This window comes from Glycine soja, chromosome 10, assembly GCF_004193775.1.
Source record: "Glycine soja cultivar W05 chromosome 10, ASM419377v2, whole genome shotgun sequence".
Lineage (NCBI taxonomy): Eukaryota > Viridiplantae > Streptophyta > Magnoliopsida > Fabales > Fabaceae > Glycine > Glycine soja.
Genome location: NC_041011.1, coordinates 13,894,599 through 13,966,687, shown reverse-complemented (window position 1 = coordinate 13,966,687; position 72,089 = coordinate 13,894,599). Strand labels below are relative to the sequence as shown.

Here is a 72,089-nt window from a genome sequence, read left to right as displayed (position 1 = left end):
CTAATCATAATTAGTGAAATTTTGGCTCCAAAATTTGGCTCCACAAATTCAATTTCAAATTCAAGTGAAATTCAAATTTCCCTCTAATTTTGTGTGACACTTAGGCTATAAATAGAGGTCATGTGTGTGCATTTTTGTAACTTTGATCATTTGAAAATTAAACTTCAGATTTCAGAGCTGTTTTAGAGCACAAAATTTTGTGCTCTTCTCTTCCTCTCCCTTCATTCATCTCCTTCTTCCTCCAAGCTCTTATCCATGGCCTCCTATGGTGGTGAGCTTCTTCTAGACTCATCTTCTCCTTGAAGTGGCATCTCCTCTCTCTCTTCCTTCTCCATTCTGCTGCCATTCATCTTCCAAGAAGCAAAGGAATCCATTGATGAAGAAGATCCTAGGCCTACAAGCTCCAATGGAGCTTACATCAAATGTGGATTACATGTAAACGTCAGAAAGAGATCTAGAAACCTAACATAACTACAGATAGTCATTCCATCAAAATAAAGTTGGTTCATATATATCTTTGACCATCAATGAAAGAAGAGAGTAAGATAATACGCTTTCCACAATTTGATGGTTGAGTCTGATTCTAATTTTGAGAGTTTTGTAACGAACTGTATTTATTAGAACACAATTGCTTTTGATGAGTTCTTAGATAGAATAAGTGTTCTGATTCCATCATTGTGTAGCCTGTAATCTAAATGAAAGGAACTCTCTAATTGTAACTTTAGTTCTTTTCCTTTGGTTAGAATCCTTTTGTTCTCTATGTTTCACATCATTTCTATAACCATCTTCGCCATATGGAAATAATATAGGATATTGCAAACCAAGATAGCTAGCATGTAGTTCATTGATTCTTTGTAACTTCCCATTTTGCAACTGTAGAATAATATCCATGTTCAATGGTTCATTCCTATCACCAGATATCAATGCAACTACCTCAGAAACCTTAGGTAAATTATAGATTCTACCATCAATTTTCCTATGAGATATCAATTGCAATTTCAAATCATGTGATTTTTTCTTCTCAAGCGTTTCCTTTTTCCATTCTGAAAGATTTAGCAAAGGCATTATGATGTTCAAGCATATCTTTTAACTTGGCAACAATCTATGGATCAATTTGGTTCCCAAATTTGCATTATTAAACTTGTAAGTTAATATAACCCGAGAAAAAAAATTATTACTATGAATTTTGTATTTGTTATAATAATTATAGCTTACCTTAAGACTCCAATTCTGTTTTGGATTTTATTTCTATGTATCATAGATATACAACTGAGCAAATTTAGGAGGTTTTCCGGGCATTGGTAATAAACTCCCTATTTGATGGCAAGATTGACCTTGATTTTTGTAAGTTGGTGGTCCCTTGCCTTTGTTGAATGATCTGTCAACATTTGCTCCAGGGGATGTGAAACAAAAAATCATGTTATAAGCTCGTATGTTTTCTTGGTAATTTTTGCTTTGCCCTGAATCTTTTATCATGTAAGAGTTGCTAGAGTATAAGTGTAGGATTCTGAAGATTTTGTAACTGTATTCTTCCATTTCCACACCACATTTTGGCATGACAATGTTGACATATATGTATTGGATCACCAAGATCAATATATCCTACAATTAGTTACTTGATTAAATTCAATATATGACTTATGAAGAATCAACCATTTTTTAGTGATGATATATTAAAATTAACATGTACTATACCTGTATTAAAATGTGTTGCCTCAACTTGTTCAAATATTGATAATTGATCCTCATCAGAATCATCTTCATGGTTTATTTCTCTAATATAATTGCATCATATTTTTTTATACAAATATCAGCTTTAAAGTTGCTAATATTAATTGTGTCTTATGATAACGTCACCTTCAGATTGTGATGTTTCATTTGTTGAGTTATTGGTTTGGTAGGCTAATACATGGTTGAAGAGGTTGCAACAACAAATTGTTCATTCAGATTAGTACACACTGAGCTAATATTTTTTAGTAGCCTGCTTTTGTTAACTTGGATGTGCCTTGTACTGGGTTGAGAATGGATGCCACTTGTATTATGGATAACATTATCATTTAACACAGTAGAAATTATATTATTTAATAGAGTTCTCCCCCATGAGCACCTACTCGTTGTTCCTGCTCAGTCAAGTAAAATGAACATATTATCGAGTGTATTTAACTTTATTATTTGTAAAAGATCAATGTAAGTAATTAAAGTCAAAATTATTTTAAACTATATTAACTGTGATACCCTCTACCCCTCACATATATACTAACAAAGGAATAAAAATTCAAATATTAATTAAAAGTATTTTTTTTTACATTTTTAAATACAAACCTTTCAAAGGGATAAAAGGCTCACATTCACTTTCTTCTACATCATATAATAAGGTCATCTTGGTTCAAACAAGACTGTCTAAGACTTCATACAATTAATATAAAATTCTATACCCCAATGCCACATCCTATCAGAGCGTTGTGTCTCGACGTCCTTCAGCACAAGGTTCCTTAAAGCAATTCACCTAGTCATCTGCTCCCCCGAACACAAAGTTCAAGATCATCATAGGATCCAAACACAAACAACACACGGGGAGTGAGTTATCACATTCCTAACTAATAGAGAAACAAGACAACTAGATATACATATCATATAAACCAAATAAAACTTACTTTCATGTAATTTCACCACTTTGTCATTCAAAGTTCACTTTTCATCCATCAATCACACTTTTCAATCATCAATCACATTACACAAGAATCACACGCTCTGATCAAGACATAATAACACATCAATTTCATAATAAACAATTAGCAAGCGCATGAGACAATTATGCTAAGACTCAAGCCTATATGCAATGTGGTACCATGTCAGTGAAAAACCACCCTGGGGCGCTTAGGAGTACATAACAAGACACATCACACAATGGGTTTGTCAGGTCACTCTCACTAACTAAGATCATAGGGAGACCAGTCAGGGTCACGATGTTTTGCGAGAATGCTCCAACCATATGGGATCAGCATAGGCTTAAAGGAGCACTCAAACCCGGTGACCCCCAGGGCCTACACTCCGAAGAGTCCGTCAGGGCCTCTCTCTCCTGATTCAGGTCCAACCCCTAAAATCATTTTAGCACACAGACATTGCTCGTGAATTATACAATACCCACGACCTCACACTCGTGTTTTAAACACGTACAACATATTGCGCTACCATTTAACACTAGTTCCTAAATAGGAAACCTACACTTTCTCTTTAACACTGCACATTTACACTTTTCTCAAGATAACACTGGTCGGGTTATTGTACAATTCACAGCTTACAACACAAATAATGTCACATCAAGAGTTAATCACACACTTATTCACAACCAAAACTCATTCACAATTTCACATCTCATAATGTCATAATCCATCATCACATGTTTTCACGTATCTCACAATTCAACACTTGTTCTACTTTACACTTTTACTCAATCTCAATAACAATATTATAATCTCAAGGCAACATATTATTTCATAATTCATCACATATTTCATTTATAAGCACTGCTCATGAATTATACAATACCCACGACCTCACACTCGTGTTTCAAACACGTTTAACACATTGCGCTACAATTTAACACTGGTTCCTGAATAGGAAACCTACATTTTCTCTTAAACACTGCGCATCAACGCTTTTCTCAAGATAACACTGGTCGGGTTATTGTATAATTCATAGCTCACAATATAATTATTGTCACATCAAGTGTCAAACACACACACTTATTCACAATCAAATATCATGCCCAGAATTTAACATCTCATAATATCACATCAATCATCTCATTTTTACATGTATCTCGCAAATTGACACATTCAACTTTGTACTACTCAATCTTCACTATAATATTATAATACCATTATAATAACTTATTACACCTTATAACTCATATACACATCACACAATAATAATATTTGCATGATACAAAACATATATATGCATATGTATATAGTAAATTAAACTACATTGTTTTTAATCAAAGGTTTTCTATAACAATTAATTTAGTATTACATCAAAAGAAATTACCACTAGGCTTTAACCTTACAATTTTCTTTAATTTATTATTCTAGTATTACAATAATTATTTACACATAACATGTTGATCATCGTCGTAGAAAAATTAGAACAAGATAATAATTTGTATAAAATAAGTCATTGAATAATATTATTTAAAATATAATTTACGTTAATAAAAAGAGTTTAATTTTTCTAAGGGGTTCACACTCAACACAAGAACACATCAATTTCACAGCAATTTCTCATTTGGACATCAACTGATTCATCAAACATATATAATTCACTGTAATAATTATAAGGATAAAAAGAAAATTGCAAAAATACCCCAAAACTCATTCCAATTGATATCTCTAAGGATCCCTACACATGTCACTAATCCCCAATTGTGAATAACTCATCCTTTACCTCTAAGCGGGCTCACGTGTCTTCAACCAGCGATAGCAGCATCTCTAGCGGTTCCCTGAGATTCCTCCAGTTTTTTTCCTCTAACTGCTCCGATAGAGTTCCCAAACGTCAGAGAGACAGAGAAGGGATTGAAGCCTACACTTGTACTGTCATGGTGCGATTCCTTTTTCTATCTCCGTGAATATTATCACACAAATCCCAATAGTGAAGGTGTGCGGAACTGAATCGTGAACCACATACCAAAATTTCACGAAAATCCAACGGTTAACGAAACTGGGATCGTAGTTTTACTGAGACCGTTTTGGGTTTCTGCGGGAAAGAAAAAGGCTACGATGTGAAAGGTATTTCTCTCAGCTCAAACATTATATCAAAATTCTCAACGGTGAGAATGCTCGGAATTGGGTTGCAAACGTGGTGCTCAAATTTCACGACGATCCAACGGTGAATGAATCTGAGATCGTCATTTTTCTGAGACAGGTTTGGTGGGCTGCGGGAAAAAGAAAGGGTTTTGAGAGGAGAAGGGGAAAAACGAAAATGAGGGAAAGAAGAGGCAGCGTCAGAAAACTGACCTAACATTATTTATAGTTAAGTTTACTCTATTTATTTATTTATTTATTATTTTATAAAAACAAACTCTATTTTATTCTCTATCAAACAAATAAATAAAATACCCTTTATTTTCTCTCAAATCATTATTTTAATTAATAATTATATCTCCTTATTTATTTATTTATAGAATCTCATCATTTTTCTAAAACTCTATTTATTTATAAATAAAAATTATTTTTTAAAATTAGCTTACGAAAAATAGGGTGTTACAATAACCTTTTTTGGTGTTAGTAGGCATAGGGAGATTTTCCACTGAATGCTTATTCCTTGTTGTAGGCTTGACATTTAAGATTGCCTTATGTTTTCTTCGTGCCACATCATATTTTTCTTTTTGGTTCTGCTCTACCTCTGTAACCTGCAATATTTGAACACAATGAACTTATAACCTAGATTGAATAAAAACAATTAGTAATATACTAAGTATTTCTATACTCACATAGATGGAAGTGGATATAGTATATGTGGTTTTGAAGTCCTTTACTTGTTGAAATCCATGTTGAATGCTCTAGTCTAGTGATGGTTGGTTCTTCTAATTTGCGTATTTGCCTTCCCTTTTAAATGGTCAAAAGGGAGAGTTATCAAAAGTAAAGTTGTGTGAAAAGATATATTATTATAATAATATTATTGTTTCTTGTTTTCTATTATGATTAAGTGGTATGAGTCTAATATCTTGATTTCTCAAACCTAATAAAAAAAATTTATAGTTTCAGTCAAAAACTAGGGTGTGTTTGGTTTGCATTTTCATTTTCTCTTTTCATTTCCTGTTTTCATTTTCAAAAAATTAGAATTCTGAAAATATGTTTGGTTTGACTTCTTGTTTTCTGTTTTCATGAAATAAAAATACTGAAAATTTATGATATATTGACTTCTTGTCTTTTTGTATTTTTAAATTTACTTAAAATTACATTCATTGTTACCACAATTTCATTTTACCCGAAATGAGATTTCTGTTCTCAACTGAAAACACTGAAAACGAAAATTTATTGTTTTCATTTTCTGGTTGTTTCCTGTTTTCATTTTCACTAAAAATGTTTTTAGAAATCCAACCAAACACATTTTCATCACCGTTTTATGTTTTCAGTGAAAATGAAAATAGAAAACAACTAAACCAAGCACCCCTTAAATATTTTCTATTTCTAATTTCTTACTATCAATAAATAACATCTTAATCAAATTTGATCTATTAATTTATATTTCTTTACTATAATTTTAAAAAATTATTTTATAATTATGTATTTTTAAAAATTTAAGGTAAAATTTATGTTTAAAATATCTTTTTAATATCACAAAATTTTACTATACTAAAAAATTGATTTAATATTGATTTGTGTAGTTGATATAATTAATACAAAAAATTATAAAATATATTTATTTTTATATATAATTTCAACTAATATTTATAATTATTTAATTTAATATTCTAATATAATTTTTTTTAAATATTGCTTTAAATTATATTTTTTACATTTATTTATAAACCCGCACAACCTCTGGGTAAATATCTAGTGTAAATTAAATCATACTGACATTATCTAATGTTAATAACATTTTTTGGCTAACTTTAATTTAAGTTGCTTATCAACTTAGCCAATACTTATCAAAACAATAACATAAGATATAATTGATTTGTTAGGAACACTCACAAAAGTTAGAATTTAAAAACATATGGTTAAAGGACTGCATACCAACATATGGTCCAAATAGAGTACATCTAATAGGCAAAATATGCATAATGTTCAATACAAAAGGTAGGATTAAGCTCAGCCATCTAAACATTTTCATTAGGTGGACTTTGTTCACTGTCATTACTACGATGATAGCTTGATTGTGGTAAACTTGTTGTACCACAGTTAGCCTAAAATTTTTGCCTTTGCTTTCTAATCCATTCAACCAATGTAGCTGCAGAGTCTAGTTGCTTTAGAATCATATAAGAATTCTCTAAGAAAGATTTTTCCCCCATTTTTTGAGCTTTCACCTCATGTTGAATTGTTCCATATTCCTGTATATGGAACATTCATAAGACTTGCTTATCATGACAAATTTGATCCACAACATACCCATTGTGATACATAGATGTTACACACTCTTAGCTTCTCCATGACCTTTTTCTACTAAGAACAATAATTCCTTTCCGATAAGTGACTTAAGAATCATTGGAGGTTATTTTGAGCTTGGATCCTATAACATTAAATAAATTTCATTAGCACGTTGAGTTGGTTACTCAATTGTTACAAATTATACATGATTTATAATTAAAAATATACTTCTAGAGATAAGATCAGGTCATGGCATGAAACATTTAACAAAAATGACCAACATCAGAAGGTGGAAGTTTGAACCATGTAGTACCAGTCTCATCATATACTTGGACTTTGATAGAGTACCTTTTTTTATAAAAAAAAAAAAAAAAAGTACTTACTCTTCTATGTAATAAATTGCCATGAAATACATTTAAGGTATGTTAACTTAGAATTATATACCTCAGAATAATTGGGATCCTGTAGTCACCTCTTGCATGGTCAATATCATTATATTGCCTCATCCTCTCTCCATCTGGGAACTCCCACCAACGTTCATTATCTATGAAGGCTATTATTTTTGCCCAAACTACACAAAGGCCCCCCTTTGTAACAATGAGAGAATAAGATTAATAATTTATAAGGTCAGGCTTCACATTTAATTCTAATTTTAAACTATTGAAACTATTAATAAATTATGCTTACCCAACCAATCAAATGAAAATCTCCAATTTTCTTGTGATAATTGTTTAACAGATATTTTTCATACAAATCAGCTCTTATTGTTCCCACAGTTAATTGTTGCACCTTGACCTCCATGTTAAAGTTGTTCTTCATTATACTGATAGATTTAAACTATATTTTATAATTTTAAAGAGGTAATGCAACTAAATTATAATTACCATATGCAATACAAATTATAATTTAGAAAATGTATTGGATCTATGTACCACTTTAAATTTCTATCTGCTCTGGAGATCATAATTATATTTGACTTTTGTGACTTCAACTATAGATTCAATATATGATTCTCCTGTAGATGCATATATCTACCATGCTATAAACAACATTCTTAACATTGTGTCCAGAGGCATATATCTACCATGTAAGAGATATTACCACAAAATAAAGCTCTATGCGGTCTAATTTTTGCATTTTGGATTGTAAAAAAAGGGATTCAACCATCATTATCATTAAGCTAATCATTAAATTTGGTGACATAATCATCACATAAAACAACTTCAATAGTAGTTCTACAACAAATGATAATAAAATATCAGTTACCATTCCTGAAAAAAAGATTGTGAATTAATCTGGTTAGTTCTAAGAATGATGTACATAAAGAGATTATATACATACTTTCCATTCGATACTTGCAAGAAGATACGATGAATTAATTTACCATCTTATAAAAAAATTTCACAGGATGTTCCCGTAATGAAGTCAACAACATCTGTACAATTAAAATAAAATAACTAAATCCATGTGAGTAATCTTACTCATAAAATGCAGCAGAATAGAAAAAAGCTCATAATTTTTTTTGGAAACACTACCTATCAAGTGACACTATTAGAAAATACACTTTCAACATCGGTTATTTAGAACATTCTACATCGATTCTAAAACCGATGTTGAAAGTGCCGATGTTGAATGTATCCATAAAACCGATGTTAACATATATATGACAACATCGGTTCTCTGAATACCCGATGTTAAACACAATGAACAACAGCAAAAAAAGTGTATGCATGATGAACGTTGACATCGATTTTGCAGTACAACCGAGGTTAATATGTTATATTAACATCGGTTTTCTAGAAAAACCGATGTTAATGTAATATATTAACATCGGTTTCCTACGATAACCGATGTTAATATATTCCATTAACATCGGTTTTTCTAGAAAACCGATGTCAACGTTGATGATGCATACACTTATTTGGTGTAGTTCTTTGTTATAACATCGGTTATGTGTAGACAACCGATGTTAATATTCAAATGTTCACATCGGCTATTTATAAATAACCGATGTTAATATACAAGAGTTGACATCGGTTATCTACAGATGACCGATGTTAAAATACAAACACTGACATCGGTTATATACAAATAACCGATGTCAATATACAAACGTTAACACCGGTTTTTGTTAATAACCGATGTTGTTTTCAAGTATTTTTTTATATATACTTTCTGTTTTTACAGTAAACCCAAAATTGTACCTGTCAAATGCAATTTCAAGGCCAATTCACAGCAAATAAACATTTTATTCTGCTTTCAAGCAGTTTTAATGATAATAAACATCAAATAATTGATTTATCATAAAGAACAATCATCAAATGAATTCAATGTTCATATTACATAGAAAATGTCAAAAATGTTAAACCAAAGTAAACTAAGGAAAAAACCAATGTCCCTAAATCCTAGGCCTGATCTCTAACTCGGAGATAAAACTGTGCCCACTGGATCCGCAATGTCTTTAATCTCTCTGGCTCCAATGGTCTAGGATCGTTAAAATACTGCATGATGAAATAAATCATAATAAGTTAATAATGTAATACAAATTATAAATAAATCGATTTTTTTTTAAATTAACTTATCGCTTCCCAATTATTCCTAAAAGTTCCTAAAATGATGGTGGACATGGGTAAGTCACAAAATAACTAAATTTAATTAATGTTTACTAATGTACTAATCCATTTTAGGTTCCACTACAGTGGACACTGGCAGATGGTGGTCATCCTGCCCAAGGAACACCTAGTTGTCTGGTTTTGTTCATTACATAACAGGCCAGACAACTACCTTAAGGGGATTATTAATAGGTTAGTGTTCTTTTCAATACATTTGCATTGTAATACCTCATCGTACAACACCAGTTGTTAATTGTTACTCATCTGGAGCAGTGCGTTAAAAGGTCTTGATAATGCTCCACAGCCTAAATCAAAGGCTTCTGCTAGGTGGATTGTCGTCAAGGTACATCATTTACATAAAAATTCCACTTATATATATATATATATATATATTTCTTTATGTGTCTGTACACTACTTGTTTAATTAATATCCAAATTTCATTATGTATTTAGTGTAATAGAAAAAAAGGAAGAACTGAGTGCAGCTAACTTTCAGACTCAAACTGCGATTGCCCAGACCTCTGAATGGACTGTGGCTCGAGGAATCCATAGATATCAGAATTCCCCACTCGCATACATGTTTCAGTGAGATGCCTGTTTATGTTAAGTCAAAGTTAAATATTTATGAATTGAAAGCAATAACTTAGGTAATTAAAAGTAATATAAAATGACTTACAGAATCCACAACTGTAACATTGATATGCTGAGACATTGACTACCGTGTGTGATTTCAGAGAGGTCTTCATGCTTTATGTAGAGGGGGAAATCTGGATTAAAGACCTCGAACACGGTGGCATCCCATCTAACCTGATAAGGACTCAAGAAAAGCTCTGGGATGGTCAATGTCATCAGATAAAGCGGATCATCGACCTTCAGACCGGGCTTTGGAGGTGGTTTTGCTAGAGACACAACTACCTGTTCATGAAACAAAGTTAAATAGCCTAATTTGAGGCACGCTTAATGAATTAATTTAAAAAGAAGAAACATATAGTAAGGACAATAAGTACCTACTGTGATAAAGACTTGACCAGATGTGTCGGCCAAGCAAGGAAGGTGTGAAGTGCCTGCCCCACTAAGGAAACCTCTTCAGTGGGTACAGGAACTGGAGCATCTGCATCTGTAACCTCCTCCACACTCACCTTTACTTGGCCAGACAACAAAGGAGTGTTATGAACAACAATGGATCCCTCATAAACTCTCCCTATGGCAACCAGGCGGGCAGGATCTGCTTCTATGTACAAGCTGCACCTGTCAGAGTCACCCGTCTCAAGATCATTTCCTGAGGGATCAACACAACTCCCCTTTGTGCTCACTGGAAGACCGGAGGGACCAACCAGAGGGTCAGGAGGCACTGCAATTCCCTGAGATTGCATCTGCGACTGAAGCTGGGACTGCATGTGGCTGAAGGATGCCATGACCTGCCACGTCACTTTCTCTGTGATGGACTCCTCTAGCTGGTCCTTGATTTGCTGCAATTCGTCAGGAGGCAGGGAGGAAGCGCTGCGGGACATCCGTGGAGCCGATCAAAAGTATTGCTTGATGGTGACACTGGCTCTAGTAGCACGGACACGTCCAGGGTGCTCTCGACGTCCAATAGCAACGGCGAGAACATCCTGACGTCCATGGTGGACGAAGGATCCCTGTGTGGCCTGCTCCTCAAAGGAATCCTATACAGAAAACACACAGTGGTACATGGCATTCACAAAATATTGAAATATAATTGTAATGGTTAGTTGAAAATGACTTACAATCTTCTTAGCGATTTCCTTTGCGGCCTCAGTCGTCATCTCCCCTGTTTTCTTCGTGCGAGCCACCTTCCACTTCACATGGCGTCTAACCGGGGATGGAGGGTCGATGATGCCATCAACTCTTCCTGACTGTGCAGCTTCCTCCAGCTTCTTCTTCGTCTTCTCAGCCAGGAGCTTCTGCTTCAAATAATCATAACCCCCACGAGACAAAACGTGGGGGGCAATATTCTGCTTCTGGATGGCCTGTGCCTTCTTGCGCACATCCTAAAAAAATTAAACAATAATGTTTGAGATTGGTAGAATGAAGTATAACAACATCATGTTATTTGAAAAACAACTTAAATGGCAAGGAACATACCTCGCAAGAAGGGTCTCTGCGAGTCTGGCAAAACTGGGCCCACTTTTCCTTGCTGATGCCGTATTTCTCACAGACAGTGTCCTCGACACCGTCCTGATCGGCTGCAAGGGCCCATTTCCTCGTGAGGTCTGATTTAAACTGCCTCCATCTCTCCCCCACGGATTGTAGTAACTTCCTTTTCGTCCTACTATTAGAAGCCTCTGGGATATCAAATTCTGCTTGACAACATGAAATAAAGTTTATTTGTTACAATATTTTGGCTATTAATTAAACAAAATCAAATAAGCAAAGAAAAATACCTGAATATCCTCCCAAATCAGGTCCTTCTGAGAAGTAGGGACCTCCTTCCAGTTCTCGTAGGTGGCGTCCACCTTATCACGCGCCACAATCCCCAAATATGTTCTTAATTTCTTCCTGTGGGGACCGTCGGCCTTCCCAGTAGCAGGATCAACATGCACCACTGGTCTATCAGCTCCAGGTGGTCTAGTGGACAACGATCGTAGACGTGAGGCTTTGTGTGTCCGCTTCACGGCAGACGGTGAAGCTGATGCGTCCGAAGAAGGAGGAGGAGGAGTGGAGGCAGGTGGAGAACCCATGATCTTTTATACAATAACATACAGCAACATACAAAATAGGATTAATCAAAAGAGGATCAGTCATAAGTTTTTTTTTAAGGCAAAAGTATAATATTATTAATAAAACATAACAGTACCAGAGGTACTGAGGACATCAGATACAAGACACCCAAGGTGCCACCTTCCAAAAACAAAAAACCCAACAAAAAGGGTGCCCTGAAAGTGATTTAGTTGTGCTTTTTAATTGTGATTTGGGGCAACCATGTTATAAAAAGTGTATTACATGTAATCAACAGTCAATGTATGCTTGATGGAATGTAAATACTATATCTTCAGAAATACACATGTACATGGCATCCTTAGGACTTCATCCAGCTGATGTTTGTTGCCAGTTTCATCATCCACCACCCTTACCTTCTCTGTCTTCTCACGTTTATTGTTGTTAAACTCATATTTATGTCTTCTTCCCTTCATGACTTGTTTTATCACAACTTTAGCCGAATTTCCTCTCTTCAACACAGTTGAATCTCCTGTCTTATTCTCCAATGAAGCACTTTGATGGCCTGTATCTCTTTTCTTCATATGTTCTAGTGCTTCAGCTTCAGAATGCATACAACAATCTGAACTTTCCAGTCATCACCAAAGGCTTCTGCATCAGCATTGACACTCTCTACCCTCTTTGGTTTATGCTTCTGTGTTGCATTTCGTGCTTCCTCCTTATAATTCTCAGATTTATTGGAGGTCTCACTAGAAGAATCAGCACCAATCTGTGCCTGTTCCTCCTCTACCAGCTCAATATCTTTCGTTTCACCTTTGCTTTTGTAAACTACACTGCAATTTACAAAACAAAAGTTGAAAGGAAAGATATTGAGCTGGTAGACGAGGAAGAAGCACAGATTGGTGCTGATCGTTCTAGTGCAACCTCTAATAAATCTGAGATTTATAAGGAGGAAGCACGGAATGCAACACAAAAGCATAAACCAAAGAGGGTGAAGAGTGTCAATGCTGATGCAGAAGCCTTTGGTGATCACTGGAAAATTCAGATTGCTTTATGCATTCTGAAGCTGAAGCACTAGAACATACAAAGAAAAGAGATACAGGACATCAAAGTGTGTCATTGGAGAATAAGACAGGAGATTCAATTGTGCTGAAGATAAGAGATTCAGCTAAAGTTGTGATAAAACAAGACATGAAGGGAAGAAATCATAAATATGGGTTTAACAATAATAAACGTGAGAAGACAGAGAAGAAAAGGGTGGTGGATGATGAAACTGGCGACAAACATGAGTTGTATGAAGTCCTAAGGATACCATCTAAAACAAAATACCGATGCCTCAATTAGAGAAAAATGTAACTGTCACTTACTTGTTTTGGTGACCTCTGTCTCTGCAGAAAATTACATTAGACGATGTTAATCAATTCTCCTTCATCATGATCATTTCGATTAGCATAAACGTCGTCAGCTTCTTCTTTTCCGACAACGTTAGGAGTGATTTGAGCGGTCAAAGGACTAACATAGGTGTCCATGTATGAATCATCATCTTCTACATTAACACCAATTGTTATGCCCTACAGAACCACGCACCACCTTTCATCACAAGGGTCTTCCACGTAAAATACTTGTCTAGCTTGTTCTGCCATGATGAAAGGGTCATTGTGGTAACCAAGTTTCTTTAGGTCTACCAACGTAAATCCTATATCATCGGTGCACACACCGGTGTTACTGTCAGCCCATTTACATTTGAAAACACATACCATAAATTTCACATAGTTAATCTCCCAAATTTCATCAATGAACCCAAAGTAAGGGATGGAAACTACACAGGGACTGGCGTCATTGACACTTGTAAAGTGTTGAGATTCAGCCCTTAGGGTGACCCCGTTGTTCTGCATTGTACTTTTGTCATCTTGTGCTTTTGTGTAAAATGAATACCTGTTTATGTCGTATCCTTGCCAGGTTATAACATTTCTTTTAGGCCCATCTGCTAGCTTTCTTAATGTTTCTGAAGCATTCTCATCTGCAAAGATTGTATCTTTAAACCAATCATAGAAAGTCTTGTTATGCTTTTTCAACACCCAATTCTTTGACATTTTCAGATTATTCTATTTGACTAAAGCTTCATGCTTAACTATGTATGGAAAAACTTCATTACTGTTGTTCAAGACATACAAGTGAGCTTGTAACAAATCTTCTACACTTGGAGTGATCACATGCAGTCCTCTTGAACCCTTACAACCCACTCTGCCATCATGCCGACACTCAGGAAGCCCAACAGGTTTAGCCTTCTGTAAGTATTCTGAAAAAAATTCAATGGCTTCTTCTGCAATGTACCTCTCAACAATAGATGCTTCTGGACGATATAGATTCTTTGTATACCCTTTTAAGATCTTCATGTATCGCTCAACCGGGTACATCCACCGTAGATAAACAGGACCACAGCATTTAATTTCTCTGACCAAATGCACAATCAAGTGAATCATGATGTCAAAGAAAGCGGGGGGAAAATACATCTCCAACTCGCACAGTATAATTGCGGCCTCATTTTCCAACTCATCAAACTTGACTGGATCAATGACTTTGCTACATATAGCATGGAAGAAAAAGCACAGGTGAGTTATCGCTAACCTGACTTTGTTTGGCAAAATGTCTCGTATAGCCACGGCTAACAATTGTTGCATGAGCACGTGAAAATCGTGAGACTTTAACCCTACAAGCTTAAGCTCCTTCAACTGCACAAGGCTCTTAATATTTGAAGAGTATCCTTGTGGAACCTTCACCCGACGAAGACACTGACAAAAAACTTATCTTCTCCTTCTTGGACAAAGCAGGCTGGGGGCAAGTAAATTTTCTTCCCATCAGACCTTGGATGCAACTGTGATCATATACCCATATCAGCTAGATCTTGACGGGTATTCAAGCCATCCTTCATCTTGCCTTGAATGTTAAGGAGCGTCCTAATCACACTGTCACAAACATTTTTCTCCACATGCGTAACATCAATGCAATGTCTAACGTCAAGATCACACCAATACGGAAGATCAAAGAAAATGGACCTCTTCTTCCATATGCAACTCTGACATTTATCCTTCTTTTGGGTCTTCCCAAATACAGTATTCAGGTGTTGAACCCGCTGATATACCTGCTCACCAGTCAACGGTATCGGCGCAATATCATGCTCTTGACTTCCATTAAAAGCTTTTTTCAGTCGTCTGTAAGGATGATTGGGTGTTAGCAAGTGGTGATGCCTACTGTAGACAGTTTTTCTCCCGTGTTTAAGTTGTATGTAACTTGTATTTTCTTCACAGATGGGGCATGCATGATGACCCTTAACATTGTAACCGCTGAGATTCCCATATGCTGGAAAGTCATTGATGGTACAAAAAAGCATTGCACGCATTTCAAAGGTCTCCTTGCGAAACGCATCAAACACTACAACCCCCTCGTCGCACAACTTTCTCAGATCTTCAACCAACAGACTTAGATAAACATCAATGTCATTTCCTGACTGTCTTGGGCCCGATATCATCATAGACAACATCATGTATTTTCGCTTCATGCACAACCAAGGAGGCAAATTGTAAATTACTAGCAGAACTAGCCATGAACTGTGTTGAGTGCTTAAGGTGCCATATGGATTCATTCCATCACTGGCTAGTCCAAGTCTAAGATTTCTTGGCTCTTTCCCGAAATTCGGATACAAACCATCAATCTTCTTCCACTATGAGCAATCAGCTAGATGACGGACCAGTCCATCAGAAATCCTTCCATTTGCATGTCATGTAAGGTCTTTTGCATCATCCTCGTTAGCAAAAAGACGCTTAAACCTTGGAATGATAGGCAGATACCACAAAACCTTAGTTGGCGGGCCCTTCTTTGACTTTTCATCATAACTACTTTCCTCTTCATCCTTCACTTTGTACCGTGAAGTCCCACACATAGGGCATTTGGACATTTCTTGGAATTCATGCCTGTAGAGTATGCAATCATTAGGGCAAGCATGAATCTTCTGATACTCTATACCCATGGGACACAGTATCTTCTTCGCCTTATAGTAACTTTTAGGCAGCATGTTATCCTCTAGAAGCAGATTGTGCACTACCTCAAGCAGTGAGGTGAAACTTTTGTCACTCCACCCATACCTGGCCTTCACATTAACCAAACTTAACACCGCAGACAACAGAGTTAAGGAATTCTTGCACCCCGCATACAAAGGCTTCTTTGAATCACTCTGCAATCCTTCATACACAGGGGCGTGTGCTTCCTGAAAAGACTCTTGTCCAAGGTCACGAATCATGTCCTCCAAGCGATCTCTCATTTCTACATCAAACGATTCAGATTGGGACTCACTCTGCATGTCAGTCACTTCATCATGCCATATCCACGTCGTGTAATTCTTCTTCATCCCATCACACAATAGATGGTCCCGTATGTCGTCAAGTAGTTGTCATCTTCCATTCAAACAGTTGATGCAAGGGCAATAATATTTTCCTTCTTCATTCGGTCGACCTCTTTCTAAAGCGAATTGCAAGAACTGCTCCATGCCATCCTCATATTCTGGGCTCATGCGACTTTGATTGATCCAACTTCGATCCATCTAAGCAAATCCATGCATGCAAATCTCACTTTTTTATTTATAGGTGTGGCCCTATCCCATTTAGAAAGACTGTCTTTTATGTTAGACTCAAACGTCATGATTAGCATTATTTTGAACAATTTGAGTAAATTTCGGCAACATTTCGCATTGGTCTCCAAGTACACGACATGACATCGGTGAAATGAATTTCACGATAATCAAGTATGCACTCAGAGAACAACTTGAAATGCATTCAACCGAAATTTCATCAAATTAATCAAAATAATAATAACCTAACCGAATGAGTCTAACATAAAAATACCAGTCTCCCCAAACTGTACAAACGGACAATTCAAGACTAAATACAATGACTAATGCAAACTATCCGCAAGAATCATTGCATTCAGTCTCAAACGGGAATCTACGGTTCACTCAGCATGAACAACAGTTATTTATATAGCAAATTACATTCAGCACGTATAACAACATTCATGACACACAAGAACATTCATGACATACAAGAACATACAAGGAAATCAACAGTTGTGTGTGTGTGTGTGTGTGTGTGTGTTTGTGTTTGTCTCTTTATCTGTGTGTGTGTGTGTGTATGTGTGTTTGTCTCTTTATGTGTGTGTGTGTGTGTGTCTGTCTATGTGTGTGAGTGTGTTTGTGTATCTGTGTGTCTGTGACTCAGTGTGTGTGTCTTTGTGTGTGTTTGTGGCTCAGTGTGTTTGTGTGTTTGTCTATCTCTTTATGTGTGTGTGACTCTGTGTGTGTGTGTGTGTTTGTGTTTGTCTCTTTATCTGTGTGTGTGTGTGTGTGTGTGTGTGTTTGTCTCTTTATGTGTGTGTGTGTGTGTGTGTCTGTCTGTCTATGTGTGTGAGTGTGTTTGTGTATGTGTGTGTCTGTGGCTCAGTGTGTGTGTGTGTTTGTGGCTCAGTGTGTTTGTGTGTTTGTCTATCTCTTTATGTGTGTGTGTGTGTGTGTGTTTTTCTATGTGTGTGAGTGTGTTTGTGTATGTGTGTGTTTGTGACTCAGTGTGTGTGTCTGTGTGTGTGCATTGTACTCAGTGTGTTTGTGTGTTTGTCTGTCTCTTTATGTGTTTGTGTGTCTGTCTGTTTGTCTATGTGTGTGAGTGTGTTTGTGTATGTGTGTGTCTGTGACTCAGTGTGTGTGTCTTTGTGTGTGTGTCTGTGGCTTAGTGTGTTTATGTGTTTGTTTGTCTCTTTATGTGTGTGTGTGTGTTTGTCGATGTGTGTGAGTGTGTTTGTGTATGTGTGTCTGTGACTCAGTGTGTGTGTCTTTGTGTGTGTGCCTGTGTGTGTGCATTGTACTCAGTGTGTTTGTGTGTTTGTCTGTCTCTTTATGTGTGTATGACTCTGTGTGTGTGTGTGTCTGTATCTTTATGTGTGTGTGTGTGTGTGTGTGTGTGTGTGTGTGTGTGTTTGTGTTTGTGTTTGTGTCTGCGTGTGTTTGTCTCTATGTGTGTGTGTTTGTGTATCTGTGTGTGTCTCATTGCACGGTAGCAAATGATCATTAAATTGTAAACATCATCAGCCACATGATGAGGGAAGCAGTATCAAATCAATGCTTTACAAGCTTTTTGGTGGGGAGCAATAAGGTGCCTGTGGATGTTCTTCAATACGCTAACGATACGATATTCTTTGGAGAAGCATCTATGGCAAATGTCAAAACTGTGAAGGTTATTCTCAAGAGTTTTGAGATGGTTTTTGGATTGAGAATTAATTTTGCTAAGAGCAAATTTGGAGCTATTGGTCAATCTGAGGAGTGGTGTCTTTATGCTGCAAAGTACTTCAATCGTGCTTTGCTCCAATTTCCTTTCTGCTATTTAGGTATTCCGATTGGTGTCAATCCCAAAAGAAAGGTGGTGTGGGATCCTATAATTAGGAAATTTGAGGATAGGCTGAACAGGTGGATGATGGGTAGGGGTGACCAAATCCTGTTCTGGGAAGATGCTTGGGCTGAGGATGGAATTCCCCTCAAAGACCAATTTCCAGATTTATATCGAATTTCCTCTCAAAGAAACCACATAGTGGCTGATATGGGATCCTTCTTTGAAAGTGGGTGGGAATGGAATCTTCTTTGGAGAAGAAACCTGTTTGATTATGAGATGGGAATTGCTTCCAATTTCATTGATCAAATTTCAATAATCAGGCTAAATAGCAACTTAAAGGACACCTGGGTTTGGAGAGCTGACATTAATGGAATCTTTTCTACTAAATCTACCTACCAAGTTTTAAAAGATGAGCAGGCTTCTGAAGTTCAGTACTTGGCATTCCAGCAACTCTGGGATATTAAAATCCCCCCGAGAGCCTTGTCCTTTGCCTGGAGGTTGTTATGGGATAGACTTCCTACTAAGGATAACCTAGCGAAGAGGCAAATTCAAACTGATAGACTTATGCCCTTTCTGCCACAGCAAGCCTAAGTCTGCATCCCATTTGTTCTTCACTTGTGGGGGATGCTAATTGATGGTTTCTGGGTGGAAAATCCTAATTTGGTTAAGGCAGAAATTCTGCAGCATTTGCAGAGCAGATTCAAATTAATTGAAGTTATGTACAAGTACTGCAGCTTATTTAAGGCAAAAATTCTGCAGCATCTGCAGTATGTGGGTGGAAAAATAAGCACTGCAGCTTTAAAAATTAAATTAATTGAACTTATGTACAAGCACGAGTTCAAATTAATAAGGTTTGACAGAAGGTTTTATGTTTTTTAGAAAAACTTCACTGCAACTTTTAGAGAAGTTAAAATGGAAGCATCTTTATTAATTACAATTGAAGTATATAAGTTGGTTTTAACATACAGGAGATAAGGTTTAATTACAACAGGGAGTGGTTATTCAAAATAACATGAGGTGGAAGGTGGGGGATGGAGAGAAAATTAGATTCTGGAAAGACAAATGGATTAATCAACAGGAATCACTAGCAGAAAGGTACCCCAGGCTGTTTATCATATCCTCACAGCAGAATCACACCATTAGGCAGATGGGAATTCACAATGACAAGGGCTGGGAATGGAAATTTTCATGAAGAAGACTATTTTTTGACAATGAAATTGATACAGCCATCAATTTTCTTAGGGAGGTAGAAGGACAAAGCATACAGCAACAGCAAACTAACATTTGGGAGTGGCTAGGAGATCCATCAGGGAATTACTCAACTCGCAGCGCTTACAATCTAATATGGGAGGAAATTGCTGGTGGTCAGAAGGAGGATTGGAGTATGGAACTATGGAAGACAAACATACCTATCAAAATTGCGGTATTCACTTGGAGATTATGCAGGGGCAGATTGCCCACAAAAGAGAATCTGTGTAAAAGGCACATGCAGATCAACAATATGCTTTGCCCTTTCTGTAGTGGAGCTACAGAAGATGAATCTCACCTATTTATTCATTGCATCAAAATCCAACCAATTTGGTGGGAATCGATGTCATGGATGAATATCAAAGGCGCTAAGCGATGGAGGTATTGGTGGTTAGCAATAACATGGTCTATATGGAAGCTTAGAAACAGAATTTTGTTTGCAAATGCAGAATTTGATACTAATCGGCTTTTTGAACATGCTATCTTTATAGTTTGGACTTGGCTTAGACAATTTGAGAAGGACTTCACAATCCACTATAATCAGTGGTCAAGCAATATTAGACAAGGTTTCTTGTTTATGTAGAGGGAGTGCACATAATTCAGCAATACTTGTACACCACACAAGTAGACCTATTTGACTACTTATGTACTACATATAATAGTCCATACCTTTGTAATTAGTACCTCTGGTACTTTATTTCAATATAATATATTTATCTTTGCTGATAAAAAAAAAGGTTTAATAAGCATTTTTGGAAGGAGCTGAAAGCTGAGTTTCTAAGGTTTATTGCAGAATTTCATGTGAATGCTTCATTTCCTAAGGGACTCAATTCCTCATTCATTGAAACCAGTATGCAACATTTTACATGAAACACCAGTATATAACATTTTAAAGCAAACACCAGTATATAATATTTTAAATGAAACAGCAGTATATACATACTAGTTCCTATGTATGTACCTGGAGTTGCTATAACCCGAACGACCTTCAACAACAATGTCAATTAAAAGTAGTATATGATAACCTAAAAAAAAAAAACCATAGTTCATGTCATACATAACACTGAATTAATTTGTTTTGAAAAATAAAATCCGCAGTGAGGAGGAGCAGAAGCTAAATGATATTGAAGACAAGAAATGACATGATAGTCTAGAAAGTTTTATGTATCAGCAGGGAGTTGCATTGACTTGGACCATTTCGCAGCAAAGAAATGACATCATATTCTCCAATGGGAGTTTCAACGCTAACAGAATATTAGATGATGCAATTTTCTTGTTATGGACATGGCTGACACATTTGGAGAAGGATTTTGGTATTCATTTCAACCAATGGTCATCCAATATCAGAGCAGGATTTTCTAATAGTATAGGATAGCAAAATCAAGAAAATAATTGTATTATCTTTACTTTCTCAGCATTGGTTCAAATACTGCATGTGTGAGTAAGTGTGTAACGATCACTTCTATTAGTGGGAGTTGTGTCATTTGCTTGAGAAACCTACAGTTGCACACTGAATTTTCAATTTTTTTGTAATTGTTCTGTTTAGTTTTATGATTAGTTACAATGAAGATAACTTGGTCTTCTCTACAAACTCCACAATTTAAGTACATATCCAATTGGTAATGGTCTTTTATGCAAGTTAATTATTTTTTGAGGCATATAAAGCTCTTTTCCAATCAGTGATTTTTCCTCTAATTCGGGCACTGTATTTGGACTAATTTCATTTTGGAAAGCCAAACTTTACAACCATATCCTTTAATTCGAAAGTCTTTGATTTGCTCCTACTTAATTTGGCTTTTTCTTGCTTAAACGTTGTGTACTGTATTCTTCACATTCAGAAATAAGCAGAGCTAACACTAACTAAAAAATGGATTAAAGAGATTTCCATAAACTAATCAATTATAGCAGGAGGAGAAATGCTTTAAGGGGATTGCTAATTGATGGAACTTAGGTTGAAGACCCTCTCTTGGAGAAATCCAGAGTGAAGTGGTTAAGAGAAGGGGATAGAAACTCAACTTATTTCCACAGATTGATCAATCATAGAATGAGGGTCAATGCTTTTCAAGGTCTGATCATTGAGGGTGTGTGGGTCCACAAGCCTAGCAGTGTTAAGATTGCAGTCTTAAATCATTTCAAAGATACATTCTCAGAGCAGAACCCCAATAGGCCAACCCTAGATGGGGTTCAGTTTCCTTCCCTTAGCCAAGGAGAGAAGGAAAGCCTTGTTGCTAGATTCGCTGAAGTGGAAATTAAATTAGATCCAACCTTCAAGTAGGGATCTTCTCCTCTGGAGGGCTGATCCAAGAGACAAAAATGGAATCTATTGATAGAAGGTTATGTCAGTATTTATGGGCTGACTGTAATGCTTCTTCGGAATGTGCCCCTTCAATTAATGGTGCTGGTGGCCTCCTTTGCATCTGGAATAATGATTCTTTTTTAGTTGACAGAAAGGTAGTGGGGAGAGGATTTATTTTGTTGGAAGGGATGTGGATTAAAGAGAATAAGAGGGTCTCCATAATTAATGTTTATTCTCCCTATGATCTCCAAGGGAAGAGACAGCAATGGGATGAGATTCTGCAGTTGAAGACATCTTCTCAAGAAGGCCTTTTGTGTGTTTTAGGTGACTTCAACTCTATAAGGCACCAAGATGAGAGAGTGAGTTCAGCTCAGTCAGTGGGTCCTGACCCCAGCATCTCTGAATTCAATTCTAGGATTTCAGATATGGCTTTAGAGGAGGTTAGGTCTGTAGGGAGAAAATTCACTTGGTGTAGACCTAATGGCAGTGCTATGAGCAGATTGGACAGGTTCCTTTTATCTAATGAGTGGTTGGTGCAATGGCCAGGTTCCACTCAGTTTGTGCTGGACAGGGACTACTCTGATCACTGCCCTATCCTCTTGAAGTCAAAGACCATTGATTGGGGGCCAAAACCTTTCAAGGTTATGGACTGGTGGTTGAAGGACAAGGGGTTCCAGCATCTAGTGGAGCAGCAATGGGGCAATTATCACCCTCCTGGATGGGGAGGTTTTGTTCTGAATCACAAAATAAAATTCCTTAAACAGTGTATAAAGCATTGGAGTTTATCAAATGGTGAAGCTAATGCTAGAAAAGTCCAGAATATTAAAAAGGAGTTGAATGCTTTGGAGGCTGGCTTAAATGATAGAGCTCTATCTCAAGAGGAAGTGAGCTCTTGAAAGATTGGAGCTTTGATTATGCAGGCAATTATAAATATTAGAGAAGACTATAAATGCTCCAGGTTATGAATTAGGTAAGATTCCATCACATATTCAAGATGGAAACAAAAACAATTTTAGAGTACTTCCTAGAGAATCTAAATACCCTTCAAAATGTAACACCTGAGGAAGTTGATTGGCATATTAATGAGAAGCTTCTGATTAAGTACTGTGAACTTCATCATTGACCATTCAAGTTCCTTTCATGGTTCTTGAATGAAGCATGAGTGAAATACAGTCGATACATCAGTTTCCCTCAACAGTTTGTATATTTACAAGATTAATCATTGGCTGTAATATGGACCACCTCTAAATTGCTAAATAAATTTAAGTTTTTCTAAGTTTTTTTTTCCCTGTGAATTTGTCTGTTGGGTCAGCTTCACTGCTTTTTTCAGCAAACGAATGATTCTTTTTATTTCTCTTGTTCCTTTCCACATCATTTATTCAAGAAGAAAATCAAATAAAGAAAAATAGAAATACAGGGTACAAAACTGATGAAGAGAAGAGCAAGAAGAGAGACACATGAAATTTGTCTTATTTAGACAGAATTGTGAAAGTACGTACATATCATGGAAAAGTTTCAAATTTAATTGAAATACTACTATAAAGGTTTTTGTAATGTTTAACCATGAATGGGGGTGAATGCTTAATCCTGATACAATGGTAAAGTTGTGTCTTGGTGACTAATCGGTCATGAGTTTGATTTGAAAATAATCCTTTTGTATTTGGAAGACTATGACTGTTCATATTTCGTATAACGAGGAGCCTATGAGACTAGGGTATGTTAATTTTATTTAACCATGAATTGTCATGTAATTGAAGATTATTAAATTTTACAAGAATTGTTAATTTGTTAATACTATATATTAACAGTCTTTGCTATTATCAACTCTACCTATTTCCATAGATTCATCAACCATAAAAGGTCTCACAGGATTGATGAGGACAGCCATATCTAAGAACTTGTTCAGCAGCTATCAAGTGGGAAGTTTGAAAGAGGATGTCAATATTCTGCAATATGCATATGACACTTTGTTTTTTGGAACTGCAAATTCGGCCAATGTTAGAGCTTTAAAGTCTATTCTGAGATGCTATGAGCTGGTTTCAGGCCTCAAGAACAATTATGCTAAAAGTCAGTTCGGTTGTTTGGGCAAATCAGAGGGTTGGTGTAGAGATGCAGCTCATTTCCTTAACTGCAGCCAGCTGGGTATTCCTTTCTCTTATCTTGGAATTCCAGTGGGGTCAAACCCTAAAAGCTGGAGCGTTTGGCAGCCTATCATCAACAAGTTTGAGACCAAGTTGGCATCTTGGAAGCATACATGTCTCTCGATGGGGGGTAGAATCACCATCATCAATTCTGTTTTGACAGCTTTGCCCATCTACTTGCTGTCTTTTTACAGAATCCCCAAAAAAGTAGTTCATAAGATAGTATCTATTCAGAGAAACTTTCTTTGGGGAGGTGACAATGAGACAACTAAGATCCCTTGGGTCAAATGGGATACAGTTTGTCTTTCTAAAATCAGAGGGGGGTTAGGAATTAAAGACTTGAACAAGTTTAATCAGGCCTTGCTTGGCAAATGGGGTTGGCAGTTGGCAAATAATCAGCACCAGCTTTGGGCAAGAACCTTATTGTCCAAATATGGAGGTTGGCATGCCTTACTATATGGCAGAAGCAGTGCAGACATTTCTCCTTGGTGGAAGGATTTAAAATCTGTCTTCGAGCAGCAGCACCACAATAGTTTGACCAGTAACTTGAGGTGAAAGGTGGGTAATGGGGCCAAAATCAACTTTTGGAAGGATAAGTGAAGGGGGGATAACTTAAACCTCAATGATAAATATCCTGCTCTGTACCAACTGAGTCAACAGCAGGACTGTACTATCAGTCTAATGGGTCAATATGTTGACAATAGGTGGGATTGGAAGATACAATGGAGGAGAAATTTCTTTGAGCATGAAATTGATATGGTGGCAGCTTTCATGGATGAGATTGATGGGGTTCAGATTCACCTTTCTAGCTTGGGTTACCTCTCTTGGAGGGTTGATCCTACTGGGTCTTATTCCACAAAGTCAGCATACAACCTCTTGATGGATGATGGCAGTTCTGATAATGAAGACAGTGCTTCCAGGATTATGTGGAATCTGAAAATTCCTCCAAGAGCAAGTGCCTTCTCTTGGAGAATTTTCAAAAACAGATTGCCTACTAAGGCTAATCTAAGAAGGAGGCAGGTGGATCTACCTTCTTATAGATGCCCTTTATGTGATGTTGAGGAGGAAAGTGTTGGTCACGTCATGTTCTCTTGCACAACAAATAGGAGTCTTTGGTGGGAGGTTTTGAGATGGGTTAGTAGAGTGGGCCCTTTCCCCATTGACCCTAAAAATCATTTCATACAATTCTCTCATTGGAACAGCAAAAGCTATATAGAAAAGAGATGGGCAGTGCTTTGGATAGCTTTATCCATGACTATTTGGAAGCATAGAAATTCAGTGGTTTTTAATAACCAGATTTTCAACCCCGAAAAAGTCATGGATGAAGCTTTATTCCACACTTGGTCATGGTTAAAATGTATGGACAAAGATTTCCATATTCATTTCAACCAATGGTCTACTAGCTTGAGGGAAGAGCTGTCTTAGGGGGTTGTTTCCTTTTTGGTTTCAGCTAATGTGGTTATGTAACTTTCAGATATGTTAGGCAATTTTGCCTTGTATTTTTTTAATCCTCTCTTCAGTACACCTAGTACTGTATTATATATAATACTACTGATTTTTGCTATGCAAAAAAAAAACCATAGAAGAAGAAAAAATGCTATTCAAGAAATTGAGGCAGCTACCAGATTTTTAGAACATACAACAAAGAACGGAGAGCAGAACCTAATGGACAGTACACAACAAGGAGCGCATACCTTTTGATGCAAGGAGAAGCAACTAAGGAAAATAGTCATGGAGTGTTTACGGAGTTATGGAAATTACAAATCCCACCAAAAGCAGCTATCTTTACATGGAGATTGGTTAAAGACAGACTACCAACCAAGCTTAATTTAAGAAGAAGACAAATACAGTTCAAGGGTTAATGTGACTGCAAAAAAAAACTAGTAGTTATGCTTTAGAAGACTAGTTCAAGAAAAAAAATCTAGAAGGAAATCAACAAAATACAAAATAAAACTATATTTTTTTGGTAAAATACATAATTAAATATAAAAAAAAAACATGCATTGTATAGTTGACCCTCAATCAATCACACCAAATTCTGTTCCTTCAAGCTCTTATCCCACCAAATACTACGAATCAATGGGGATATTAAAAACATCAGGCAGAAGTTAAACATCAGCCAAAAGGCTATGAACAATAAGGCCAAACAACTTGAACAGCCACTATCCCAAAAAGCTATAAGATATGAAGCATGAAAACAAAAACTAGAGCATGAAAGAAACAACTACACAACAACAGTGAAGGAAGAAAGTAGATGCTTCCAAGCAACAACTCAACAAAATAAGGCAATATTTTTACACAGCTTTCCAAGCAACACTACCTGCATTCCAAACCCTAGCTAGTAGTAGTAACTAATTAAGAAACTAACTAACAATCTATAAGAACAAAGAGCACAAACACCACGTACGCGGAAGCATAAACCTACAATGAAGACATGAAGCTTACCTCGAACACAACAACGACAATGCCAGCGAGATTTTACCTCAGGTGTAATGTACCTCAGCTGACCACAAACACCACGTACTACCAGTCAAATGTACCTCAGGTGACCACCACTTCGCCAATCCTTGCACCAGAAACCAAAAAAGGTCCTTAGCTTAACCACGAGTTCCAGAAACAGACCTAGCACGGTCACGCTCTTCAGTTCAATATAACAACACAGGTAGACGAAGCGTACCTGTCACGGTCTTCAGTGCAATGGAGAACAACAACCTTCGATGTTAACAGTGCAATGGAGAAGAGAGTGCCAAAGGGTACACAGAGAAGAAGAAAGTGCGAGAGGGTAAACGGAGAAGAAGGGAGCGCGAGCGAAATAGGTCGCGTCAAATATAATTTAAAATGTAAGTTTAACATCGGTTTTCAATAAAACACCAATGTTAACAAATTGATGTCAACGTTAACATCGGTTTTATTCAAAAAACCGATGTTAACTGATGATATGTTAACATCGGTTTTCTGAAAACCGATGTTAACGAATCGACTATAACATCGGTTTTGAAAAAAACCGATGTTAACGAAGCGACATTAACATTGGTTATTTAAAACTGATGTTAACGTCGCTTCGTTAACATCGGTTTTCTTGAAAACCGATGTTAGAGTCGCTTCGTTAACATCGGTTTTCATAAAACTGATGTTAAGAAATACACATTATTTACAATTATGCCACCGCATTTTCGTTAACATCGGTTTTTGACAAAACCGATGTTAATCCGCCGATGTTAAATCAGCTTTTTCTAGTAGTGTGATTTGGAATATGTGTAACATTCACCAGATCTTCAAGTGGTACTGGATTAAAACAGTTTGCTGTAATTTTTTCATGTTGCATGTAGGTAACCATGGAATATCTGATGATTTCAATCTTATAGTCATGATTTATTACTATTGAAGATGACACTTACATTTGCTAAAAGATGGACTTTCCCTTCTTGGATATCCAAATGGAGAATATTATATATATCTTCTCGTGTTGATGCTTGTATCTTTTGACCCTGGTTAATATTGTTTAAATGACCACAACGTACCAGTTATTATGTTGAACAATAAGTAAATAGTTAATAAGATCCCATCTATTTATAATATATAAAAGTTAAGTTACTTACTCTTAGACTGTCACGTCAGCAAAATTGATAATTTGGAAGAAGGAGAACATTCTCCTTTTGTGTCTATCATTTCTTTTTTTCTTATTCCTTCTTCAATGTTACAACATAACAAAATCCTAGACCAAAGCATTTCAATTCAATCTTACTAGTGACCTTCAAATACTTCTCACGTTCACGATCCTCATTCTTTAATGTTCTATATTACATTCTATAACTATTTTATTTTATATTTTACATATCATTCAATATCTTCATATTAATAATTTCTAAATTTCAATATATGTTTTGCTCTATAAATATTTCACATCAATAATGTTCATGATCTAAAATTAGTTTTCAAACTAATCTATAAAAAAATATTGGTTAAACAAACTTGAAATTTATTTATTTTTCACATTAGTATGTAAAAAATATATTTCACATCAACTTTAACTATTGCAAATATAATTTTATTTACTATCTCCAATTTCACATATCACAAAATGCAAATTTTTTTACATTGAATTACTTTAAACAAATTTTATATCAATTAAATTTATTTAATATTTTTAATTTTAACCTGATTTTTTCTTTTAAATATACTGCAACATGAAACTCCACTACATGTAGCGGGAAAATATGATTTCAAAATTCATTGAAATTTTGAAGACGAGAACTTTTACACCATACATAATTTAAGAATTATCTCAACAAATGATGCATATAAACCTGTCAAATGAACATTTAAAGGATTATTTTTGCTTACCACTGTTGTCAAGAAAATCAATAGAATATTCATTAGCATTCCTCTATACTATTTTGAGTTTGGTTCAATTGAAATTCTAGCTCAAAGGATTGATGATAGAATAGTCTTGACAAGTACAACATTAATCTTTTTGCAAATCATAACTAATTTATGTCACTCTAACCTATCTCATATTTAATTATAAACACTATTGGTACACTTCAACACTACTAGAAAAATGCAATTTAGCAATCGAAATTAGCGACCGAAAAATTTCGGTCTCTGTTAGCGATCGAAGTAGCGACCATGCAGTTAACGTTGCAACTCGCAACTGAATTTGCGACCAAATTTGATCATGATGTCCAACTTGTGCCAGCGACTGAATTATCGACCGAAATGAAAGGTCGCTGAAAACTTCGGTGGCTATTTCGGTTGTTGTATATGTAAAAAAAAAAAACAAAAAGTACTTTAGCGACCGATATGTAGTTGAAGATAGCAACCGAAGAGACTTCGATCGCTATATCAAGGTTGTAGCGACCAAAAATATATCAGTCGCTTTGCTTATTTCTGTTTTGAGATTAGCGACTGCAATCTCCTTTTCTATATAAGTGAAGTAACAAAATTTTTATTTATTATAAATTTTAATAAATATATAATATACTTAAATATATTTTATACTAGAAAAATATTGAAATTAGTATATTAGTAATATTTTTCAATTAAAAAAATAATATTTACATTATTTGATTAGGATAAATAAGTCATGCTTATCATTAGTCTTTTAATTTGTGTTTTTTACAAAATAAATATTTTAAAAAGATAATAAATACCCTTTATATTCTAAAGATATATGATAATCAAAATTTATAAAATTAAGTAATTCAAAATATAATGTATAAGTGTAATACCAATGATTCATTAAGTTTTAATATGACATAAGTGAAATTTATGCATTGATGAAGACCCAATTTGACTTTAGTACAACATGTGCATTGAGCAAGGCCCAATAAGATGCAATGCGTACCATATGCATTCACTAAAATCCCAAATTTACTTTAATTTAAGACTTAATTGCAAAATTTGTCCCCCTATTTTACCTATTTCACCAAATTGGTCCTCCTATTTTTTTAATTTACTATTTGAGTCACTGATTTAAACTAGGGGTGAGTAAACATGCTCGGGTTCGTGGATCAGGGCCTATGGTTTGCACAAGCCACAAACCATTTTTTTTTTATAAAATTCATGGCTATGCAAGATTTTGGGTCTGTCTTGCATAATCCGCAAGCTGTGTGGGTTTGGACCACGGGGTTCATGGGTTGACCCACAAACCCGTAACCACTAACCAAGGTCAACCCAAACCAAATTAATCCCAAAAGCCTAATCCAAAATTTCTTTTCATTTATTTTGAAAATTTATTTGGTTGTATTAAAATTTTTGTAATTGAGTATTTGTTAGAGATTTATTAAGATTTTTAAAAAATATATAATTGAGTGTTATTGACTATTTTTTAAGAAAAAAACTATATTTATTTTCAAATTTAAGTGTTTCTCTAGAAACTAGGCCTCTGAGGCGGGTGCGGACCAATGTATTAAGTTCGTGTAAGAGTGCGGGACAAACTAGTATGTCTGCTACCAATGTGGGCTTACGCACGGCGAGTCGGCCCGCTTACCACTCCTAATTTTAATTGTTGATGGTTAAATTTCAAACATTAATTATAATAAAAAGTTGACTAACATTTTCTTAAAAAAATAAAAACTTTCAAAATGCTTGAGGAAGGACAAGAACCATGATGTTTAGAATGAGAAACACACTCCTTTATCATGACATCTAAGTGCTCATTTGAATATTTGGTGCAAAATATAATATTAATATAAATTTTATGCAAAAATAGTTCAAATTCAATTTTTTATTTATTATATTTTTATAATCTTATATATTATCTTTTAAAATATAACATATAAGATTAAATTTTATTTTCACATAAATTAGAATATGTATATTTATATAAGTTTTTTTTATTTTATATATTACATTTATCTTTTAAAATAATGTTTCTGATTTAGTGATAACATTTTTTTATCTATATTAAGAAATTCATTTTATTTATTGTAATATAGATACAAATATTGTCAATAAATTACATAAATAAATATTTTAAAAATAGAAAATTTTCTCATTTTATTTAACTACATTTATTTACTATATAATTTAACTCTTTAAAAAAATTAACCACTTGATTAAATAAAGTTAAATATAAATAAAAAATACTATTGTAATAAATATTAAAAATATATTTATCTTAATATATGTAAAAAAAACACTATTCACATAAATTAGAATATGTATATTTATATAATTTTTTTATTTTATATATTATATTTATCTTTTAAAATAATGTTTGTGATTTAGTGACAATATTTTTTATCTATATTAAGAAATTCATGTTATTTATTGCAATATAGATAAAAATACTATCAATAAATTACATAAATAAATATTTTAAAAATAGAAAATATTTTCATTTTATTTAAGTACATTTATTTACTATATAATTTAATTCTTTAAAAAAATTAACCACTTGATTAAATAAAGTTAAATATAAATAAAAAATAGTATTCTAATAAATAATAAAAATATCTTAATCTTAATATATGTAAAAAAATACTATCATTAAATTAGTATTATATAAAATAAAATTGAAATAATTTGATAAAAATATATAAGGTTATATATATAAATCTTATATAAGTTTTGGATAGCAATTCTGTACACACCAAGTGAGGAGTTTCGTTTCAGTTTGTCTTGATGAAAGAATACAAGTAAATGAATTAAAAATAATCTTTTAATAAATTAATTTTAAGAGTAAAATAATAAACTAATTATACCAATGTACAAACTAAACTTAGTAAATGAAAATTATCTATATTTTATAAACAAAAATATTTGTAATATTATTTAAAAATAAAACACATTCCAACAAATTTAGAGTTTGTTTTGTTTTAATATGAATAAAATTACTTTTATCTATTCGGTATAATTGAAAATATATATTTAAATTAGTTTTAACCATAAGTTTATTATATTAATTAAAATGTGTGCTTGATTTTCTGAAACCAAATTTAACATGGAAACTTATTTTGACTCATTTGAGTCTTTTGACACAGGCGAAGAAACAGAAATAAAAAGGATCCAATATAAATATAATTATATATAAAAAAACAGGAGGAGATATTTATCCAATGTACCATCAAAACGCCTTCATTTATGCGAATTTGGATCGAAGATTCTAGAAACGTTCCCCTTAACCTCGCTTTCAGTATGGTTCAGATCGATAACAGAGGAAGAGGAAGAGTCTGAGTCACTCGTCGTCGCGTGGAACTCAATCGCCGCAACGGGATGATGATTGTAGCCAAACGCAAAGCCACGTGATACAGGCTAGGTTTTTGAACCAAAGGTTTTGTTGCTCATTATCAACTTCATCTATTTCTATTACTCCTATGAAAGACCAAATACAAGAAATGCGTGAGACAATTACTAAATTGAATGTTGAGCTTTTGGCAAAGACCGATAAGGAGAGGACACTTGAGGAAAAGATGTTGTGGTTGATAGAGAATCATGATCGACAAAGTCAAGAGATGTGGATGAAACCGAGCACCATGCTGACGATGCTCAAGTTGATCATTGACTCTTGGCTATTGTTTTAGTTTGATTATGTTATGTTAGTTATGAATTTAAACTATATTAAACTTTCACATTGCATTTTATTAAACTTTGAATTTGCACTTTATCAATATTTAATTAGAACTTTGTTATTAGATGTATTTACAGATTATGAATGTTCACTTTTATATATAAGCTTGATTATATAGTTTAATTAAAAATTATATTTATAGCTGGTAATTATTAAACAGGTTAAAATCTAGTAAATGAAAAAATAAAAATAATGGCATATTTTCTTTGAACAATCGAGTTGTTTTTTAATTTATTTTAAATTTAAAAATTAATTATTAAACTAGACCAAAAAATTTAAAATACATTTTAGAATGTAAAATTAGCGACCAAAATTATTATTATTTTTTAAAACTTTTATTTAGTAGCCACCGAATTAGCGACGACCTTCATTTTAATTTATTTTACAAATAAAATTTAATTTTTTATTAGCGACCGAATTAGTAATCGCATCTTATTTTAATTTATTTTATATTTAAAATTTAATTACTTGTTAGTGACCGAATTAGCTACCCCAAACTTCGATTGCTAGCTTGGTCTCAAGCAAAATAGCAACCAAATGTCTAGCGACTGAATTTTGTGTGCTTGTGACTCAGTAGTTCGGTGGCGAAATAGCAACCGAATAGAAATTTCGGTGGCTAAGAGTTTTAGCGACCGAATTTAGGGATTTAGCGACCGAATCATGCTTTTTTTTGTAGTGCATGCACTTGGAAATGAATAAGAGGTACTTGGCAGTGGAAAACCAACAAAAATAGGAAGACTGGAATTGTTACTAAAAGAGTAAATAAATTATCCATACTTTATTAATTATAAATTTTGTTTAAATAATAATTTTGTACAATTCATTAATATATATTTCTTTACACAATAAAATGTAATATAGAACATTATATTTTCAAATCTCCCTTTTTTATCGGTTATTTTCAGAAATGAAGTTGTTAAAGTTACTTTGAAGATAAACATAGCCTCATAATTTGAAAAAGCAATCAACATCCAAGAATAAGGCTCAAAAATAGTTGCAATCACTTCTATCATGGTTAAGAAATTCAGAGATTTGATTACTTTCATACATTTAAAATCCTTAACAAAATTTATATTTTACACTTTATATATCTTACTATTGTATCTCTTTTTATTTTCTTTATATATATATATATATATATATATATATATATATAGAGAGAGAGAGAGAGAGAGAGAATTCAACCAAAAACATATGGATAACTAAATAAATAGATGGTTAAATTGTATTTAATGTTTACATTAAACAATTCTCATATGCATTTCACTATGAAAATTGAAATTATATTTCTAAATTTAATTTTTATATTAAGATATATATATATATATATATATATATATATAATCTTTAAATAATATTTAAATAAAAATTGATCCATAATTTCCTATCTCTTTATTTTTATATTAGCATGTTTATGTAATTTGATATTTATTTATTTATTTGAGATGTTTCTTTACTATCTTAAGTATTATTTTCAATTCAACTTATTTAATAAATAAATAATTTTAATTCAATTAAGTCTATATCATACTTTCTACTTAGAATAATTTTTTATATTTTATTTACTATAATAATTTTAATTTACTAATAATTATATTTTAATAATTATTTTTTAGATGAGTATTCAATCAACTCAACTTCAAGTACAAGGATCTATATCAATCTGAACCATCTTGATTTTGTAAAGTTCAAGATAGAGTAAAATGAACTTCCTTCTTTTATTTTATTTTATTATACTCATTTTGTAACATTCAACAAACAAAATCGTTAGTTTATTCTAATTCTTTGATTGATGTAGCTAAAAAATTATAAATTTTATTTTAAATAACTACTTTGTAGAAAAAAATGGAGCATCATCAAATAAAAGAACTATCTTTTTCAAGTTCTGCCAACATTGATATTGATAAGAGAATGTCAAAAAATAGAATATCTTTACAAGATATAATGTCCATGAGATGGGTATTAGAATCACATGTATGCTAACCTAGCATGACCTTCATATTCATAATATTTAACAATACTTTATTTTTTCTTAATTTTAACATATATAAAATAATAGGATAATGTGTTCACAATTCATGCAACCATCAATGAGATCGATGGTTCGGTTGAAATTTTGAATGAATTATGTTGCATGTGGGAGATGCCAAAAGAAAGTTACAAAAGAGGGAAATCAATACACTTGTGGAAGATGCAAACAGCCATCCAAGTACCCAACAACAAGGTTTAATGTTTTGTATATAATGAATTATTTTTTATAACATAATTAAATAAATATTAAAAACTTTAAAATCTTTTTTAGGTTCAAGATAAAATTGAAAGTCTCATATGACACCAGTGTAGCAACATTCACAATATTCAATCGAGATGCGTAACAAAGTTTAGACACAACAACATTTGAACTCCTTCACACCCAAAATACAAATAAAGTTGACATACCCCAATATTAAATACCCTTTGCAAACACACTTTCATCCACTAATTAATATTTTTATTAAAAAAAGGATTCCACTTCACCACAACAAATATCATCAGATGAGTCAAGTGAAGAACTACTTATAAGTGCCCAAAGCTACAAGTATCCAACAAGTCAAAATGTACATCTTCATCATCTAATGAAGAAGTTTATCAAATCTCACAAAGTCCATTAAGAAAAAAGAGAGATAAACAAATTATCACAAGTCAAAGTCCAAAGTTACAACTATCCAAGAAGTCAAAAGATGCATCTTCATCATCAAAAGAAGAAGAAAGTCTATTAAAGAAAAGTGTGAAAAAACAATTTTTCATAAGTAAAAGCTCAAAGTTACAAGCATCTAATAAGTCAATAGATGCATCTTTATCATCAAATGAAGTTTATTCAATCTCCGAGAGTCCATTAAGGAGAAAGGCGAATAAATAAGTTGTTTTGAGATCCTTTGATGAAAAGTCAATCTTACTTCAAAGAGTTTAGAAAGGAGCACACCAAAGAAAACAAAATTCAACAAGTCACCGGCAAAAGGAAATTAATACAAAAAGTTTATTTAAATGAACAATTTTCAATGTTTTATTCGCATTTTTATGTTTTTTACCATTATGGTTGACTATTTTTTCTTTCATTAAATATATTTCTTTGACTGCTTTATTATGTTAATTTCACTTTATTCTTAATTGCTCTTATCAAATTTATACATAGTGCTTATCTTCACTGTTAATCAACTTTAGTTGAGTGATTAGCCTCCAATTTTAGAATATTACCTTATAAATATATTGATAAATAAAAATATCTTAATTTATATGTATTTTTTTTATTTCCTTTAACAAAAAATAATATAAAATATCATTGACAATTATATTTTTAAATTTAATTTATCAAACAAATAATTAATTTAAATATTTCTTTAATTCGCGGGTCTGTGTCTAGTTAGACATAAATTTAGGATTAAGGTTACCTCACTATCAAACAGTATCATGCGAAATTTTCCAATCTGATGGTCTCTAATATTTTCAACAGCATACCAGAATTTACTAACTTTAGCCTTCACGGCCCATGAATTTAAGGAAGGGGTGACCTCTTTGACTTTGATTTGAATCAGTTGTGAAGTCCCCATTAAAAGCTTACCTTCAACGTACATTTAAGTCAACTTATTTTAGTGTAACATCTAAAGTATAATAACTTCAAATGGATATATTAGTTAGGTAAAAAGATTACACACTTGGTTTCGGAAGCACTTCAGAGAAGGATTTGGAGTTTAAGTTGCACAAGGTTCTATAGAGGCACATCCAAAAAGTATCGCATACAAGGTTTATACAGAAAAAACTTTATTTTTCTCCCTTAACCCATATTGGATATTTAATAGACATAACAAATATAAGGTGTAAGTGAATGGACCTTCTTCTAAATATAGGGAATAGTATTTGTTTAGTATAGATTATGATTATACTATTGCACAACTATAGCAGTTGTCCTTTCATCTACTCAACTTGATTTGATTAGACACTGCATTTTTGGGGGGAAGGTGTTTCCATATGAGATATGTATCACATTTCTTACTTAAATTATTAAACTATTTGAAGCCTTTACCTATATAATACATTTAAAGCGTAAAATAAAGATGAGTGCCTCCTATTAGTTTCTAAACTTAATATAGTATTAACGTAAAAACTATTCTAACTATTTACAACTATTAATCGTATCAGTGCTACTTTAGCTAAACATCTATTTCGGTATATGGTACTGCATTATCAGAAAGTCAAATAAAGTAGTTTGACATAGCAACTGTTAATACCTGGATATAAGCCTTAATGATATTGAGTCTAATGATATACAAAGAGAGTTGCCTCCATCATGGATTAAGACTCAGCATATAGTATTTATAGCCATTTATGAAGCATAATAAAATTAGATATTAAAATTCATTTATCATAAAAAATTTATAAACATAAGCTCTAATGCAATATAAAACATTTCATAGTCAATAAAGCATATTTTAGATCTTAATTTAAGCATGCTAGATAGTTGTTTATACAACACCAGAAAGGCTGATTTGGTGAACCTTCATCATAAGTATTAACATATTACAACACCCAAAATAAAACAGTTTTGGTGAACCATCACCATAAGTATTCACACATTACAACACCCAAAATAAACAATTTTTGTGAACCATAACCATAATTAAGTACATACATATTTAACAGCCATAAAAGGTAACATTAAACAACCCAAAAAATAAGCAGGCTTCAAAATCCTTCTAATTTCCCTTCAACCATGTTTTACTCAGACTTGATATGCTTGGATAATCTGGAAGAGGATAATTAAATTGATGATAGGTCTTCAAATGGTGCTGGTTCCAGCTGAGATTCAGGGACCACTAATTTTCTCTTCACAGGAGTCATTGACATAGATGATTCATGATCAAATTCTCCACTGGCTGATAAGGATTGTTGTTGTGGCAGTATATAAATTCAACAGATGTTACCTTATGTGTAAGTTTAGTATTAATAAACATAGGTTAAACCAAAACTTACAGTATAAACTAAATCATCACTCTTCTTCACAAATGAATATGACATTTCAGGCTCAATTCCAGGAAGCTATAATTAAAAAAAAACTCAAGTATTTTCAACATGGTCACATTATAAACCATCAAGATTTTTAATTATACTGACCTCATTTGCAGGAATTCTCTTCAATATTAAGATAATTAGATCTTCATCCTCTAATATCTCTTACACAGAATACCGAGTATTGTTCGGCATAACCTTAAATTTAAAAGCTAAATTTTCCCCAAGTGTCCTATCAATAACCTTTGGAATGCCCTTTGGATCAAATTCACCTTCCTGCCAACTAAAATATTAAATTTAAATATATAAAAACTGCAAGCTGACTATGATGATTATTTAAAGTAGTGATTATTAAAAGAAGCACTATTAGATTTTTTAGTTGGGCCTGATCAATTGGAAACATATACATAACCTATGTAATATAAGAACCAAAAAGTTTAAACAAAGAACCTGGCCACAGTTGTTGCACTTTTACTTCCACGACCTTGACAGGTGTATGGAAATTTCTCGCAATCCACTTTCTTGTTACACAACTTTGGACAACCCTCATGTATCCAACCATTGGCAACTAAGAACTTGGTTATTGTGGCAACAGTTACACAAACACATTCCTAGCAGACAAATATCTATAACTTTTAACATCACAGTGTTTATACATCATTCTTAATAGTGAAATCTAACGAGTATTCAAAATCAATCCTAGCAAATAAATAATTAAATATAGAACAAATACAACATGTATCTTTTTCAACTCATAAAGTTCACTCAATGATTTCACTTGAGCATTATAAAGAAATCTATCCTCTAAAGTAATTTGGGAAGAATAAGAGATTTGACTCAACCTTTGACTGGAAGTCACAAGGCTTGGTTAACTCGGATCCAATCTGCAATAGAGATAAGTTCATTTTAAACTATTCTAAAAAAATGTATTTGTCCCAAAAATTAATATTTTATGGAAGAAAAAAGTATGATTCATAATTAATACCCATTTTTATAATCTTCAATGTCCTTCAAATCTTCATTGATAAACACTCTAGAACCATATATTGAGTTTTGAATGGAAATTGCATAAGCCCCTACACATATATCTGAGAGTTATCAATATTTATCAAATTTGTTCCTATCTAACGAAGTGCTATTGGTTCAAATGACAAAGACATTGTTGAGAAAAAGATGGCTTTTCCCATATGAGATGGTTGTTGCTATATGCTCCAATAACAAACCATTGGTTTAATTGAATAACTAAAAAAAATAGATAGACCTTTCTTTCTCTTCGTCTCAAGTCGATGGATCTTCTCAATTGAAAGGACCTTGAAGAAACAGTCCTTGAAACAATGAAAGACGTTCGAGTCAAACTCTAACAGCTTCTTGGACACGCTGTTCAAGGAGACCCAACCAATCTTGCCTATCAACTTCATCTGAAAGAAGTACAAAAACACCAGCACAATAGGTTGAATATTGAAGAAAGGACATAAGACCTCAAAGGTCCTCACCATGGTCCAACTATTGGGATAAAGTTGGGAAGAAGCCACGTTTAAGTGCTCAAGTAGAGCACACTGGAATGCGGTCAATGGAAGAACGAGACCTAAGACCTCGAACAAGCACCTATACATAAAAAAAGGGCGGACTTCCCGACGCCGCCCTCAAAAAAGGAATGTCATCACTCCCACAAGCCTAAATGACTATCTTGCAAGAGTTCTTTGGGTTTGCTAGCCTCACCTGGCATTAAAGTGCAATGACGCTCGTCACAAAGGTGATGGAGGACTTGTACTTTAGAAAATCGCCCTCACCCATTCAAAGTCGACAATGGTAGGGGGGACGATGGCGACTCAACACTATGGCTGTGACGCCCTAACGTCCCTTGCACTTCGCCTTGCTCCCCCAAAAATAGAATGAGGGAGAATCACAGTGACTGGGATAGGTTCCCCGGTCAGGAAAGCAGCAAAAGGTTGTGCCTTTCCGCAGAGGTGAGAAGTGATTCCACCAGCATGACATGAAACCCTCAACCTCTCCAAGGAAGAGGATTCGCTATTAGAGGCAATGTGGCGAGTGTTCTCCGAGGGGGAACAATCGATCGAAATGACCTCCCGATCCACTAGGGGTTGCTAAGTCGAACCCCCGAAATTGCTACCACCCATGCCAATGGCAGAGTCAGACAAAAATGAAGACATTGTTAGAAAAGGAATACCTTAAAGATTGAAGAAGATGAACAGAGAAGAAAGGGAATCACAAAATAGCAAGTGCAGGAACAAAAAAGATTTAGAAAGGGAAGGTAGAAATTCAAAGTGACGGTGGTCACGAATCAAATGTCCACTCCATTTAAAGAGGAGATAAACTCTTCGGTAATTGGTGGGAGCTGAGGTGGTGCCCTAATTTTTTGCACCACAACGCAGCCCCACTCACCCACGCACCACGTCTCTAGTACGTGCCCACTCTATGAGTGACACGTATGCAAGAGTATTGCATGTGCGTCGCACATGCCTGTAGCAATAGACAAAACGTGATGTTTGTCTTTAATGCACTCTCCAACAGTCAGAAAAGGGCAGAGTTGTCAAATACAAAGGTTTTCCTCACTTGACAAGTCAAACCTCGCCTGCAAAACCAAAAGCATGTCCACTCCGGACAACTTGACAAAAGCAGCTCGGACAACACTTGTCCAGGCTAGGGGACTTGACAGACCTGTAATTCTTACACCGGTCAAAGTTACCACTCTCGACGTCAAACAATACTTGTCCATGCTTGGGGGCTCAACCGACTCGTCACCCTCCTACTTGTCAAGGCTACTACTCCCGACATCAGACAATCTTCTTCGACACCGGACAACCTCTTTCGTCGGCAAGCCAACTCAAAGCCTTGGGGGCTTATATTGTCCAGGGTCCATAAAAAACATGTGTCATGCTACATGGCACTCTGAGACACACGTCAAACCTAACGGACAAGTCATCTCTAACCATCTAATTATTCGAATTTACTATCATCTCTTTATCTCTTGGCAGATATTCAATTATCTACAAGGCAACACATTAAGTAACAATTATTTACTAGCTTTTATCTTTAAGTTATAAATTATTTATAACATTATTTATAAGCTATCGACTATGATCTATAAGCCAATAATCATCTGCAAATAACCCCTATCAATAAGGACTTGCTCCCTCTCCATACTATAAGTACCTGGTTCTCTTGTATTCTTTTTAGGAACACACACCTACTCACATATGCATACATACATACATACATACTAATTCATATTCTCCTAACTCACGTACTTATTTTGAGCGTCGAAATCTTTTATTTTACATGTCTCCCTCATGTCCTCCTAACAGAGGTCACCAGTGTGAAAAAATATTATGAGTAAAATAAAAGAAAAAATTTAGTATTGTGTTTCAATTTTTACCATAAAAAATATTACGAGCAAAATAAATAAAAAAGATTAGTATTTTGTTCAATTTCTATCAACAAAAAAATATTACGAGCAAAATAAAAGAAAAGATTAGCACACTAAGGTAGCCATAGCATAGCAGAGAATAGAGATCGACATAACATAGCCAGCATCAGCATTCAGTAACATCAATATCATCGACAACAGACAACAATTTCGGGAATCCGCTGGCTATGACTGCAGTTGTGGTCGTCCCATTGGGCCTTCTCTTCTTCGCTTCCGGCCTCATCGTTAACCTCATTCAGGTCACCTCATTTTCTATTCTTTCTAAATAAATCGATACACTATTCAATCTTCATTCACCTTCAACCGATCCCTTTCTCTTTCTCACAAACAACATCCCAATTAAACCTCTCATTAATTTTATTATTATTATTATTATTATTATTATTTGGGCTTTTGGTTATTGTTCTAGATTTAGATTTGTTCCTTCTTTCTGGGTTGCAATGAAACTGTAACCGTCTGTACTTTGTTCAACTCCTATATGAGAGACAGTTTTCTTCACATGCTTTTAGTTGTTATTAATTAATTGATTGTTGATTAATTAATGATAGTTGTTTGTTATTATGAGGTGTTGATTTTTTATTTTTTATTTTTATTTTTGTGGTGTTCTCAGGCAATATGCTACGTGGTTGTGCGGCCGGTGTCGAAGAATCTGTACCGGCGGATGAACAGGGTGGTGGCGGAGCTGCTCTGGCTGGAGCTCGTGTGGATTATTGATTGGTGGGCCGGTGTTAAGGTTTAATTTCTCTTGTCTTAGTTAATGTTGTTGATTTGAGTTATTGTTCTCCTCTAGTGCAAGGTGGTGTTTATTTTTTAGTTGTTTTGTGCTTTGCTTGCTATGCTAGATGACTTGGCATTGGATTAGTGAATGAATTTAATTGTCATGCATTGTCGGTGTAAACGTTTTTATACCGGTGCGTAAATGTTTTTGTAGTGACACCCAATCAGAAATCATCATTAGTATGACTTTTAAGTAGTTATTATTATAAAAATAAACAAACTTGTCATATTTGTGGTTGGATATGTATTGTTTATTCATGCTGAATTATTTCTGTCCTGTTTCTGTTAATAGTATTCGAATTTTGAAAACTTGGGCATTTTATACGAGGGTGTACAATTGGACTCCAAGGTTTGAGTAAAGGTTGTTTAGCTGGGAAGTAAACCTGGTCATGATGTTTGGGGTACTCTCAAAAGTGAAGCAAGTGTCAATGTTGATGCTTGACTTATATTTTTTTTTGGTCAGCAAAAGTAATATATATTGATAATGAAGTACCAGAGGTACTAAGGATACAAAAAACATGGTATCTCAGTGAGCTGGTTCCAGAATCAGACTTAAATCAGTCTTGATGGGAACCAGATACTAAGAGCAGAAAAAAAAAAGGAAGATTGCTGCCAGTGCAGCTATTTCTAACCCCCCCCCCCCCCCCCCCCCCGCCCACTATTATACAAAAACTGATGATAAATTTGACGACCAATGACTGAAGGGTATAGAAAAGTTCTCCTCCAACTGAAATGAGGGATCTAAGTAAGTGAGCAAAGGGAACATAACTGCTACTTTTCCATGATTGTAGCCTGGACAATGGCTAGAATTAGTGATCATGAACCTCTTGGGTTACAGTTACTTGTTCCTACATTGCTCAAGGGCTTGAAATTATTTCAATAGAATGTTTAGTTCATTTAGTGATTAGCAGTTTTGCACAGCAACACTATGTGATCTTTTTGTTCACGAATTTAAGGAATTTTGCCCTTAAAATAGAGGGAAGATCTTGTGCAGTGCTAATAGGGTCCATATGGGGGGAAACTGGAGCGAGGATTACAAGGATTTGTTATCTTTCTTATTTTTTGGCTTACTTTACCCCTCCTTTTGTGATAAATTTTGGTTTTCTTCTTCTTCCCTTAGCCACAAAGCTATGAAAGAAGTAGAGATTTAGGGAGACTGGATATTACTGTGCTTGCAAGTCACGATCTACCAAACAATTTGGCACAGGGACTCATTCTTTTCTCTTTTTGATAGAGCTTCTTTTCATGTAAACTAAAAGGTTCAGAGATTTGTGCCCTTGGACTATTTCTTGACGAGCTCCTTTTGTAGCCAACTTTCTTTAACAGATACTAATTTTTTAGGTGGTTGTTAGCCATGGCTTTAGGAATTCTAGGGATATTCTATCCTTTTGATATCTCTTCTCTTCTGTTGTTTAATGCTTTTGATAGCCCTGTCTTGTGTTCTTATCGTATTATATCTAACTACTTTAAAATATATTACAATTGTGCAAAAATGATGCTATCTAAGAAGAAAAATTAGTAATGTGAAAGACATCATATATGAACTTTAATGCAATTTAATTGTTCTTATTGTTGCATTTAGAATAATCAAATCTTTCATTTGGAAATTTCTGGCTTCAGGTTCAAGTATTCACAGATCCTGAAACCTTTCGTTCAATGGGTAAGTCTCTTGTACTATTCATTTAGTGCTAGGCTCACCCCCCATCCCCCCAATTCTCGCTCTTCTTGAATTCTGATTCTGTCTAGAATTTTCCAGGTAAAGAGCATGCTCTTGTTATCTCCAATCACAGAAGTGACATTGATTGGCTTGTTGGATGGGTTTTAGCTCAGGTGATTATCTTATTTAGTATAACTTCTTTCACATATTCAACACAACAAAATTAACACAGAATTCACATATATATTAGCATGAGTTGTTTATTTCATTTGTTGTTGTGAATTGTTTGATATTGTCATACTAGGATAAAAGGACACATTTGTATTTTGTAGCCTTCTTATACATTTGTCTATTTCATCATAAATATGGTAGTCTTAGATTTGAAATTGTGTTTCTGCGACTCATCTGGTTTTTGCTACTGATTGATTATTGAACATTATTATTCATCAGCGTTCAGGTTGCCTTGGCAGCACTCTTGCTGTGATGAAGAAATCATCGAAGTTTCTACCGGTATGTTTTGTTAGAAATTGTTGTTTTAAAATGAAAAGATGGAATGGCATTTGCTTTCCATTCATTATGATTTAATGGTTTGATCAGGGGTGATGGAAATAATATGATTTGGTATTGGAGTATGAATTATGAAATGCAGGGATGTACTGTATCTATATATTGATAATTTATGGGATGCTCTGTTGACTGGTTTGGTTTATTGCATGGTCTATGTCTGCTTAAGTCCTGATTAGACACGGAAGCTTTTGAACCTGATTTACTTGGATTCTTTTGTGGCTTCATTGATGACATCATTGTTTAAAGTCAATGTTGATCTATTAGCTAAGTTCCAATGTGCAGGTCATTGGTTGGTCAATGTGGTTTTCTGAATATCTTTTCCTGGAGAGAAGTTGGGCCAAGGATGAACGCACATTAAAGGTATAGGTTACTGAAATATAATTCATATATGTGCTGTATGCTCATAAAAGATTCATATTTCTACATGGTATCTTAATGTCTTCTCATTCATTCACCGAGATGCAAAATTACTGTAGTTTTTCTGTCTAACTCCTGCTCTATTCACATCCTCTCTCTTGGTGCATAAGCTGTTTTATTATTTGTTAATCACATTTTAATCTTGCAACTTCGCATGCGCAGTCAGGCCTACAGCAACTGAGGGATTTCCCTCTTCCCTTTTGGTTGGCTCTCTTTGTAGAAGGAACTCGCTTTACACAGGCCAAACTATTAGCTGCTCAGGAGTATGCAGCCTCAGCTGGATTGCCTGTTCCAAGAAATGTTTTGATTCCAAGAACTAAGGTGGAATATAAATATATTCTGATTTTTTTTGTTTGTCGTTTTTCTTTCCCTTGCTGTTCTTTCCACTGTTTGGAGCTGTTATTCATGACTCTTGTCTAGCTAATTATCAGGCTCAACCAATCCATGTTAACATATTCTTGGTGGGATTTTCTATGAAATCATATTACTGTTCTTCTGCCTATAATTAGTTGATACCAATCTACTTGTCAAGGGTGGCTAAAGGGTTTGAATCAATTTTGAGATTTAAAGTGAAGGGCTGGTTCTCTTTGTGATGATTCAGACTGGTGATCCTTTGTGGATAGTACATCTTTGAACTATGTGCTAGGTTAATATGGACAATTGATCATTGCTTTATCTAATATTTTGAGGATTATGATAATTTTGACTTTCATGTGTAGCCCGAACATAAGTTATTTAGATTCCCCCGAATGTATAACCCTCTTATTCATCTCTGTGGAAAATGCCTTAACAGTTTATTCAACAAAGTTGATTTAATCCTATTGCAAATCTTATTAGGGTGTCTGCATTTCAAACTCTGTTTCACCTTGTATTGTTGGTTGTCCTGACATCTTGACTCTTCTTGTAAATTATGTTTGTCTTCTAAACTAGATGATATAGGGCACAAAAATAGTTAGGGAGAAGGATTGGAAGCGGAAGCCATGAAAAAACTAGGGATCGAAACAAAGCTCTGATACCATAAACGAATCTCAAGTGAGAGAATATAGAAAACTGAATTGAGGTGAAAAGTTGATATTATTCAACCCAAAGAATGAATAGTTTACACCTCAGTTTATATAGGCAGTTACATAACTGTAACTGTCAACTAACTATGAACTCACTACTAACTATAGTTTATCCTTTACACAATAGCTGAGAAAAGAAAACTATCTATCGAGTAAGTATACTCCTATAGGGGGTTCTAACTAGACATGTTTATTTGGGTTTTCTTGAACCATTCGATCATAGAAAAACAGGAAAATTGAAAGGTCACTGGTTTTTGAAGGTAGGGAAATTTGCGTGCTATTTGATGGGGGCTTAGGCCCATTTGGTAGTGGATATTTATTTGTGTATTTAGGATCCATTTCAGTGACAATATTCGAGTTATGGTTCTGAATTTATTTTTACACTTCTTTCAGTGTTGGAATTGGTTTACAATCATGATTCTATGTTTGGGCTGTGGTACTATGCCAAGAATTAGGGTGTAAAATTAGACTTCTAAGTTTGATTCCAATTCTATTGCTTGGGTGTTAGAGCTAGAAATTAAAAAACAAAATGCAAGTCTCAAATTAAAAATTATTTAATATACTAATAATTAGACATTTTTAATATAATAATATAATTAATATAAAATACCAAGGAATTGATTAAGGAACTAAAAAGAGTAGTATTTATCGTGGAAATCATAGGAGAGCACAAAAAAAGTCATGGGAAGCACAATTTTGCACCTCTCAATAAAAACCTTTCTCTTTTTAGTTCCTTAAACAATGTCTTAAGGACATTGGTTAGCATTTGCCATATAAAAATTAGGCTTATTGGGCCCACTTCCAATTCCAGACGTTAAACATACACATGATGATTTTTCTAGAAATGAACAATTGGGGGTTTGATGGGTTGGATTGTTATTTGTATCTTCCATGGAAAATAGGTTAGGGTAGTCTACAGTATTTTTATTAAAAACAAAAGTTGAAGAGAAGAAATCTAGGCATCACATTTAGGTGGAAGGACTATACATTCACATAAATTAATTTTAGCTGTTAGATTTGAAGGAAAAAATTTGAAGCAGGGAGTGGAAGGAATCAATAAAGAACGAGGGGAAGAGAAGGACAGAGAACGAAGAGTTACATATTAGAGATTTCTTCCCCTTGTTAAAAATTTAAAATCCTCCAAAATCTTCCCTATTGGGGAAATATAAACATGTTCATAAAATTGAAACAGGGAGGGTTTTGGATTGTCACTCATTCATTTTCCTTTCTTCAGATTCTCAAACAAGGAGATGGTTTAATTAAATAAGAATTTGTGAAATTACCTGAGAGTAATCGTCTTAGCCCTTTGATTTGCATTAACAGAATACCATAACCAAATTACTTAACTGTAGGGCTTGATGAAAGCTATTTACAGTAACTTTGTTTTTTTTTCCAGTAAATGTTAGCTCCCAACTTGTTATATATATGTCAGTTTATCATTAGAGTTAACAGATGAGATAATTGTTTCTCTAGAAAGAATATTTTGTTTCATTACTTGTTCTACAAAGTGTTGAAATAGTTTAAGCTACTCGGTACAGTAAGTTCACATGATTTTAATTTAATTTCAAAATAGATAGACTTTATCTTTGTATTTTACTTTCATGCTTTGGCTTCTTTGTTCTTTTAAATTTACATAACACATTCAATCTTACATATATTACCTAATAGGCAGTGCTAACCATTATATTAGGTTTTATTGTTCTTTTCTGTTGGTTGCTCTGAAATATTTACTCCGCTATGTTGCTTTCAGGGTTTTGTTTCAGCAGTAAACCATATGCGCTCTTTTGTTCCTGCCATTTATGATGTAACTGTGGCAATTCCCAAGAGTTCACCTGCTCCTACAATGCTAAGACTCTTCAGAGGGAAATCTTCAGTGGTGAGCCAATCAAATTGAGATTTAGAAAGAACAGAAAAACCTGCATCTATAGTCTTCTTTTTTTCTGACCACATTATTTACAGAATGAAATTTGACTCTGTTGAATATTTTAGTATTTATCTATGTTTGATAGCTTAGTTGGTAAGCTTTATTCAAAAGGCAGCAATGAATTGTCACTTTCATAGTCCTTCTCTCTCTCTTATGTATTGTATATATATATGTATCATTTTGAAATCAATAAAGGTTAAGAGAGAAAGTGAGAATATTACTCGAACTCACCTCAGTTCAAGTTGGCATCAGAGCAGGTGTCGTCTGCCGCCCGCCGCCGTCGTCCACCGCCGCCGCCGTCATTTCCGGTGGACATTTCTCTGACGAGATTAGGGTTAGGCTCGCCTTGAAAAGCGTGACTCAGCCCTGGGAAGCGCGCCGCCACGCGCCGTCCTTGTCCCGTGCGATCTTCGGCGCGTGAAGTCCACGCGCCACCGTCTCGGCACCGGAATCGCATCGCCACCGTTCCCTTAGTCGGCCCCTTCTGAGTCCGTTCCAGCCCTCAGTTTTCAGTTGTCACCTGGAACGTATCAGCCCTATTCTCCTCTCCTTTTTACTCCCTTAGGGTTTCATCTTGTGGGTCAAAATGGCTTCCTCTGGACCTGTTTTCTCCTTCTTTGGGACTCCAACCATCTCGACTGCTAAACTAAACTGGAAAAATTACCCCTCGTGGTCTGCTTCCGTGGAACTTTGGTTTCTCAGTCAAGGACACCATGACCACTTGGAGAAAGCTTCCGATTCCATTCCAAATGACAAAAGACCTGAATGGGAGAAGCTTGGCTATCAACTCTGCGATGTGTTATGGCAATCAGTTGAGCCAGATATTTTGGATATTCTTAGATCATTTAAAACATGTCGTTCTTTTTGGAAGAAGGCCCATGAAATTTTTGCCAATGATATCCAAAGCTTGTTTGATGCAACCATGAAGGTTACAACCCTCAAGCAAACCAGCCATGACATGATTGCTCATGTGGGTAAGGCTCGGGCTGCCGTGGAAGAGCTGAGAAAGTTCCTTGTGGCTGATTCATTGGAAGAAGTGAACAGAAAACTGGACAAGTTCTACATGGTCCTCATCTTGAGAAGCTTACACTCAGACTTTGATCATATGCGTGATCAAGTACTCGCTGGGGATCAGGTTCCATCAATGGATTTCCTCATCACTAGGTTTCTCCGCGTGCCTCATGTATCGAAGGATGAAAATCCTGCTGAGGGTGTGGAGACGTCAGCCATGGTTGCATCTCATGGTAGAGAAGGCGGCCGCAACAGTAGAGGAGGCCGTAGTGGAAGGGGTGAATGTCTTCATTGCACTTACTGCAAGAGGATGGGTCACACCCAAGAGAATTGCTATTCGTTGCATGGGTTTCCTGACAAGGTCGCACAGGTTTCTAGATCAGAGAAAGCAGAGTCTAAGTTCTCTGATGAAGAGTATTAAGAGTATTTGAAGCTCAAATCTGAGAGACCCAGCAACCAAACTCAATCCTCATCTATACCATGTTTTTCAACAGCATGTATCTCTCAATCCATTGAAGGTCCTAGTCCTTGGATACTCGACTCAGGTGCCTCTGATCATATTTCCGGTAATAAGTCCTCCTTTTCATCCTTTTCCTTTCCAAAAATTCCTCATCTCGTTACTGTAGCTAATGGCTCCAAGGTTGTGTCTCAAGGAAGTGGTCAAGTTTCATTGTCTCCCTCTTTGAAATTAAATTTTGTATTATTTCTTTCTCAGTGTCCCTATAATCTAATCTCATTAAGTCAGTTAACTCGTTCGTTAAATTATTCAGTAACCTTCACTGCTAATTCTTTTGTTATTTAGGAACATGGGACGGGGCGACTGATTGGAGAAGGACATGAATCACGAAGACTTTACTACTTGGAATCCAGTCCACCTGGGTCTTGTTTTACAATCTCAAAACCCAAACTTTTGCATGATCGTCTGGGTTACCCAAGTTTACCAAAATTGAAGATGATGGTTCCTAGTCTTAATCTTCGAGTCTTAGATTGTGAGTCTTGTCAACTAGGAAAACATGTCAGGTCATTAGTTCCTCAAACTGTACAAAGATGTAATTTGGCTTTCTCTACCATTCATTCTGATATTTGGGGACCAAGTCGTGTTACGTCTTTTGGTTTTCGATATTTTGTAACCTTCATTGAATAATTCTCCAGATGTACTTGGGTTTATTTAATGAAAAATAGATCTGAACTTTTGTCTATATTCGTGTCATTCTACAATGAGATTGAGAATCAATTTGGAAAAACAATTAAAATTTTCAGAAGTGATAATGTTAAAGAGTATTTCTCTCACGATTTTTCTTCTTTTTTGTCTTCCAAAGGTATTTTATATCAGTCCACATGTTCTCACACACCACAACAAAATGGTATAGCAGAAAGGAAGAATTGTCATCTTCTTGAAACTGCACGTTCCCTAATGCTAAATTCGAATGTTCCTACACATCATTGGGGAGATGCGGTGCTTACTGCTTTTTTCCTAATCAATAGGATGCCCTCTTCTTCTCTTGAAAACCAAATCCCTCACTCAATTGTCTTTCCTCATGATCCACTATTTCATATTTCTCCTAAAGTGTTTGGTTGTACCTGTTTTGTCCATGATTTGTCTCCTGGTTTAGACAAACTCTCTGCTAGGTCAGTCAAATGTATCTTCTTGGGTTATTCTCGTCTTCAAAAAGGTTACAAGTGTTACTCTCCAACCACGAGACGATACTACATGTTTGCAGATGTAACCTTCTTTGAAGACACACCCTTCTTCTCACCTTCCGTAGACCATTCTTCATCTCTCCAGGAAGTTCTTCCTATTACTTCTCCTTGTCCTCTAAATAACTCAGACCAAAATGGCAGTGTTGTCCCATTTTCCTCACCAAATTCACCTGAAGTTGCCTCTCCACCTCTGATTACAGATCAACACAGGACAAGGCAGATTGAATCTCTAGTACCTGAAGCCTCTCCTCGTGATCCTCGTTCTTCAACCAGTCCTACACTCATGGATCCTTCCTCTCCTTCCACTTCTTCTCCTCATTTTGACTCACATTGGCCCATTGTCATCAGGAAAGGTACTCGCTCTACTCACAATCCTCATCCTATTTATAATTTCTTAAGTTACCACTGTTTGTCTCCTTCATATGGTTCCTTTGTTTTCTCATTGTCTTCCCTTACTATTCCTTCCACTATCCGTGAGGCACTTGATCATCCTGGCTGGTGACAGGCTATGATTGATGAAATGCAGGCTCTTGAAAATAATGGTACTTAGGAGCTCATTCCTCTTCCTCCTGGCAAGACAACTGTGGGTTGTAGATGGGTCTACAGTGTTAAAGCTGGGCCCAATGGTAAGGTTGATCGGCTTAAGGCTCGCTTGGTAGCTAAAGGCTACACACAGGTATATGGCATTGATTACTGTGATACTTTCTCTCCTGTAGCCAAACTCACCACTGTTCGTCTGTTTCTTGCTATGGCTGTCATCCGTCACTGGCCCCTTCATCAGCTTGATATTAAAAATGCCTTCCTCCACGGTGATCTTGAGGAGAATATTTATATGAAGCAACCTCCTGGGTTTGTTGCTCAGGGAGAGTATGGCCTTGTGTGTAAGCTTCACTGATCTCTCTATGGGTTGAAGCAATCTCCTCAAGCTTGGTTTGGTAAATTTAGTAATGTTCAAATGTTTGGACTGAAACGAAGTGAAGCTGATCACTCTGTATTTTACTGTCATACATCTCCTGGAAAATGTGTTTATCTAATGGTCTATGTTGATGATATAGTGATTACAGGGAATGATATACTACTAAAAGAGCACTTATTCAGTCATTTCCAGACCAAAGATCTAGGATCTTTGAAGTATTTTCTTGGTATTGAAGTGGCTCAATCAGGAGATGGTGTTGTGATCTCTCAGAGGAAGTATGCTCTTGATATTTTAGAAGAAACATGTATGCAGAATTGTAGACCTGTTGAAAGCCCTATGGATCCAAATCTGCTGCTCATGGCAGATCAAAGTGAAGTTTATCCTGACCCCGAGAGATATAGGAGGCTTGTGGGAAAACTCATTTAGACCATTGGAATGCTGTCATGTGTATTCTGAGATATGTTAAGAGAGCTCCTAGACAAGGGTTGTTGTATGAAGACAAGGTAATACGCAACTATCAGGATATTGTGATGCTGATTGGGCTGGTTGTCCCGTGGATAGGAGGTCTACATCAGGTTATTGTGTCTTCATTAGAAGAAATCTTATCTCTTGGAAAAGCAAGAAACAAACTGTTGTCGCTCGGTGTAGAAGCTGAATATTGATCTATGGCTACAGTTACTTGTGAACTCATGTGGATTAAACAATTTCTGCAAGAATTGAGGTTTTGTGAAGAGTTGCAAATGAAGTTGTATTGTGATAATCAGGCTACTCTTCATATTGCCTCAAACCCAGTCTTTCATGAAAGGACTAAGCACATAGAGATTGATTGTCATTTCATTCGAGAGAAGCTTCTGTCCAAGGAGATTGTCACTGACTTCATTGGTTCTAATGATCAGCCAGCGGATATTTTGACTAAGTCCTTAAGAGGACCCAAAATTCAGACTATATGTTCCAAGCTTGGTGCATATGATTTATATGCTCCAGCTTGAGGAAGAGTGTTGAATATTTTAGTATTTATCTATGTTTGGTAGCTTAGTTGGTAAGCTTTATTCAGAAAGCAACAATGATCATAGTCCTTCTCTCTCTCTTATGTATTGTACATATGTATGTATCATTTTGAAATCAATAAAGATTAAGAGAGAAAGTGAGAATATTACTCAACTCACCTCAGTCTTCTAGTGACTCTTTCTCTGTGCCAACCAATGATGACAAGTTTGTGATTCAATTGGCTATCTCCCTTGCAGAAATTATCAATTGATCAACACTTTGGTTTTTTTCAACTTTCTTTTCATTTCAGTGTTTTCACTATCCTTCTACAAGTAATTAATGTGCAGAGAATTTTAACCACAGAAATTAATTTTAATCTGACTAGAAAAACGAATTAGGAGGCAGTAAAAGAGTGCCTTGATGTGTCTTGTCTTGATTTATGAATACCCTTCTGCTCAATCTGTATTCTTTGGGAAAATAGAAGCCATGAAAGAAGCACATTAAAATTAGGAGTCTATTGCAGGTAGATAGAATTGATTGTGTTTTTTTTTCTTCCCTAAATTGTATGCTATTTGCAGAACATATTATTCTAAAGTATGTCTGGTGTTTGTCCATGTGAAATGGCCAATGGAGACTAGTAAGAAAAGTTTATCAAATAGAAGATTGTCTGATTATAGGGGTGGCAAAGCAGGTTGAACCCGCTTAACTAGCCAAAAATGGCGGGGGTGGGTTAGGTTTCTCAATCCACCAACTTGCCTAACCCGCCCAGCCTAACCCACCAACCCGCTGGGTTGAAGGTGAATTAGCTAGCTGAGTTGATCCACCTTACCAACCCATCTAGTCCCACCAATATTTAAAGCATATTCGAATAAATTTATATTTTTACATAATTAAAAAAGAGATAATATGTATATGTACATAAAAAAATAAGCGATGTGCTAAAAAAATGAATTGGTTGTTTTAATTTTTTTTCCCTATTTTTCTGGTACTTCTTTTGTGGGCTTGGATGGGTCAACCCATCCTGCCCCTCGCATCATAAGTCGGGGTAGCTTGACCCGCTATGCCACCCCCTACTTGATTAAAAGGAGTGCAAGAAGATTAAAGAGAACTTTAGAAGAAACTATTAGAGACTGTTTTGGTAGAACCCAATGGTGTTTATTGATCCATGGAGCCAATCTCACTTAGTATGAAAAGGCTTGGTTGTTGTTTTGCCACCATTGTGGGACACCTGATCATCTGATTTAACTTGGCTTTGTTATCCTGGAGATTTGGAATAGGCTTCTTTGTTTAAATGGAAAGCCAAGGTATTGCTTGGGAATTTGGAAGGACTGTAGTTGTTTGTTAAAGAAAAAGAGTTGTGACTATGCAATTTGGTACTTTTGGTTTTACCTGAAGAATAGCAGAGCTTTTTAAGGATCCATAGTTTTCAATGTAGCTACCTGAGTAATTTGGTGCATATGTTTAGTTTTTACTTTGAAGAATAGCAAAGCGTTTAAGGATTCAGGGTTTTCTATGTACCTATGATATAAATGACTTCATTCTGCTGCTTTGCTTTAGTTTGGTTTTGTTCATCTAAGAGGATTCCTTATCTTTCTTTCATAATCTTGGGTGTTTTTTCTTTATGAAATGTCTTGTTTAATAAAAAATTTACTCATTTTACCACCTTAGGTTCATGTGCATATTAAGCGGCATGCAATGAAGGATTTGCCAGAAGAAGATGAAGCTGTTGCTCAATGGTGTCGAGATATGTTTGTGGCTAAGGTGTGTGTTAATTGAACAGTGATGGTTACTATGTATTAGCTGTCCAAGATTTTCTTATTGCTAGCTATATAAATAATTTTACAACGTTCCTAATATGTCTATTTGCAAGAATGTGATAAAACACCCAAGCACTTGGGGAAATCACCCCTAAAAGCTAACTGTTATTATATTTAGCTTATAATTCTTGTGGTTTGATGATTTTACAATTTTGCTCTTTTTCCTCTCCTTGTTCCTTTGGGATGCAAGGATACATTGTTAGACAAACATATAGCTGAGGACACATTCAGTGATCAAGAGCTGCAGGATACCGGTCGACCCATAAAGTCTCTAGTGGTGAGATACTTTATCTCAATATATGTCTAACTTTGCATGCTCCTTATTTATCAGCTATCCTCTTTTCGACATAACCCTATTTGGATAAAGCAGTATCATTTCTTGCATGGCTCAACATTCAATTTCATTGTGGGAACAGGTTGTCATATCGTGGGCATGTGTCGTTGTTATGGGGGTCGTAAAGTTCCTCCAATGGTCATCACTACTATCCTCCTGGAAGGGTGTTGCATTTTCAGCATTTGGTTTGGGAGTTGTTACTCTACTCATGCACATCTTGATCATGTTCTCACAATCTGAGCGTTCAACCCCTACCAAGGTTGCCCCTGCAAAGTCCAAGAATAGCGAACAACTGGAGGCTAGGGATAACAAACAAGACTAGATCACACACATTACCTGAATATTCTATACATAGAGAATTCTTCTGAGGTCGCATCCTGAACTTGATTTGCATTTATGTGATTTTGAAAAAGAAAAAAATTGCATTAACGTGTGTTTAGGGACTCACTACCCCCTTTCTTTATTTGTTTGCTTTGGAATTGTACCTCGTATGTGTTCAGTCCTTGTATTATGTATTATGCATATACTATTCATTATTTTGAAATTAATTAGGATGAATTTGTATAGACTAATATATAGGAATGACATACAAAAATCCTGCCTAACTTCGCAGTTTTTTTAGAGACTTGTACACTTTCTGGTATTGGACTATTAATTGTGGTTATTTCTTGCTCCCCTTCTAATTTTTTAATTGTGTTTGGTTTATGTGCGATTCTCTGACTTTTCATTTTGTTCAGCACAAAGGAAAACTGTCTGATGGACTTGCCCTCTTGAGAAAGAAAAGCATGGAAATAAATAACGGGAAGAAGCATAAAAGTCGTGCCATTTTTGCCAATAAAATCTTGGAATGAAAAGCAAATGCGTAAACCGTAAAAAGCATGTCACGAATAAGCACTACTTAAATTTGGCGTGGTTTGGTCCAACATCTTTCCATTAATATACGACTAAGAAATTTATAATGTTCATTATCCTTGCAACTTTTTATGGAGAATTGAACATTCTTTGGTATTGCAGTTTTTATGTTATTAATTTTGAAGAATACTATAATCAGGACTTTTAGTAGTTGTTGGGTGAGACTCCAAGATATCTTTATTAAGTTTTAATTCATCCAAAGAATTATGAGATTATTCTTCGGTTTAGATTAGTTACACTTATTAAAATTTATCATTTTTCTTCAAGGATATTTCCTGCTATGGGATGATAATTTACCTAGATCCCATGAGTACTCATGATGGGTACAATAAATATTCGCCAAATGAGAATGGGCTCAAAGGTGGGTATCCGCAAAATTTAATGAATATGGGTATATGTACGAATATTATAGTATCTAATACACATAATATGAAATATCTTAATTTAATTTTAAAAATAAAAATCATGTAAGTACAAAAAAAGGAAGAATTTAGTTTATATGTATTTCTAATTTAAAATATTTTTACATGTATCTATTAAGAATTCATCATATCAATGTATTATAAATAGAATGGTATGATAAAATAGTCAAAGTTTTTTAGATGTTTATGTGATAATACTGACATTGTGTTTAAATTAAATTCAATAGGAAGCAAACCAATGTCCTTTCCTCTTTTTTTTCGGTGGGCAAAAGGGGGAGACTACCATGTGAAAGAGATTCACACTTGAGGGGGATATGTGTTGGGTTACAAGTGTGAGGTGAAGTCCCACATCGGGTAAAAGTGGAGAGGTTGAGCACTATATAAGTGAAGAGAAGACCCATAAACTTGAGCCTTAAGGTTTTGGGTTAGAGTGTGGTGTCAGGCTTCCTTATGTGGTGACTTGTGGTCCATATGTGTATCTCTCGAATCTCCCCAACAAAACAACACTAAGAGCATCTCCAACCGGAGATGCATCCATGGTTTTTTGGGCTAAGGAACGATTTCTTGTGAGTTCTTCGGCGTTGGAGCACAGTGACGTGGCAGATTCAATTTCTTCTGCGGACTCTGGATTCCTTATATAAGGAACTGTTTCATACGAATAAAAGCTCAGACTCAAGGAGTCCGGTGATGGTGGCCTCATCGGGGCATAGGAAGGGGAGGGTCCGGCAAGAGAGACATTGTTGATGAGGAGGGCTTTGTTGGTGTTGGGTCATGTTGATGAGGAAGGATTTGTGTTTGAGAGGACGAGAGGGTTTTTGTTGTTGCTGCGATCTGGTGTTGTTGGGGAAGCTTCTGGAGAAAAGAGGCCCTGATTTGTAGGAAGAAAACAACAGTGGGAAAGGAAGAAAAGAAAGACTAAACTGTTGAAAGCTTTTATAAAAAATAAATTAATTATTTTTATAATAAAATAATTTAAATGTTTGGATTTTTTGTGGTTTCTTGCATTGGAGTAAAATTTTGTATAAGTTTCTTATGAGTGACATGATATTGTGGGGACCACAAAAAGTACCGCGGAGATCACAAAAAGATGATTAAGAAACTCAGATAAGAAACTTGCGCTGGAGATGCCCTAATAATCGCGCTAAAAGGCGATAGACATTACATCTGCATTAACGCTAGCAGAAAGAAATGCAGGAACAACATCAGAAACAAACAACTATTCTTGTGAAGGCAAACCAAAAGAAGCTAACTTATTTGCAGCTTGATTTAGCTTGTCTCAAAGAATGAGACCATAGGATATTCCCACCATTCAAAATCATGTGATAATATTCTGCATAATATTGAAACAAGGATGGTGATTCGGACATCCACTTTCCAGTAGTTGAATAGCATCCCTTGAGTCTGACTCTATAATAAGATCTTTTTTAAATCCTTTCTCCCAAGCTGTGAGCATACCAAGATAGATAGCCCAAAGCTCTATATGAGAACAAAATAGAACCCTACTTTTAGGACAAAAGAGAAAATGACTCTCCCATTATGATCTCTAAGCAAACCTCCAACAACAAATTTTCTTAATTGTCCATGCACCGAGCCTTCAAAAATCACAATTAAGCTTGTAACGACCAAGAGGTGGATGATTCCTGCTGATATTAACATTACTACATTAGATGAAACATTGGCATCAATAGAAGACATTTGATGCTACAGATTTGTACTATGCTCAATTGCATCTACTTGTCAAAGCACAATATGCATAATATTAGTGGAAGACTGATAAATATTTTGGAATATAAACTCATTCCTAGATCTCTAAATCACATCCAACACGACAACAAAAATAGTATTCCACTTTCTGTTGTCAACCTCCTTGCAAGACAACATATTAGATCTCAACCAAAGACAAGGCTGAATCTGGAACAAAAATCAAGTGGATATCAGCTAGAAACCACAAGTACCAAACAACTCTGGCCAAAGGGAACAAAACACATGATCAATATCACAATCAGCCGTCATAGAAATATGCCTCGATCTTCTGCTTTCATTAGTAAGAAGAGCATTCACAAAAATCTTCCATAGAAGAAAGCCAATTCTCTCTGTCTGGACCATCCCACTTCCAAATGATTTTATGAAGAGGATCATGAGCTTGAGAATTACCACCAACAATACTATGTAAGCCAGAGAAATTTTAAAGTTTCCATTAGCAGAGCCAATCCAAGAAACTATGTCCTCCCTTTTAAACGGACTAGGAGGAGGCTTGAATTTTATCCAGAGCATGTGAAAGAAGCTAAGAAGTCAACAACTGTAAAATCCCAAGAGCCATCAAAAGTCATATACCGACAAACATATCCTACAAGCTCTTATAAGTAAGCGTTCACTCACAAGTGACAAATTGTGCATAAACTGCCTATATAAAAGAACTCGCGTCCACTACTCATAAGAACCAGTGTTACGACACTGAGCATCTCTTGTTACGCATCCATTAGGACTATATGACTTTTATTTAAATGATTTATTCATTCACATAAGGCAAAGTCTAGTACTCACCAATGGTAAGATTATTGAAAAGGGAAGTAACATAAAGTTATTTTTTCATAAGTCATATTTGCTTTTCCTTTTGTGATTAACTTTTGTATTCAGGCTGAGATTAGGGTGCGTAAGTGAAACTCCTTACGCACCGTGCGAAAGTTATCACGATGCGATCACAGTCATTAGATTTTGTTGATTTTAAATCAATGGTTCAGAATTTTTTTCTTTTTTATTTTATTTATTTTCATTTTTCTTCCTTTTTCTAATTTACCCTTGTATTCTCTCTTTCTCTTTCTGATTCTCTCTCACTTCTCTCCAGCGGCGCCACCCTCACTGTCAGCCTCTCCCCTCCATGTCCCAGGAATCAACCCAAGCATGCCACCGTTGAAGGCTTCGACAGCGTACAAGCATTGCGCACCATGCACGGGGTCAGCGACGCAGGGGCGAGTTCGGAGCAACGCCGCCGAGTTGGATGCGGATTCAGACCAATTATGGTGGTCGTACTGGAGAACGGGGAGCTCGAGCTCGACGACGACAAGGACGTGGGGGAAGGAGATGGAGGCGCGGCTAAAGGGGATTTCGAGCGGGGAGGGGATTTCACCAATCGAAGCACCACATCAAGTTGTCCACCCAATCCATGCTGATGTTCCCGCCTTTCGGCCACCATATTGTGACGCGCAATTCTGACGGTGGAGTTGGATGCGGCAGTGGTGGTGACAGTGGTTGTGGGGCTTCCTCTGCGGTGGGGGAGATGCCGTTGGTGGCTGCGGAATCCGGTGGCGGTGGTGGTGCTAGTGCTGAATCAGCTTGAAGGGTCATGGTAGATGAACGAAGTTGGAGAAAGCGCAGAGAAAGAGAAAGAGAAGAAAGAGAAAGAGAGAGGGTAGATTAGTAAAAGTAAGAAAAAAGAAAATAAATAAAATAAAAAAGAAAGAAAGAAAGAAAATTTTGAACCATTGATTTAAAATCAACAAAATCTAACGGTTGTGATCGCATCGTGATAACTTTCGCATGGTGCGTAAGGAGTTTCACTTACGCACCCTAGTCTCAGCCTTGTATTCAAGCAAAAGTTAGTTCAGAAGAAATCAAGGTGAATTCTAGGATGCGTAAGTGAAACTCCTTACGCACCGTGGGCAAGTTTCGATAAAAAAAAATGCATCGCGTCCATCCGATTTTAAAATTAAAAAATCAAATGATTAAGATCGATTAAAATACGAATGAAATATTACACCAGATAAAATAAAAAAATATGAGATTTTTTTTTCTCTCCTCCGAGCATGTTACCCCGCTGGCAATGACGACGGGGACGAGGGTGAGATAGGTGAGCTAGGCCTCGCGCTTGAAGGTCATGATGTAAGCGAAGACAGCAGTGAAGAAGGGGGTGGTGGTGCCGACGGCCTGGTTGAAAGACACCGAAAGGTAGCGGAGGGAGACATTGCCGAAAACGACGGAGACGCAGAAGACGAGGTTGAGGGCGGCGATCTTGAGGAACTAGAGTTCGGAACGGATGGTCTACATGGGGACCATCTTGAGCCAGGCGATGGCAACATAGCTAAAGAGGGAGTAGGCGGTCATGTGGCACATGGTGAGGAAGATAGAATACTTGAAGCCATAGTTGCTCAGAAGGTACTTGTTGAGGAGCAGTACCCCAATGTTGGAGGAGTACCACGCCGACACCAGTCCGATCGTGAAGAGACGACTTGAGGACTTCATTTTCTTCACGCCGCCACCGCGGATCTGAGAGGCTTTGGCTTAATAATATGAGCCTGCTCCATGGATCTGAGAATCTGCTCCGGAGAAAAACAAAATCGTCGCTCCATGGATTTTTTTTTCTTTTTTTCTCTCTCCTTCGAGCATGTTACCCTGCTGGCAATGACGACGCCGGTGACTTTGACGACCATGAAGGCGCTGGTGGAGTCGAGGTCGGAGGTTGGTTCATCGAGGAAGAGCACGATGGGGTCGTGGATGATGTCGGTGTCGATGGAGATACGACAGCGTTCGCCACTGGAGACGCTACGGTGGCCCTCGTCGCCGATGACCAAAGGAGGGAGAAGCTCAGAGGAGAGAGAGGGGTGGTCGGAGACCAACGAAGGGAGAAGTTTGAAGGAGAGAGAAAAAAGATTTGGTGTAAACAATTTCATCGTATCTTAATCATTCTTAACCATTTAATTTTTTAATTTTAAAATCGGACGAACGTAATGATTTTTTTTTATCAAAACTTACCCACGGTGCGTAAGGAGTTTCCCTTATGCACCCTAGTCACCGTCAGAAATCAAAAAAGCACATTCATCTATTGTCACTATCACAACAGGAAAAAAAATATTTGTTAAAAAACTAATGTCTACACTTACCTTTTCTCTCTCTCCAATCAGAGTGTGCCACATCATACTTTTTCCTTGTTGGTGAATAAAGCCATGTCAAGGGATCAGTGCTAAAATCCTCATCGAATACTTTTCTCAAGAGGATCCATGCAACGTATGAAGTATTGAAAATCATTACAAAGCACTTGAGAGAAAAAAGTAGAAATTTTAAGTGGACGACACATTTGTAAATTCTTAGTTGAGAAAATGCATTTTTAATATTTAAGCTTAATTTGTTTTATCCGCTCTTTGAATGTTCTGAATCGTGTATTCATATCAAACTTTTGTTTGTGAAAGTTAAGAGTGACTTAATGATAAACAACACTTGATATGTTCTTAAATTCAGGGAGGGTCTAAGAATGTGTCACTAGTGACCTAGAGAATATTAAGTGTAGCCAGTAGCAACAGAAAAGAATACTTGTTTGTAATAACAAGTTGATTAGTGAAATCATTTACCTATTGTGTGAAGGAGAATCAGACTTAATTCAGATTGAGGGAATCAATATAAATCAAATGTTTCTACTCTTTTCTTAGTTTTACTTTAGTACTCATTAAGCAGTAAGATATCTGGTACATTTTGCACAAAGTTTTTGATACTTCTTTTTCATATAAAACTTATTTTATTAAATAGCGGACAACGGTTTCATCTGTCTAGTAAAACTTTACACTAAAATATATCTCAAAACAAAATAATTTGTATATTTTCTATTTTAATAATAAAGAAATAAATTTAGAAAAGATAAATAAATTGATCCAAAAGATAAATCAACAAATGATTTTTATTAATTCTCATCTTAATAAATACCTAGAGAAGACACACACAAGCGAATGAATTCAGTATGGGTGAGAGTGATTTTTCAGACCATGCAACCAAAACATACAATACTGAGATTGTAGTAGAAACATTGCAAAACCAAATTAAAAACCAAAGAGAAAAGAAGAAATGAGAAATGTACGATATTTGAATGAAGCATATATTTATAACATGATTTTTTTTCTACCTTATATTAAAAACATCTCAACGGATTGAAATCAATCATTAAATATTTTTCTGCATCAAAATCATTAATTATTTTTTATAAGAATAAGGGTTTTATTTTGATTTTTTTATAATTTATTTTGTTTGTTTTAACCAGAAAGAAAAATTAATTAGGCCAAACCTATTTTTTTTATTTAATTAAATTATTAATTTACGTGTAATTAACAATCTTTTAAATTTGAATTACACTTAATTTATAAGTTAAATCAAACATAAAAGAGTAAATTATACTCGTTTTTTATGTTTATTATTTGGGTAAATAATCATTTTTGTCCCTGAATGTGTAATTCGCTGACAAATGCGTCCCAAAAAAATGAAAATACAAAATTTAGTTTCCAAAAGTGTAAAAAGTGCGATAAATATATCTGGTCGTTAACTTCTATCTGTCACCGTTAATAAAATAGTTTGTGTGACACTGAGGGATGAATTTGTCACTGAAATGTTTGCTAATATGGTAATGCTGACTAGATTAGACGAAAATTTTAGCGACAAATTTGTCCCTCTATGCCACCACGTAGGCTATTTTACTAACGATAACGAAAGGAAGTTAACCGTAGGACATATTTGTTACATTTTTTACACTTTGAGAGACTAAATTTTGTATTTTCATCTTTCAAGGACGTATTTGTCAGCGAATTACACACTGAGGGACAAAAGTGACTATTTACTTTATATAATCTTCACAAAATTTTTCAATTTTCACTTATTTTTTTCATTTGTTTTATATATCAATGAAGTAATGTATCTTATCACTTTTTATATTCTCTCTATTTCTTTTCCTCTTTTGATCGTATTTTAAGTTCTCTTTGTTGTTTTATTTTATTTCTCTTTCATTTCCTCTTTTCATCACTTTTATTTGTTCTTTGTTTAATATAGGGTGTGTTATACTTGCCATCTTCTTTCTTTCTTTTATTCTATGATAACTAATTTTTTGTTTAATTTTTTTTGTAGCAAATTCGTTATTATTAAAGAAAAATCAGAATTGAACCACACAACGTGATCCAAACGGCATGACAGATACAAAAAATGTTTATAGCAAGATATGAGATTATAGTCAACATCCTTGACAAAAAACAATACACCATAATAAGACTATTATATGCTCTTACATCATCCTTCATAGTACGCTGAGAACCTATGTTGGTGATATGCCAAGATAGACATGTGGACTTGAAAATCCCTCTCATAAAGAGTACAACAAATTTTGTGTTTAATAATTTAGGTTTTTCTTTTTTTAAAATAAAGAGTTAACACTGCCAGTTTTAATTAGACGAAAATAATATAATTGTAGTGTTTTTAATAATTAGATAATTTTATTTTTTTCATCACATGGTTCGTTTCCATGCAATCAAACCAACAATTTGTGCTTTGTTACCATTTACAATATTAATGCTCGAGTTAATGATGAAATTACTACTATGTTGTTAGGAACTATATTAGGATACTCGAATTTTTAGAAACACACACTATTAATCGTAGTTTAAAATCCAGTCCGATCCGTCGGGTCAGACCGATTCAACCGAGACCCAGTAGCATAACTAGGTCAGTTTGGTTGCTGGATCGACCATGTATCTAGCCCGGGATGACCAGTTAGATCCGTTCGGTTTGGGGTAAATCCGATGACTCGGGTCGGTTTTTAAATTACATTTTGCGTAGAAAAAAAAAACAAAAAAACTCCAAAACGCTAAAAAAAACTCCGTGACTTATGTAATTGTGTTATTGAATTAATATCTGTGGACTTGTGTTATCACTTTAATACTTCAATTTTTATTTTAGATTTTAAAATATGAATAGACTTTTCTTATTCAAATAATGTTAGTTATATATTTATATATAATAGATGTATATAATTTTAAATTTTTAAATATATACGAAATCAAACCGAACTAATTATTGACCATGCGGTTAGACTACTAACTCATTATCTCGACCATATCAATGTCATGTTAATCACCATATTGAGTTTCATAACTTTGTTATCAATCCATTCCGTTTTTTTAACTCCTTAATTAACTCCCACAAATATTGCCCCAATTGGTAAGGTTGGCACTTTGAGATGGTGTCACTCTTCCGCCTTTTTATTTTTCTTTCTTCCATCTTATCTTATCTTTTGTGACAAAAATTTCAAATTGTTAATTTAGATTTTATTATTTATCTTATCAACAATTAACAACATTTCAAATGATCATAATTAAATACTATATGATTTTGTAAAAATTTGATTGCGGGAGGAATTTAGATTTTGATATTACTTTACTTGAATCAAATTGAAAATATTATGCCTATAATTTTTTAATTCAGTAATTCTTTTAAATAAAAAATGCAATCTCTTTGTTTTTAATTAATTTATTTTAAAACGCTCTTTCGCTTTTAATTCAGTTTTTTTAAAAAAAAAAAAACCTGAGCGGTTTCTTTTGTTATTTTAAATTTACGATAAAATTAACATTAACAACGAGATCTATTGTCGTTTTTCTCATGTCCTCCGAAATTTAGGATAGGTTAAAATTCTCCTGATTTAACAACTTAAGCACTTTTCATAATTATTTGATTTAACTTAAAATTAAAAACTAAGAAAGCTGGACAATTAAAAAAAAAAAGCCAACACGAGTGTTCGGGATATGGAGAATCTATTTATTTTAAAAAGTTAATAAAAAAAGCAGTGAGATGAAATTTTAAAATTAAAAAATGGGCAGTTTTTAAACAATAACATTTTCAAACTTTAAAAATAAGATTAAACAAACAATTTTCAGATAATAGTGATTTATTAAAAAAAAACAAATGGAGTAATGGGCTGATTTGGAATTTTAAAATTAAAAACATGACAATTTTTAAATAATAGTTAGCTATGTCGTTCATCCTTAAAAGTTAGAAAGAAAAAAAAAAACTATTTCTTTATATATCCCATCGAGAAATTAAAAAATATCAAACAATTTAACATAAAATAAATATTAAAAAAATATTGTTCTAAATAGATTTCCAAGAAAGAAATTGAGAAATTCATTTATTAGGTTTAATTTGGTCACTTTATTTTTAAAATTTTTAAGTAGGTCTTTATTTTTAAAAAAATATATTTAATTTGGTTCTTTTATTTTTAACTATTTCAATTAAGTTTCTTATTTTTTAAGAAATTGATTCAATTTAGTCATATTTTAAACCAAATTTGATTGTATTTTTTTAAAAAAATGTTTGAAGGTAACATAATGAAATGAGACCAAACTGAATTCATTTTACATAACAAGAGACCAAATTGAACCTTTTAGAAGTAAAGAAACCAAATTTAATTTATCTTAAAAAATAAGAGACCAAATTAAACTTATTAAAAATAAAGGATAAAATTGAGTATAAGAAATAAATTAAGAAATAAGAAGAGTAATTTATCTAATATTTATAACTTTTTTTATTATGTATATATATAATAATCACTTTTTTATATAATGACCAAATAATAAGATAAAAATATTTCAATTTTAGTGAAAAAATGCAAAATAAATGTGAACAAGCACAATTTTGTATCTTTTTTAAGGTAACTCTATTTCACTAATTACTAAACTTAAGTATTTTTTTAATACTACTAAAATATAATAGATCACTACACGCAATGTAAAAAAATAATATAAGAAGTAAGAAAATTCGTATAAATAAACATGTATTTAGAAAATATATTGAAATAAAATTAGGATACACATCAATTAAAAAAAGAATATAAAATAATATAACCCAATAGAATTACGGACACCCAAGCGCCACAATGCATGTGTGTTATGATAGTAAAAATAACAATAGTAATAAATTAATAATTAAATATAATTTAAAATTTTGCGTTTAGTTTCTTTATACATAATTATCATAAATACATTTTTTACTAGTTTTAATTATATAAATGATATATATCAATATAATTGACATAAATAAAAAAATATTCTCCTTCCTTTTTTATTGTAATTTTAAATTTTGAAGAAAAAAAGTAAGGCATCCTTATACTTGAATGACAAGTGTGTTATAAATAGATATCTATGCTAAGTCTTATAAATGAGATGTATATGGAAAAGGCTATTGTGCCCTTGCTCCAGCTGTTGACATGTGTCCAATTTATTGGTTTTTTGGACATTTCTGCATCACACTTCCAGGTTTGTTGGTAGCTCCACGTATTATTGCACGTGTCTTCTTTTTCTTAAATTACTTGCAGGTGTCATGTGCTATTGCATTGCTTGTCCATTCTTCACCAACTGTGTTTCCTTTCTTTCTTATTCGTTGTGTTTTGCTTTCTTTCTTCTTCATTTTGCTTTCTCCATTTCTTTCCTTACTTTTTTTTTTGTGTTTTCCATGTCAGGTCTGGATTTTGTTTTCTTTATGCTTAAATACTTAAAGTTTCCATTTTTATTTTCAGCTATTATTATCCAGTTTTGGGTTTTCCTGTTGAGCTTTTGTTTTGTCGGTTTTGGTTTTTGCTGTCGGGATTTTGTTTCATCGATGCATGTTGTGTTTGGCAAGGAATGTTGTTTGTTTTCTCTGTTTTGGCCTTCGCTCTTGAGGTTTTGTTTCGTGCATGCACTGTGTGTTTCGCACGGATTGTTGTTTCAATATGCATGTTTGGTTACACATGCATGCTTTTAGGTGGTGTTGTTGATTTGTTGTTCACAAATGTATGCTTTGGTTGTGTTATAGGCAGGGTCAAGGAGATCGCCGAATAGGTAAGTCTTTCAGAGGAGCATGAGCTGACCTATAATTGTTAATTTGTGATTGTACCAACAGTTAGACTAATGAACTCCTACAGCAAATATCACAGGCGTAAAATCGGCAACCTGTTAATCTTTTGTAAATAATTCTGTTATGTCTGATGTCATACCATGAAGCTGATGGTTTTCTTGGTGATTGTCTCATCAAATACGGGCCACTGAAAGTTACTATTGTGGAGATGGTCCATGTGTTGCGGCCTGTTCAATTTGTTGGTTTTTTGCGCATTTTGACTTGGGTCCAAGTTTCAACTTTTTAATGGATTCCTGGTCATTCCCTCAACTACTCCAAAGCTTCTTTCTTTGTTTTTGCTTTATTTCCTTATTGCTGAGTGTCGGATGGTGCTTTACTTGTTTCGTTTCCTTGCTTTGTTTTTCGAGTAGGTATTTTGAGTTGCAGTTTAGTTTTCCTTCTGCTGACACATGCAATTTTGTGTTCTCCATATGAGGGTTTGCTTTTGTTGCCTTCCTGCTAAGTTTAGTTGCATTTGCTTATTGCTGAGTGTCGGATGGTGCTTTACTTGCTTCATTTCCTTGCTTTGTTTTTCGAGTAGGTATTTTGAGTTGCAGTTTAGTTTTCCTCCTGCTGACACATGCAATTTTGTGTTCTCCATATGAGGTTTTGCTTTTGTTGCCTTCCTGCTAAGTTTAGTTCCATTTGCTTATTGCTGAGTGTCGGATGGTGCTTTACTTGCTTCGTTTCCTTGCTTTGTTTTTCATGCAGGTATCTTGAGTTATAGTTTAGTTTTCCTCCTGCTGACACGTGTAATTTTGTGTTCTCCATATGAGGTTTTTCTTTTGTTGCCTTCCTGCTAAGTTTAGTTGCATATGCATGTTTTTGGGTGGAATTGTTTATTTTTTGTCATCCAGGTAATCGCTGAGGCTGCCTTTTGCCCTTTCCCATGACCGAGTATAAGGGTTGTTCTTAAAGTTATTCAGTTGAGGTTAATGTCTAATATGTTTTCGCCTTATTCATTTTGTTATCAACTTTATTTAATTGTTCCTGACATTTATTTAACTTTATTAATTATTTTACATTTTATTGTCGAGTATCATATATAGTTTGTTGCTTTTGTTTTTCAGTAGATCCAACTTATCCTTTTATTTCTGCCTGCTGCAGGATGCTATTCATCCTTAGTTAGCAATTCTTTGCTCGCTTCTAAGTTGGCTATTAATCAGCCAGTGGAATGGAAGCAACAATTAAATCAGAGGTATTTTGGTCATCTTTTATGCATTTTTTGCCTGCCTTTGGTGGAGCTATTTGCCAAGTTATTAATGACGTGTTTTGCCGAGTTTAACTCTCCTAATAGTTTTGATTGTTAAGTTTTTGTTAGTTTGCCAAGTTATTAATCGGATATTTTATATCATCTATGTTTTTCCAGTCTTTGTTGCATGCATTTGTTGGACTTGCATTTATTTCACTATTGGTTTTTCCTGCCAATGCAACTTTTTTAAGACTTCTTTGTTGTTTTTCCTCTTTATCAGATTCATCTGATTATTCTATTTTTCATTCGTCCACAGGTTCCTATCCTTCATTAGCTGGTAATTGTTTTCAGCCAAATTATCTTACTATATGCATTTGTTACAGGAGCTGAGTCTAGTGTTGTTTGGCCACATTAATTTGATTTCTTGGTGAATCTGTTATTTATGTTTCATATTTGTTTTGTCCGATGGAAAATCTAGCCACAGGTGGTTGGCAGCTGATCTCTATTAGTCAATTCTATTAACAGGGTTGTTCCAATTGCTATCCATAACTATGGATGATGTTTTTTTTTACCCATATTGGTGTTTCCTGCCAATGCAACTTTTTTTTATACTTCTTTGTTGTTTTTCCTCTTTATCAGATTCATCTGATTCTTCTATTTTTCGTTCGTCCTCAGGTTCCTATCCTTCATTAGCTGGTAATTGTTTTCAGCCAATTATTTTATTGTATGCATTTGTTACAGGAGCTTAGTCCAGTGTTGTTTGGCCACATCAATTGGATTTCTTGGGTAAATTTGTTATTTGTGTTTCATGTTTGTTTTGTCTGATGGAAAATCTAGCCACAGGTGGTTGGCAACTGATCTCTATTAGTAAATTCTATTAGCAGGGTTGTTCCAATTGCTATCCATAACTATGGATGCTATTTTTTTACCCATATTGGTGCATTTTTTCCCCCTACATGGTCGTTGAATGTTAATGCCAGATTAACTTGGTTTGGTTTTAATTGTTTTTGCTTTAAGTCATGTGGGAATTTTTAAATCATATGTTATTCTATTTTGATTCGGGAGTATGACATATGGTATATCTGATATGCATTTCCTTTGATAAGTTATTAGATTTCCTCTCATTAAATTGGATACCAAATGGAAAACGTATGTGTGCATTGTTTGCTCATGTTGTTGGGTGGTATTTAAAGCATTTTGGCCATCATAATTTATTGTTGATCTGCTTGCACAGTCATCTAGCCTGCGAATGATTCTAACCCCCGTTCAATTGTGAGTCTTCAGAGACAGCGATTGAGACTGGACAGTTGCCAACCAAACCAATCTTTCATTAATTGGAATTTTGGGAAAATGTAGTCATTTAATGCGTTCAATTTGTTCCTTCACCTTCCTATAACATGTTGAGGTTTAGCTTATATAGCAGCGGATGCAGAGGCTTCACCACATTGATGTAATCTTTTATCTTAGATTTTCCCTCAAACAATAATTAGTTTCTGACCATTCCAAAGATAAGCTCAACATCATCAACAGCGTCGAGCAGGGTAAGTAGTCTAGCAAACCTTAATTTGCTTAGCTTTTGTTTTTAATTAATCGCTCCTCTTCACCCTCAATCTTTGTTGTAATTCCAATGATTGCTTCTCTTCACGCTAAATGGTTGCTATTACTGCAATAATCATGGCTATCTTATTGTAGATGAGGGATCCCATAATGACTCGGCCCTGCATATTACAATTTATTGCAGCATTTCACAATGAGAAGGTGATATTTGACTACTCTTTTATTCATATTGTTTTCTCAACGCATTCCTTTTCCCTGATATATAACATCTGCGTTTACGACATTTTCTGAGCAGGACTATATAGAAATACCTTCATTCTATCATTCATAGAGGGTGTCACGTTATCCAGAATTCACCCGATTTAACTACAATGGAGCCTCATACCAGATACGCCTCAGACAATATCAACGAAAATTGTTCTTTGTTGATGGCCTGAAACAATTAAGGAAGCACTTAAATATCTACGAGTCAATTACTATCAACTTTATGGCCTGTGAACATAGATGGAATTTTGATCTTCATTTCAGTCCTTCGCTCGAACAACAGGCATGTGGCAGACCCCTACCAGCATTAAGGATGCATGTCTGGACTATTGAACTCACTCAGGCTCTGCTTTGTGATCCTAAACCACTGGTAATCTATATTGGCCTCTTTTGCATTATGATTAAATCTTTACGCAAAAAATTAACCCAGGTTTTTTTGATATTCAGATGGTTCCACCTATTGCAGCAATACACCTTCCTTCTTGTGGTTTCCACATGACCATTTTAAGAAAGGTCGGGCCTCCATTACAATGGTCTGTCGTCCTAGTTGGCCCTGGCTTTCACGACAAGTATGTTGCCGAGCCATGGTACCAGTTTCTTGTTGAAGGTGATTCTGTTCATGGAGACAAACTTTTATTCCATTACAGAAGTCGTGAGGATATTTGGGAAATGGTTATTAGAAAATAGAGGAATTGGGGTGACAACGATGATTGGTGAATTTAATTTTTTTTATTCTATTTGTTTATATATTACAATAAATGTTTGGTTAATGTTGGTTCTGGATGTCATATTAATTAGCATTTTTGGGTTTTCCAGTTTTTACTATGTCATTCTTCTGAACAATATTTATATATTAATATCATGGTTTTTGTACTTCACTATTGAATTCCATCGCACGCACTGGTAATTGGAACAATTATATGTTATTATTTAGTTCTCGAAATATCAAATTAGTTAGACTGTAACCATGGTATAAAAAAACTTGAATTATAAACATGCTAACGATTGAAACATCATGTCACGATTGCTCTGAATGCTAGCCTTCTATGTTATACATATATATATAATTATAAGAATTCAAATGAGATGGTCGTTTGCAATAACACTGGGCAAGTATTGTTAAGATTTATATTAAAGCATGGGACCAATGAAAGCAGGCTTCATCTGATAACTTTCCAATGCCGATAATAATCAAGTTAAACTTTCTAAAGTAACTGATTAAATTGAGGCTTCTTCAGCGTTCTTTATACAAATAATTGTAATCATTCTAATATATACTAAGTCTTATAGATGAGATTTATAAGGAAATAAAATAATTATTTTATCTTTCCATTTCTGTCTATCTTTTGGAGTTTTTAAAGTTGCTGAATATTTCCCCTTTCTCATACGGTAACAATGCTAAATGTGTCTATTTCTATTATTTCCTCATTATTTTACTTTCTCTAGCTCTACATGTATCATTGTCCATTCAGACTGACCTACGATAATAGTAACTAAAATTTTGTTCCAACGCCCAAATTGTTATTCGATGGACACAACATTTTGAATTATATATGATGTCTGAATAGTACACATTATTTATGTCTTCTATTTAAGTTCTTTATAGCTATCATTTCCTGGCTATAGATGTTTTAATTTTAGGAACCTCCAACATTCTTTTATTTTGTCAATATTTTGGGGCCTATCCATGTTTTCCCCTTTTGTTGTCATTTAATAGAAACAAATTATAAAAGCTATTTCAGAATAAAACAACTGATGCTCACATCAACATAGTATCATGTTAGACATTGTCTGGTGCAGTCATCTCGTATTTATTTGCTGCCTATTCAAATGCTTATGTTTTACAGACCATGTAATATCCATGTTGTGTTTTCAGATTTGCTTGATAAAAAAAAAAAACCTATCCCAGCATACTGTGTTCTTAGAGCACATACATATATATAATTTATATGTTTGCCTATGTAGCAGTTCGATCTATGTCCACATATCACACAATCAAAGTTCTTCTGTTTCATCGATGTTAAACTTGATTACCATCACACATTAGCCATTTGGTTGTACTGGTTTTTTCACATTTAATTCAATTATATTAACAACTTTGTTAGATACTTAACTCATTCCTAATCTTTTGTCCTCTCCATTTAGTTATTTAAGCCTCTATTTCTTTGCAACATCACCAAACATAACTTCTCTTGCTAAGACAACATACTCAAATGCTAAGTTGTGTTCTCTCAAATGGTCTCGGACAACAAATCAACCACCCATTAATATTGCAGTCTACAACAACATTCGATTGTTACAACCTTAATAAAATGCCTATTTTGGCAAGTTTTTCCTATATTGATTTGGATATTGTTTTTCTTTTGTTTTGTTATTTTGTCAAAACACTATATACCTCTATTATTGTAATTATTATATTATACTAATTTTTTTTCTATGATTCTAATTGTCTCAATCGAAATTCGAGGAAATTTTTTTTTTGCCTTTTTTCCTTGCTATACATTTATATCTAAGTTAATCGATGATATATTTAATAAGTAAAATTCATTTAAAACCAATAAAGTCATTCCAATTAGAAATGCATGTATAAGGAAAAACAAACTTTTTTAACCTCTATTTATTCAAATTTTTTATAGTTTACTTTTTTAAAAAAACTAACTCTACTTTTTCTGATTTTAATAAAAACAAGACAAAAAAAAAGTTATTACTTGATCTATCAACCAAAATATATTATTATTCAATAATAGTCATTTCTTTTATATTTTTTATTTTACTATAATTTAAACTTCTAATACACATTAAATTTACAAAAAAATATCATCTCATATATTTATAA

General features: G+C 34.5%; 4 protein-coding genes across 4 annotated transcripts; all 4 read left to right on the top strand.

The window, feature by feature from the left end:
• The first annotated feature begins 18,519 nt into the window (after window positions 1–18,519).
• LOC114371436 lies at window positions 18,520–19,404 on the top strand. The gene has a single exon (XM_028328883.1). It carries the CDS (start codon window positions 18,520–18,522, stop codon window positions 19,402–19,404), a length of 885 nt encoding a protein of 294 aa, XP_028184684.1.
• A 4,827-nt stretch (window positions 19,405–24,231) lies between these two features.
• LOC114371435 lies at window positions 24,232–25,053 on the top strand. Its single transcript, XM_028328882.1, has one exon. It carries the CDS (start codon window positions 24,232–24,234, stop codon window positions 25,051–25,053), a length of 822 nt encoding a protein of 273 aa, XP_028184683.1.
• Window positions 25,054–25,179: 126 nt separating this feature from the next.
• Window positions 25,180–25,923, top strand: LOC114371434. The gene has a single exon (XM_028328880.1). It carries the CDS (start codon window positions 25,180–25,182, stop codon window positions 25,921–25,923), a length of 744 nt encoding a protein of 247 aa, XP_028184681.1.
• A 15,195-nt stretch (window positions 25,924–41,118) lies between these two features.
• Window positions 41,119–54,908, top strand: LOC114372365 (1-acyl-sn-glycerol-3-phosphate acyltransferase 2-like). Its single transcript, XM_028329876.1, has 11 exons — window positions 41,119–41,302; window positions 41,674–41,796; window positions 43,461–43,500; window positions 43,597–43,670; window positions 43,948–44,007; window positions 44,347–44,424; window positions 44,644–44,802; window positions 47,296–47,421; window positions 53,753–53,845; window positions 54,092–54,178; window positions 54,318–54,908. The coding sequence occupies exons 1-11, from the start codon at window positions 41,231–41,233 to the stop codon at window positions 54,555–54,557; spliced, it is 1,152 nt and encodes a 383-aa protein (XP_028185677.1). The 5' UTR covers window positions 41,119–41,230; the 3' UTR covers window positions 54,558–54,908.
• Window positions 54,909–72,089: the final 17,181 nt, after the last annotated feature.

What these genes read in the sequence shown, in the direction of transcription:
- LOC114371436 (XM_028328883.1), top strand. Translation starts at nt 18,520, where the DNA reads ATGATGAGGGAAGCAGTATCAAATCAATGCTTTACAAGCTTTTTGGTG.
- LOC114371435 (XM_028328882.1), top strand. Translation starts at nt 24,232, where the DNA reads ATGAGGACAGCCATATCTAAGAACTTGTTCAGCAGCTATCAAGTGGGA.
- LOC114371434 (XM_028328880.1), top strand. Translation starts at nt 25,180, where the DNA reads ATGGGTCAATATGTTGACAATAGGTGGGATTGGAAGATACAATGGAGG.
- LOC114372365 (XM_028329876.1), top strand. Translation starts at nt 41,231, where the DNA reads ATGACTGCAGTTGTGGTCGTCCCATTGGGCCTTCTCTTCTTCGCTTCC. An exon ending in AATCATCGAAGTTTCTACCG is followed by an intron (nt 44,008 to 44,346) that starts GTATGTTTTGTT and finishes TCCAATGTGCAG; the next exon opens with GTCATTGGTTGGTCAATGTG. An exon ending in AGGATGAACGCACATTAAAG is followed by an intron (nt 44,425 to 44,643) that starts GTATAGGTTACT and finishes TCGCATGCGCAG; the next exon opens with TCAGGCCTACAGCAACTGAG.